General features: G+C 35.4%; 1 protein-coding gene across 1 annotated transcript; it reads left to right on the plus strand.

Annotated features, from left to right (window-relative positions):
- Nucleotides 1-18,157: 18,157 nt before the first annotated feature.
- ZBTB1 (zinc finger and BTB domain containing 1) lies at nucleotides 18,158-40,425 on the plus strand. The gene is made up of 2 exons (XM_051977813.1): nucleotides 18,158-18,476; nucleotides 36,951-40,425. The coding sequence occupies exon 2, from the start codon at nucleotides 36,971-36,973 to the stop codon at nucleotides 39,110-39,112; it is 2,142 nt and encodes a 713-aa protein (XP_051833773.1). The 5' UTR covers nucleotides 18,158-18,476; nucleotides 36,951-36,970; the 3' UTR covers nucleotides 39,113-40,425.
- Nucleotides 40,426-60,948: the final 20,523 nt, after the last annotated feature.

Genomic DNA, 60,948 nt, shown 5'->3' on the forward strand with positions numbered 1-60,948 from the left:
AATGTAAATTGAAGATGGTATTTTACCCGTTTCTGTTTGCTTCTTTCTTTCTTATTGATTTTCCCCATTTGGTCTGATTTTTCTTGCCCAAAATGACAAATACGAAAATATGTTTAAGAGGGTTATACATGTTTAACCTGGATCAGATTGCTTGCTGTCTTGAGGACAGGGGAAGTAAGGAGAAAAAAATTGAAATATTAAATCTTACAAAAATATATGCTGAAAATTATCTTTACAGATATTTGGGAAAATAAAATACTATTGAGAAAAATAAATACATAAAAAGAAAAAAGTTAGCTTTATGTCCTTTGACCAAGAAGATCAAAAAAGAAGAGAACTCATAAGAATAAAAATATCTATAGTAATATTTTCTTTAGTACAGCAAAGACCTGGAAATAGAGATGGCACCCATAATTGGATGAATGGAACAGTTTGCTAAATTATGTATATGAATATACTGGAAAATTATTGAGACATAAGAAAGAAATAACAAAAAAGATGGATTCAGAGAAAACTTAGAGGACTTGTGATAAATCCAAGCAATGAAATAAGCAGAATTAGGATAATTTCTATGTAAAGGAAAACAATAGTAAAAGGCTCAAAAATGATCAATAAAGTGACCAATCATGATTTCAGAAAACAGAATGAGTTATATTTCCCACCTCTAGATAGAATGGTAATAAGTTAATGTAAAAGGAGATAGAGTTTTCAGCTATGGATAATGTATAGATCTTATGTTGGTTGACTATGTTTGTCCATTACAAGGAAAGTTTTTTGTTGTTATTGTTTTTTTGATGGTGGGCGTGGTAAAGATTAGCAGTAAAATGTTTATACATAGAACATAACAGAATGAAGTTCAAGTAGACACAAAAGAAATATATTGTTGGAAATTGTATATATACTTGACTGGGAATTCATCCAAGCATTCTGGAAATCGCTTTGGTTTTATAGAAGAAAAGTCACCAGATTTTTCATGCCTTTTGACCCAAACATCTCACTATTGAGCAAGAAAGTCAATGACAGAGAAAGGAATCAAAGAAAGTCTTCATAGTAGCACTCTTTGTGGTAGCAAAAAACAAACAAACAAACCCTCCCCACAAAACTGGAAACAAAATGCATCCTTATCAAAAACAGATAAACAAATTTTACATGAGAATTCGTTTGATAATCACCAATTAGATGGTAAACTTGAGGGTAGGAACTGTCTTTGTCTCTTTTTGTATTCTCAGCACTTAATATATTATTAAGTGCTTAATCAATGTTTATTGATGAAGTATTCCAAATTATCTTTGTGGAAATATGTAAACCAGACCACAATATAATTAGATGATCTAGAACTGGTTTAATGACTGAAGTTATGAATTAACGAATTTAATGGTTCCTTCTCTTGGCCAGAGAATTTTATATTGCCCAAAGGATCTACATTTAGCCTAGCACTCTTAACATTTTCATAAATGACTTGAATAAAAAGCTAAATGGCACATATCAAATTTGCAGAGGACACAAAGCTGGGATTGAAACCAAACCCATTGCATGACTAAGTAAAGATCCAAAAAGATCTTACTTAAGAGGATCAACTGTTAAACTAAATCCAGAATGACATTCAATAAAGATAGCTGTGAAATCCTATACTTGGGGAAAAACAACAATTTCACAACAAAACAACAAGATGAGGTAAGCATGGTTAGACAAATAGTTTGCCTTTAAAAGAGATGGGAGTTTTACTTGGCTGTAAATTGAACATTGTTCAGTAGTGTGATGTGGCAATCAAAAAAAAATAATCTAATGAGATCTTGGTGAGGCATATCTTCCAGGAATAAGGAAGCCATAGAACCTCTCTGTACTCTGATTTAATCAGACTACTGGAATATTGCAATCAGCTCAGGAAACTAGTTTAAGAATATTACTAAGTTGGAGAGGTCAGGCAGAAGAGCGAAAGGTCCAAATTCTTTTGATAAGCTGAAAGAAGCAATTATTTCTGGAGGAGACTCAAGAACATTTTCAATTAACTGAACAGCTAATCATGGAGAAAAGGGATCAACCTAAGTTCTCTTTGGTCCCAGAGGCATAACTTCCATTGGTGGAGTTTGATGTCTTGGAAAACATCCTATCAATCAGAGGTATTCTGAAGTAGAATGGGTGGCCTTTGCTGGTTATGACTTTCCCTTACTTGGAGATTTTCAAGAAGGAGACAGATAATTTATCAATTGTATCATATCGAGGATTTCTTTTCTGAGATGAATTAGACCAGATGGCCACTGGGGTCTCTTCCAATTCTAACATCTTAAGATTGCTGATTCAATGTAATGGAAAATGTATTCTGTTGTAAAGAATAAAAAAAAAATAAGAAAATTTAGGAACATGGGGAACATGGGTAATTATTGATCTGAACTGATATTAAGGCTGCCTCCATTTAAGTCATTTATGAAAATGTTAAGAGTGCTAGGCTAAATGTAGATCCTTTGGGCAATATAAAATTCTCTGGCCAAGAGAAGGAACCATTAACCTATGAATTCAAGAAAGGGTAATGAAAACAAAGAAAGGAGCACATTATATACAATGACTATAAATAATATTGTATATTACATTATGACATAATATTATAATATTATCATCACAACAATGATAGGTAATAACACTAAAAGAGATTCTTAATAAGGAAACACATTGCCCTGAGTGAAAAGATGACAGCAATGGAAAAGGCAAAATTAATAAAAGAACTTTTTAAAAAGCTATTTTTTTAAACTTAGCCTTACTAATAGTAAAAAAATAATAATGATAAACATTGTTATACTTCCCAAAATTAAGTCCATAGCTGATGAATCCAAAGAAATAGAAGAATAGTAATTTGAAAAAATTATAATGGATTTAGTTTTCTTTTTTTTGTAAAATCTTTTTTTATCAATTATCTTACTTCTTCCCTGTACCTGTGATTAGGATTTACTTAACTATCATATTAATTAGTAGCTTCTGGAAAATATAAAGAGGAGGGAAAATCACTACTAAAATTCAATTGTGCTCCATTTTTCAATGTATTTCTCACATCAATATCTTATTTTTTCTTTTAAAAAAGAAACAAATTGAGAGGTTTTCTGTTTATTTCTCTCTATATATGCATATACGTATATGTATATGTCTCATTTGATAATAATTAGTGAAAATTTGAAATAAGCTGTCAGGTTTAAGGAAAAGAATATTCAGCAATAATAGGACTGTGTACTTACTGAGGCAGATAGGAGTGGAGTAGAATTAGGAAGAGGTGTTCAAATCCAACCTCACACACTCACTGGCTATGAGTCCTTGGCAAGTCACTCACTCTGTTTGCCTCAACTTCCTCTTCTGTGAAAAGGAGTTCTAAAGGAAACCTTTCAGGCATTTCTGTCAAGAAAAGTCCCAGTGGGCTCACAGAGATTTGGATCTAACTGAAAACAACGGAATAATTGCAGCATGGATTCTGGTGTCATGGATTCTGCAGCAGTGACCAGGTGTTGGAATCTTTACAAACTGCTAACTCATTAGAGTTGATAGATTATTGATCTGCTCTTACAAGAAGATGTTTTGGGCCAGAACCTGAAACAAGGTACTAAGTAGAACTAATTGATACAATGCTTGTGTTTGCACCTTTATTCACTGGAGTTCACACATTTGGGAAATTTCAGGGTTTAGTATGAGATATCTGAATTCACACCTCCCTTGAAGCTCTTAGGGCCAGAGAGCACTTTGGGAGAAAACCCATAATCCCATTCTCTCAGAAGAGTCATATATAAGCCAGTGAAGAGTGATTCATTCCAATATTTTTCCACTTGGCTGGCTGATGGTGGAAGAAGAGTTTAGGGAGGAAGAAGCTACTAGTCGAGAGTTGAGCGGGAGATTAAGAAGGCTCTCTGTGGTGGCTGGGCTCCTGCACTTCCCCCACTGAGACCAAGCTAGTCTAAAAGACTCGCCAGAAAACTAGCCGGGCCCCAAGTGAAGGAGACAAGAAATTCATTCCATCTTTGTGCTGGCTGGAGGCTGAAGAAAGCAGAGGCAGAGGCTGAAGGACAGACCTTTGGATTTGGAGACATTCGGAGGGAGCGCTTGGAACCAAGCAGAGAGATAGGCCTCTAAGAATCTAGCTATCCGGGCCCAAGGAAAGAGACAAGACTTCGAAGGAGAAATAAACGTTTGTATTTTTACCCAGCTGGCTGCATTTGGGGTAATTATTGATCTGAACTGATATTAAGGCTGCCTCCAAGAAAACCTCCCCCGAGAAACCTTCTCTCACAGAGAGAACTATTATATTTAAAAGAAGAAAAAGAAACACCACATTATGACATCCTGAATGTGGGACTGACAAAATCCTGATTCCAGTGTAAAAGCCTCTGATCCTGATCCAGTGGAAAAGTCTTCTTGACTCAGAAATTAGGGTGAGTGCAACAAAGAAATTTTGTTAAAAGAGTTAAAGTAGAATTTCAACTAAGATGGGACAGATGTTTAGAAAACAGCCTTCTGTTTCTGTTCAAGGAAAATGTTTAGAGAGCATTGTCAAAGTTATGGAAAGCCAAGGTTTAAAAATAACTTTACAGCAGATCACTGAACTTTTACAAATTGTAAAGCACATATGTTCTTGTTTCTCTTTGGAAAAGGAATTAGATCTAAACGAGTGGAAATTGGTAGGAGAGGATCTTTGTCAATTCTATAATAAAAATGGGCCTAACTCAATTTCCAAAGACATACATATTACATATAATTACATATTACAACTAGCTTTAGAAAATTTTATAAGTATTAAAATAAGGAAAAAGAAGAAACAGCAGCAGGGAGAGGTGTCAACTATACTAGGTGAAAAGGAGCAAGAATCAGATAAGAATGGAGTTAAGTACAATTCTGAGTATGATACTTCACAGCAGGAGGAATTAGGTGATTCCACATCTCATGACCCTCCCCCCTCAATTAACCTTCATGGGTGGAACAAGGTGGAGGGAGAGAGGCAGAAACACAGTCAGCTTCTCCTGTAAAGCAGAATTTGACAAGATTAGAAAAAAGCATTAATTAAGGCAAAAAATGAAGGAAAAAATATATCTGATTTTATAAATGCATATCCTGTGACTGAAAAGCTTGATTCTTCAGGTCAAAAAGAGAGAAGATACACTTTTTAATTTGGAAAAAATTAAAGATTTGAAAAAGGGTTGCACTCTTTGTGGGGCTACATCATCTTATGTGAAGATGTTACTAGATAATTTGTCTTATGAAATCTTAACCCCAAATGACTGGAAATCCATAGCTAAGACATGTCTAGAACCTGGACAAAATTTATTGTGGCTTTCAGAGTTTCATGAATTATGTAGGATTCAAGCCCAATGCAACAGGCAAACAGGAGCTATTGTACAAATTGCTTTTGACCAACTAGCTGGTGAAGGTCAGTATGCAGAGAGTTCAGAACAGATTTATTATCCCATGACAATGTATGAGCAAATTTCTAAGGCTGCAATAAAAGCTTGGAATTCTCTCCCTGGACAGCAAGATGGAAGTAAAGCTTTTACACAAATAGAGCAAGGTCCCAATGAACCTTTTGTAGATTTTGTGGGACGTTTGCAAACAGCCATAATAAGAACCATTGGAGATAATGCTGCCACAGAAATAATGACTAGACATTTGGCTAAGGAAAATGCCAATGAGGTTTGCAAGAGAATTATATGGGAGCTAGACAAAAATGCTCCTTTAGAGGAGATCATAAGACGTTGTGCCACAGTGGGCACAAATGCTTATTATGCCCAAATATGATGAACATGGAAAGACAGAGTCCCTCTTGGCAAAGGACTTCTAGAGAAACTCGTAGATGTTTTCAGTGTGGAAAAGTTGGACATTTGAGAGCTCAATGTAGATACAGAAATACAATGAGAAGACAGGGTGAGAGAATAAAACCCAAAACCCCATGTCCAAAATGTAACTGAGGCTTTCACTGGGCCTCTGAATGTAGACTGACTCAGGGAAATGAGAGGCAGGGCCCAGCTTCAGGACCCCAGGTGAGGCAAGATGGCAGCCGAGGTTACACCCAGAGAGTCTTTAGAAATTTGATAGCAAGATATGATCAATCAACCAAAAGGCAAACAGATGGAAGAAGGAGATTACACAATCAATCAGCCAAAAGGCAATCGGAGGGGAAGAGGGGATTGCAATTAGGAAAAACAGTTGTATGCAGTAGAGACTACTGAGATATCCCCTGGAGAGGTGAAATCTGTTCCTGTCCAGCCTATGGATCCCTTGCCTCCAGGCACAGTAGGCTTGACCATTTCACCTCTTGAGGGTGCTTACAAAACAGTGGCCATACACACACTGGTGTGGGAAACTGGGGAATTTGTAGCTAATATCCCAATCACTAAGACAGGTAGACAACTTGTGATTTATCAACCAGGAGAAGTAGTAGCATCAGGCTTACTGTTACATACCCCTCACAGACAATCTGATGATGGTTGCCCAGAAGCTGACTTCAAGCAGCAAAGTCCAGGAATATTTTAGACTGCAGCTGTGACAGATTACCGACCTATGCTCACTATTTATGTGAATGGAATACCATTAAAAGGATTGGTAGACACAGGTGCAAATCATACTGTAATTAGAGGTGCTAGCTGGCCCAGTCACTGGCCAAAGATTAAGGCAGATACTACATGTCTGGTATAGGAGGCTGCTGTTGAAGGCCTGCCAGTACTCTCACCAGTTCCTATTCAGTGGAAAACTGATACACCAATGTGGGTAGAACAGTGGCTCTTAACAAGAGATAAAATCCAGGCCTTAGTAGATATAGTGCAAGAGCAACTTGACCAAGGACACTTACAACCTTCTCTAAGTCCTTGGAATTCTCCAGTATTTATTATAAAAAAGAAATCTGGAAAATGGAGGATGTTAAGTGATTTAAGAAAGGTAAAATGAACAGATGGAAACTATGGGAACTCTTCAGCCTGGACTTCCATCTGCTACTCAGTTGCCTAGAGAATGGCCTCTTTGGGTTATAGACATCAAGGATTGTTTCTATTCTATCCCTCTAGATAAGGAGGATATGAAAAGATTTGCCTTTTCAGTGCCCACTGTTAATTTAGCTGAGCCTTATAAAAGATATGAATAGACAGTTTTGCAACAGGGAATGAAAAATAGTCCTACTATGTGCCAAATGTATGTTGCTGCTGCTCTTGCTCCAGTAAGAAAAGCATTTCCAAAAGTTATACTATTACATTATATGGATGATATATTGGGATGTGCACCCGAGGAGTGAATGTTAGAAGCATGTCTACAAAAGACCATAGAAACACTAAGAAACTACAAACTTCATATCACTACAGAAAAAATTCAAAGGCATGCTCCTTTACAATATTTAGGATATGAAATATATCCTAAGGCACTTACACTACAAAAACTGTCTTTAGGAACAGAGAGGTTGAACACCTTAAATAATTTCCAAAAATTAATAGGAGATATCCAATGGATACGTGCAGTGTTAGGTTTAACTACCAATCAATTGCAACCCCTATATGACATTTTAAGGGGAGACAGTGCTTTAAATTCACCACGCCAGCTTACAAAAGAAGCTCGAGAGGCTTTGAGAGAAGTTGAACTGGCTTTATCTAATATGGTTGAAAGAGTAACTCAAAAACCCTTGGAAATATCAGTTTTTGCTATAAAAGAAGCACCCACAGCAGTCCTTCATCAAGGAGACAGTGTGATAGAGTGGGTGAACCTCCCGGCACAACCAGAACAAAGTGCTCCTTACCCAGTGCTTGTGGCTAGAATTTTATTAAAGGCCATTAAGCGAGCAGTACAATTATCTGGGACAAGACCTGACAAGATATACACCTTTTATACAAACGCACAAATTAATGTATGCTGCGAGACCATCCCAGAGTGGCAAATTTTATTGGCCATGGCTCCAAATTTTGCACATGGGTCTCCATTAAAGATAACCAGATTACTGCATAATTGGCAATGGATTTTTGAGGAGAAGGTTTCTAAGGTTCCTCTTAAAGGACCAACTGTTTTTACAGACACAGCCAAACAAAATATTTGCGCTGTATACTCTCATGATTTAACCATAAAAAGAGCAGTCAGAACTCCTTTTCAGTCCACTCAGTAGAACGAATTATATGTGATCATGTTAGCTCTCATTTATTACCCAGGAGACCTAAATATAATATCTGATTCAGCCTATTCAGTAGGTGTGGTACAAAGAATTGCCACAGCCCAAATAAAATTTGCAGCTTCTAATATATATCAGCTCTTTAAGGAACTTCAAGAGCAAGTGAGAAAGCATCCAGGTAAGATTTATATCTTGCATGTCCACTCACATAGTGGACTTCCAGGTCCTATTTTTGATGGAAATTCAGAGTCAGATAGCCTTTTAACTATGTTAGCCAGTACACCTTTATTTCAGGAGGCCCAGGAATCCCATTCTAAATACCATCAGGCTGCTCGAGCTTTGCATTTACAATTTGGGATTACAAAAGAGGAAGCTAGGAGCATAGTAAAAAGCTGTACAGCTTGCCTTCCTTTCCACCCTCCTACGCTCCCTCCAGGTAAGAACCCTCGTGGTTTGAGACCCAGTGAAATCTGGCAAATGGATGTGACCCATTATAAATCTTTTGGTTTTCTGTCTTTTATCCACGTTGTAGTAGACACCTTTTCAGGATTCACTTTTGCAATACCAGCAGCAAAAGAGACAGCCTGAATGGTCACTGAATTCCTCATTCAAGCATTCGCAATTATGGGAGTGCCACAAGAAATAAAAACAGATAATGGACCGGGATATACCTCCAAACATTTTGAACACTTTTGTGCACAGTATAAGATTTTACACACCACTGGCATACCCTTTAATCCTCAAGGTCAGGCAATCGTAGAAAGAAGAAACAGAGACATTAAGACACTCCTCCAAAAACAAAAGAAAGGGGGAGCCACGGGTAACCCTAGAGAACTTCTAAATTTAGTTCTCTATACTATTAATTTTTTAATCTTTGATCAAGATGCACTGGCTCCAGCAAACAGGTTTTATAACTCATCAGAAAAGCCGTGTCCAGTGCGAGCAGCTCCACTATCTTTAGATAATCGCCAGGTGATGTGGAGAGACCCAGAAAGTGGTGAATGGAAGGGACCAGATAGGCTAACTGCTTGGGGGAGAGGGTTTGCTTGTATCTCTACAGGTGGAGAAGGAATCAGATGGGTGCCTACGAGCCGCATTCGCCTTGTCCATCGCAGAGAGACAGAGCAGACCTTTGAAACAAAGGAGAAGACCCAAGAAATATCAGGTGGTTCTGTTGCTGATTGTGCTCACCATTGAAAGAACATGGCTGACAATGAGATTTTTTGCAGTACTTCAGAGCTTACAGGAATTATTAGATTCCTGGTACATGAACTAATGGACAATGGATTCCTTATGGACTATTTCTAGGACTTATGGACATGTGTAAATTTTCAGGATGATTCATGTTATTTGTTATATTACTACTAGCCTGTGTTATATTGCTGTGTGCTTATGTAAATTATGTGTAATTCCTCCCATATTGATGGATTTGTGTATACCATGTATATCTGTTATGTATATCTGTTTCAAAGTTCTGGCCCATATTGATGGATTTATGTGTACCTGTTTCAAGTGAGCCCCTTCAAAAACCCGCTAATATGATTTGACTTCCTATTTCCTTTGGTGTTTTCATCTCCCTTCCTGAGGTGTCAGGGAAGGCATGATCACCTTTTTTGGGGGTTCTCACCTCCTTGAGAAGTTAGGGAGGTCATGACCACCCTATGTTCTAAAACAAAAGAAAGGGGGAGATGTTGGAATCTTTACAAACTGCTAACTCATTAGAGTTGATAGATTATTGATCTGCTCTTACAAGATGTTTTGGGTCAGAACCTGAAACAAGGTACTAAGTAGAACTAATTGATACAATTCTTGTGTTTGCACCTTTACTCATTGGAGTTCACACATTTAGGAAATTTCAGGGTTTAGTATGAGATATCTGAATTCACACCTCCCTTGAAGCTCTTAGGGCCAGAGAGCACTATGGGAGAAAACCCATAATCCCATTCTCTCAGAAGAGTCATATATAAGCTAGTGAAGAGTGATTCATTCCAATATTTTCCACTTGGCTGGCTGGTAGCAGAAGAAGAGTTTTGAGAGGAAGAAGCTACTAGTCGAGAGTTGAGCTGAAGATTGAGAAGGCTCTCTCAGAGGCACAACCAGATTCATCTTCATCTCACACCACTGTGTTGGCTGGGCTCCTGCAACCAGGGACTAAAAATCTCCCTGACTTTTCACTTTGGGTGTCAAAGAGTTATTTTGGTAGAAGCCAGCATGGACCACAGCAGATCATCTTATGTTCCCTCTCTTCCCCAAGCCCATCTATCATCTAAATTTCTGTTATTATCCAGAGCAGCACCAGCAAACCCAGGTTCATAACCTCACAGTGTCCTTTTGAACTCCCCATTTTCTCTCAACCTATGTAATTAATTAGTGGCCAAATTTTCTCATCTCTTAAATCCCCTTCTCTTTATTAACACAGCCATCACTTTAGGTGAGGCCCTCATCATCTTTCCCTGGAATTTGAGTCTTTATGAACTCTGGAATCAAAAATCTTATATTCAAATTAATCTTTTTTAAAACTTTGTAAGGTCACAATAGCAAATAGAGCACCAGTCCTCAAATCTGGCCTCAGATATTTATCATATATATGACCTTGGACAAATCACTTAACCCTGAGTGCCTCCAGGGGAAAAATGCCTTATATTGTGCATAATTATTAAAAGGGTAATACAACTGTAATTCATAATAATTATATGCATATGAGAGATACCTGATCAAAAACGTTTTGTTGATAGGATAGCACTATCAAAAAAGTTTAGAAACCACTGCCTTAGGGCACTTCAAGATTAAGTGACTATCAGTGATGTTAGGAGGAGTCAACATAGAATACAAGTGTCAAAGTACATTGTGGATTTTACCAAGATAAGATCAAAAAAGGATACATGACAGATAAAAAGAAAGATACCATATGTAAATTAGAAGAATATGAAACAAATGGATAGGAAAATAATTTATGAATGAACACAAGATAGAAAGCATTGTGAAATGTAAAGTGGATAATTTTTATGACATTAAATTTAAAAGCTTTGCATGAATAAAATCAATACAGACAAGATTAGAAGGAAAGCAGAAAATTGGGGGTAAATATTTAGTTTCTCAGAGAAGGGTCTCATATCTCAAATATTTGTCAAATTTATGAAAATGAGTTAGTTCCCAATTTATAAAAGGCAGTTTTTCAATGAAGAAATCAAAGCGATACATTGTCATATAAAAGTGCTTAAATCAGGATTGATGAGAAAGGCAAATTAAAACAACTCTGAAATTCATCTCACACCTATCGGAAGGGCTAAAATGACAGAAGGGAAAACTGACAAATATTGGAGGGGATGTGGAAAAATTGGGAGATTAAAACACTATTGATACAATTCTGAACTAAACCTACCATTATGGAGAGTGATCTGGAATTATGCCCAAAGATCCTCTAATGTAAACAATACCTCTCAAAGTGATCAGGGAAAAAGGAAAAAAAAAAAAAAAAACTAACATGTTCTAAAGTATTTATAGCAGTTCTCCTGGGAGTGGCAAAGAACTGGAAGTTGAGGGGATATCCATCAATTGGAGAATTACTAAACAAATTGTAGTATATGATTTTGATGGAATACTACCTACACTGCAAGAAATGAGCAAATTGATTTTGCAGAAAAACATGCGTGAAATAACAAAGATCATCTCTAGTGAGGAGGGAGATAGTTCTGAATTAAAAATGTAATCTTCCAAAAATATTTAATTTTTTAAAAAGAAAATTGTGGATTAACCAAACTGAAATGAAGAGATGTATGATGGGAGTTAACTATTGAAGAAGCACTCCCATCAACATGATTCACTTAAGTATTAAACCTGGTGAAATTGGATAATTATTTAATTTATTTATAACTTCTTTGGCTAGCTTTTTTTCTTTCTTTTCTTTCCTTTTTTTTTTTTTTTTTTTGTATAAGATGGACACAAACATCTATGGTAGCACAACAAAGTTCTCTTTTGTGAATCTTTACTACCTATCTCCACCAAGATCTTCTGGGTACAATGTCCACAACAGGTACATTCAATCTCTCAACGAATAAGTGGGTACAAGCTGCATCTTTCTTTTTGTTATTGACCTGCTTAGATTCAACAATTCACAATTTGCAAAAATGAGAAATGAAGGATTGGGCAGACTATTGCATAACAAAATAAATGTATCAAAGTGGTTTCTGTTCAATTAAAACAAATCTGTTCTATATGTTTGTTGACTAGAAGACTTGCATGGGACATGAAGACCTTTCATTCAAGAGCAAAATTCTGATGTCTCCAGGAAATATCCCCAGTAAGGATATAAACGACTATGGTATTAGTGACAAGCTCAAGAGTGATCGGATTCATCCAAGTCCAGAGCTTCAGGATATCAGCTATAGGTTAATTTTATATTTATCTCCCAATATTGCAAATTCCCTAAAGAAAGGAATCGTGTTCAATTTTGTTGGTGGCAAAGAATTTTTGTCCCCTTTTGGTAGTAGTGTTTTGCATGTAGTAGATGTTTAATAAATGTTTGATGAACTAAATTCTCTTTTGTGTGCCTTCTGGTCATATGAACATTTCAGAGAAGAGCTAATACACATTTTCTGAGTCCATAAACATATAAATGAAAGGTCAACAAATTTAAAATGTCTGATATAATAAAAAGAATCTTATATTTACATGTTTTAAACTTTTCAAAGGGTTTTCATAGATCTATTTAAGGTGCTTATAGAAACATATATATTAAAATATTAAGTGTATGAATGAGACACACAGAAAACAATTTTTTCTGGAATAGTCAAGAAGTCAAAAGGAGTACTTAGATCAGCATTTCTAAATCTAGTATTCTGAGTTTAGTAAAGTCTTTTTATGTCAGGGCAAAATTTAATGAAGATATTAAAAAAACAATAGCATAAACTCCAATTCAGATTCCAAAATCAGTTCTTAATAAGCTAATAAAAGAATATTATCATGTTGAGAAATCTTCAATAAAATATTGATGGAAAGTATTAAGAGATTCTAACTCCCTATACTCATGTTCACACTACCTGACTTAGAGCAAAAATCTAACTGAAACCAGTGTTCAAAGTATTCATCTGAGCTGAGTGCAGGAACTCTCTAGTGATGTTTACTTTTCTACACAGAAGCTCCTGAAGTATGGAGGTTGGAGTAGTTGGTGGGGTAAAGGGGATGCTAAAAGTAGCAGTTAAAGTGAATAGAGCACTAGGCTTGGAATCAAAAAGACTCATCTTACCTCCCACCTTAGACACTTCCTAGCTATAGGACCATGGACAAGTCATTTAACCCCGTTTGCCTCAATTCCTCATAGGTAAAATGAGTTGGAGAAGGAAATGATAAAGCATTCCTGAATCATTGCCAAGAAAACCCCAAAATGAAGTCACAAAATGTAGAACATGTCTGAACATCATTAAACAAAATATAGAACAAAATATATAGAACAAAAATATAAATGAACCTAGCACTCTTTCTTTCTCTCTCTCCCTCCCTCTCTCTCCCCTTCATTTCTACCTCTTGGCTTCCCTGATTTCCTTCAGATCTCAGTTAAAGTTTTAACCTTCTGCAAAAAGCCTTTCTGAATCCCCTTGATGCCTTGCCTCTGTGGATTTATCACCAAAGTAATGTGCAAACCTGTTTATACATAATTGTTTTCATATTATCTCACCCAATAGACAGTAAACTTGTTGAGAGTATGAACTTTTGTTTTTATTGGAGTCATAAGCATTTAGAACAGATTCTGGCATGTAGTAAGCAATTAATAAATGCTAGTTAATTGATTGACTAAAAAACCCCAGCAACTTTCAATAGGAAATAAAGGGGAAATATATATGTGTGTGTACTTATATACATATATATCACACACATACAAAAATTGTTTAGATAATTAAAAAATAGAAATATGCTTGGGAAAAGAAGGTAGAGAACTTGTGATTTCATTAATCTGAAGACTTTTCTCCAGGTAATATCCTTTCACAGATCAGCAACTCATCTGCAAAATATAACAACTTGTAATCATACAACTAATTATGTCAGAGGCAAGCAATGAATTCTTAACTCTAAGGCAGATTCTTTTGTTACATTGGAGTCCTTTTCTTTTATTACTCATGAATAAAAAATAAAATCATAGATTTTTTTTTAAAAGAGGGATTTAAGGAAACAGTCTAAAATGTAGAACCACACCCACAGCACAATGATAGAGTTGAAAACAATCTGATATGAAGTGAGTCTTCTTCCTCAATTCAAATAATACACCATACCAGGAAGTCTTTACTCTTTAGAGGCTAAAAAGACACTGTGCTTACATACTATGAGTTTCTTCTTCTCATAAAATTATATGTTAATGATATATTACCAAACATATATATCATAAATCAATTTATTACAGAAAGCAAATCAACTGCAGATCACAGTACAATAGAAACTAAAAGACAAGATGATCATAGTTTAGAATTAGCACAAAGGAAGAAAATAATTCAATCAGTAATTCCGCCTTCTTTTCTCTCTACATTTTCAGTAACCTAGCAAGTAAGGAAAACTGCAATGTTTTCTACAATGGGTTTTTTCCTTTTCTTTTGGAAATTAGAAGAAATAACATTCTCCTCAAAGAATTCATTTCTAAGCAATATAAAGCACATAACTTTTCTGGACCTAATTCATTTTATAAAATGGATGAATTTTTCATTACTAAGTGTGAAACCTCCTGGTCACATTAAATCAATTCAGTATAATAGCAGGGAAAGTATTATGTAACACTTCCCAGCAGAGTCCTGACCAGGACTTTTTTTTTTTATTAGCCCAGACACTTAGGCCCCTCTTTCCATCTAGACAGCCTGGCTCCTTCAGCATCCCCCAACTCTAGGCTTGGGAGGGGAAAGTGCCACTATACTTTTCAAGGGCAATAGAGTGTTTTGGAACCACAGGCGCCAATAACCAGTCACAGGCAGTTTCTTTCAGCCTTTCTTTCCTCTCCCAAAGGGGGAGGGAGGAGACAGCAACTGACCTCCCCATAAATAATGCACAAGCAAAGGGGACCTGCCCCAGACCAAATTGTGAGGCAGGCAAAATGGTACTCACCCATCCCTCTTCTCTAAGCTCTCTGGCTCTAAGTACTAGCTCTTTTATTGTCTAAAATCATCCTCCTCCCACCAACCCAAGGCTGCCATTCGTTTATTCATTTTACAAAAATTCACAGATTAGGAGGACTTCAAAGAGAAGCCATTTGCGTTTAGTCTAGTAAGAATAGGAACCTGAAGATGGGGGGTGGAGGAGGGGTTTTCTAGGTGATTCTCTAAGTAAAAACAAGACAGAAATGTATAGGGAATATTTAGTCTAGTTTGACAACAGCTACAGATGAAGATAGTGACAAGGAAGCCTCAAAAAGGGGAATGGGGCTGAGAGGAGGGCTGTTTGGGAATGGTCTTAAAAGGCACAACTATTAATAACTCCATACTTAATACAGTATATAAAACAATACTTAAATGTGTATTGAGCTAATTTTTATTTGGATGACACACTGATCTTTTGATCACAAAAAAGCCTTCACAATGATAAGCATTTCATTGCACTTAACAAGCCCTTAGGGGGAGTTTTGGGAGGGGCTAACACATTTTTGCTCTCACATTCACAATCACAGATTGTCTTTGTTCACTTCCAAATAATTCTATTTGACCCTAAACCACCCACTCAGTATCAGGTATGCTTGGGATACACTATGAGAGTGTGTAATCAAAATGTTCGTTCATTTGTTTCACAATTTAAGCACGTGACGTGAAAGTTACGATATAAAGAAAAGAAAAATGACACTGGAAATCAGATGTCACTACACTGTTGCTTAGCCTTGTATAAAATGCTTAATTAGTCTCCAGGCCTTTTGTTTATATTGCGTGGATGCTCTGGAAGTTCCCTTCCAAGTCCAATATTTTGACTGTACTTTTTGACACTTGAAAAATTCCTGTGGAAGAGAAGCAACGATGCGACTTGAGAGACCTCAAAAGAGAGCTACTGGTCTAATCTGTATGGAGTTTTGGGGAGGGTGTACAAGCTCGTAGGGAAGTGGATAAATTATGATGACACCTGAAAATAAAAAGTGATGGTAGGGGGAAAATAAATGTACTTGACTGAACAGACTATTCTTGGTGTAAGGTGATGATAATAAACAAATGGAATGAGTCATATGGAAGAACTCCGTGCCTCAGGAATTATTCAACCTCAAACTGGGCAGGATGGGAAGGGAGCCTTGAGAGGGGCTAAGTCATCCTATGATTCTGCCTAATGGGAATGGATCCACAGGCAGGTAGGACTTGAGATCTCTGATGGAGGAGGATCTGCAATCCATCCCTGAAGCAAGCAACCAGTTTCATCAGGTTCCCTAACTCCTGGATCCTCGAGTTCGCACCTGTGCCCTCCTTCCTCTAGGTAAGGGGAGTCCAAGCAAAATCCTGGGGGCTCCCCAACCGGAGGCCGAAGAAAAAGCAGATTCTAGTGAAAGGCAGCTGTCCCTTTAAGGTGGCCCGTCTTTAGGCCCCCCATCCCACTGTGGTGACTGCACCATCCCGTGCCGAATGCACTCACCACCGCGGCACCCAAGGGCACCACCCCCTGTAACCCGAGTTCGGGGAGGAGGGGAAAGCAGGTTTTGAGTATCCTGGCCCGAAGAGTGCTTCTGGTTGCCATTTTCCTCCTCCCTTTTTTGCACGTCCAAAACTAAAGAAAAAAAAACCCCAAAACCAACAACAACCCCCCAAAAATAAATAAAAAATCCATCCCTCTCCCCGGAGCTACTTGCATCTGTCTCGCGACCGGTGCTGGCAGCTTGCAAGCCTCCGCGGAGCGGCTCACGGCCGGAGTCTGCAATCGGAACGGAGAAACCCAAAAGGGCTATGGAGGTGCATCCCTTACCCAGGTGCCGCCGCGGCACTGCCCGCTGCTTGGTGGGGGAGGGGCCGGGAAAGAGAATGGGGGAAGGGGGAATAAGCGAGGGGGGCGGGGGAAGTTGCAAGCTCCTAGCTGGGGACCTGGCAGAGGCTCGCGCGCTCACCCAGCGGTCCCGGGTCTCGCGCGGTTTCGCGCGATACCCCCCCGCCCTCGCCGTCGGAGGTGGCCCACGTGATCGCGCGCGTGGTGGCGGGGGGGGGGGGGGAAATGGGGGACTCGAAAATGAGGGCATATCTGTGTACGGTAACGCGCGCGCAGGTGGCCGGACGGGCGAGGTTCAGCTTTGCTTTGCTTCGGCCGCTGCGGCTCGGATCCCAAAATGTTGGGACTGATTTTTCGTGTTGTGGGCTAGCGGTTTATACGCTTGAGAGCGCACGCGGGTACCCACCTCTTTAGGTGACTTATTAAGAGTGTGTAAAAAGCATGGGCTTCCCTGTGAAGAAACATGAGGGTGGGCGCAGACTTGTGAAACAGACTCCTAGCTGGGATAAGAGCTCGGGTAGAAGATATCTCTGGATAGGATCATGGTTGCCTCGACACCAGGGCAATGTTGGGCAGGGCGGAGCATGAGGGGGTGAGTGGCTCCGGTTCAACAGGCTGCCGCGCCAAAGGGGGTGGGGGCTGTCAAGAGTAACTGGAACTTAAAAGGCTGGCGTCTTTGCGACCACCTCGCCTACCGTGGGACAGAGCCTACCAGCTTTTTAGTGTTTCCCAAAGCAAAATAGCGCCGGCGTTTACGAATCTGAGATGCCGAGAGTCCCACTGTTGGGCCCCACGTCAGAAGTCGTAACATGTGGAACCCGGAAAAAAAAAAAGCAGCATCCGGACCCCGAGGGAGTTGGGAACTCTAGCCTAGGCAACTCCCCTATGTATACAGTCGGGCAAAAAAACAAAAAACCGAAAAAAAAAACCCCAACACTCCAAAAGAGAATCCCGAGATTATCCCTTCCCATCCTCTCTAGAAGTTTGTGGAAACCCTCTCAGTGCGGGTTGTGCCAGCCCCAACTCAGAAACTTGTTGCAGACCCATAAGCTGCCGCGAGTGCCCCTAGGAGCGAGGGATCGAGTGACTGAGGAGGGAGTGGGTGGGCGGGAGGGGAGGAAGGGAGGGAGGGGAAAGCTGGCGGACGCCGCCGCCGCCGCCGCCGCCAGCGAACGGGTGGGCAGACCCTGAGTCGCCGCGTAAGCGGGGCCGGCTCAGTGCGGTGCAGCAGGCGCGGCTGTGCGGCAGCGGAAGTCCTTTGTTGCAGCGCAGTCCCTGGCAGAGCAGGAGTCGAGCTCGGGGAGCAGCCGGAGCCCAGGGCGCCTTCGCTGCTGGGGTTTTATTTTTTTTTCCTGCCCTTTCGCCTTTTCCGCTCTGTCACCTACAGCTTTGCCTTAAAAGTCCTCCGAGGCTTCTCCCGCAGTCCCAGGTCCTGCGGTGGCCGGTGAGTAGAGTCCGGGCGCTGGAGCTTGGGGGAAAGGGGGGGGGGGGACGGGACGGGACGGGACGGGATGTTCGCACAACTTTGCGGCGCAGCTTTGGCCTGGCCGAGGGCGAGGGCCGGGGAGAGGCGCGAGGACACGCGGCTGGCGTCAGGATCGGGACGGGGCACTTCCAGCTTTCTCCTTGGGCCTCCCGGGCTGAGAAGGCTGCGACCGTCCTAGCCGAGGAACCCAAGTCCCGCCGGCCTTTGAGCAAATGGATTCCGAAATGACTTCGCGTCTTTTCTTTTCTCTCTTGCTTTCTTGTCAGGAGGCGGGAGGGTTCGATTTGATTGACGTGCTCAGAGCCAGCTCCTCGCCCCGCCAGGGGTTGGGGGGGGGGGGACATTTTTTGGGGAGGGGGAAGTGTCCCGGAGCTCAGGCAGACTCTTGCTAGTCTGGCGGGGAAAGGACGCCGCAAAGACCGTGGGTTTTCCTTGCTACCCTGCGACCCACCCACGTTCTCCGGCCCCCAGCAAAACACTCTGTTCTATGTGCACCGGAAAGTGCGTGGGTTAGGAGTTTGGACTCTGTTAGATGCAAAAAATCCCTTCCGCTTTTAACCAACTACAAAAATGGTTAGCGCGGGACCGCCCAAAATATAAAGGTTCGATTTCTGCTCCTCCCATCCTTACCTCCTAAATGTCAGTCTTAAAGAGAAAAAAATGTTACCGAACTGAGAATGGGAAGGTCCTCCAATTATTGAAATAGTACATTGTTTTAGAACGTATGGCATAAGTATATTCATATAATTTATTTTAATGACATAGGATGAGTCTTAAACGTGGCAACTCGACTCAGCCTTATCCGTCTGTCAAAAGTGTAATGCTACACTGCAGGAAGGTTGCAGTGTGTGGACTGGGCCTGGAGAGACTAACTTTGGGTAGGTTCCAAGAGGTTTTGTGGTGTCTCGGAATCGATTTCTTAAGCCAAAGTTGACATTCTCGAGAAGATTTTAGTGAGGAATTCAATTGCCACAGTGGAGGAGCTTTGGAACACAACCGCAGCCTCCAGGATAACTGCATTTAGGATTTTTGTGCAAGTAGGACGGTGTAATTTGGGGCCAAAGATGGAGATAAATTGGGAAGAAATGGGGAAAATTGAGACAGAAAAACCAGAACTTCGGTGCTGGAATGGCGTCACCTATTAAGTTCTCAGAATCTTAAAGTTTGGGGGTTTTTTGGTTACTCTCCTGCCCCAGCATAGTGCTAGATATAATACTTGATTTGATATAACTTGTCATTTTAGTTATTTCTCTTTTCTTTGGTAACTACTTAGGAGACAGCTAGTCTACTCATTTTTAAATAAGGGGAAGAAACTGAAGAGGGAAAGGTGGTTTGCCGAAAGTTAGACATTAAAAGTCTGTAACCCATCCCAGTGCTGTTTACATTCATGTTTATTTTATCCAGCAGAGCCAGAATTCTTTACCCAGTCGATGACATCATGGTGGACACATTTCTAGTTGAACTACCTTTGCTAGTACTTTTGCCACCCTCTCTAATATAATAGTTTTGTGGGGAGTCCAAGGGCTGCCCATACAAAAGGAAAACCATGCCTCAACCGAGGCCTTTTACTGTGTTAAAGCAGGAAATCAAATAGTCCACTCACAGAATAGACTCCTGACACATGACTCCTCATCCCTGAAGTATTTAATGTCAGGTAAGGGGCTTTCCCAAAAGTTGAGAAGCACTGCACTATAGTGTACCAGTAGTGGTTCTCATTAGGTTTTGCTATAGCCAGCATCTCAGCCCCAACAAAATAGATTTCCTTTGTGTGCTGTTTGTACTTTGATTTGCATTACATTTATGTGTAGGTCTCAACACCTTTGCTAGAAAAGGTAAAACCCACTGATGATTTTATTATTGTCTCTCTCAGGGCCTCCTAGCACAATGCCTGGCACTTAGCAATTAATAAATGTTCTAGTATCTTGATTTCACATTCCTTAAGCCCAACTAAATGTTGATGTTTCTGATATTCCCTTCCCCTATACCACTAGCTGGGATTCCGCCCTTATACTCAGCACTACTTTCCTTTTCCTCACTACTCTCATGTATTTCTTATTAAAAGAAGTGCTATCTTTTCCCTACCACTGTAATGCTGACAGTTAAAAAGGAGAAAGAACTGTGTATTTATCAAACCTTCTGTTTGGTAATTGAAAAGCACAGTTTATATTAGGCAAACAGACCCTCTAAATAACATAATTAAAAGTTTTAGCAAATGTAAAATGCTTATTTCGGGTTCCAGTAGGATATGTACTTAGTTGGGAAACCACAGTACCAGGTCTTATTTCAACTTGACAGATTCATCAAATCACTTTTACCAATTCATCCATGTAAACAGGCTCTGGAAACTGAAGGCTTGAATAAAACTAAGCAAATTCACATATTAATTGTAAAATAAGAGCAGGTGATGATTATTATTAGGGAGGATAGCCTTTTTTTAGTGTTAAAGTACTTAAAAACCTAATCAATAATTTAAAAATTTATTGAGATCCTGGAGTTTGTAAGGTGAGGATTTTCCTAAAGGAGGGGAGGGAGGCACTGACCCAATTTTGTGTGTGTGTGTGTGTGTGTGTGTGTGTGTGTGTGTGTGTGTGTGTAATTAGTATCTAGGCACCTCATGTAAGTGGGATACACCTAAATTTTTGGCCAGTGGCATTCTGTTTTTTAAAGTTCATGATGATTTAGTAAAGAAGAGCACCAGATTTGCAGATACTATCCTCATCTATAAAATGATAAGTTGGACTGGGTGGTTGTTATAGCTCTTAATCCTATGTTCCTATGTAAGTAGTTTCAGTCAATGTACAGCATTAACTTACTTTAAGTATCTATTAAGCATCTCAACTATTTCAAGAAAAGATAATGAAGCTATTGCATGAGACTCAAAATGTTACCTAGAAGGATAATTGAAAGCAAATTTCATATTCAAGTTTGTAAAGTGTATTTTTTTTTTTTACAGATGAACTGATCTCTGTATTTTTTTATTATGTCTTACCAATTCATATAGTAAACACATGTGAGCATAGTCTCTGCCCTTGTGCAACTGAAAGTTTCCTGGGGAGGATTAAATAAATCTATAACAACATTATACAATATTACATGACAAATGCATTATAAAATTGCAAAACAAAATGAACAGGAGGAGGACTTCAGTCACTGGTGAGTGGGGGAGTCATGGAATAATCTGTAGCAGAGTTAACTTGTGAATTGGGTTTTAAAAGACAGATTGGAATATAATAAGTGAAGAGTAGATATAGCAGATATAGGCAACTAATATGAGTAAATATAACAAGCAGGTATTATTTTGGGATATTGGGTTCAAAGAAAGGAAAAATCACCTAGGTTCAAATCCTTTGGTTAAGGTATTTCCTATTAGGCAAGTCATTGAGCTTCAACCTTCCTCTTCTATAAGTGTGTGTGTGTGTGGGGCTATTATTAACACCTTTTTCTGAGTTATTGCATTAAATAAGATAATGTATGTAAAATACTTTGTAAAGCTGAAAGTCCTATAGAAATGTGAGCTATTTTGATGAGGGTAAGTATGAACATTGATTGGAACATATTAATAACAACCAATGTTAACATCATGTGATCTAAACACCTATTCTGTGAGATAGGCATTACTAATATATGGAAGGGTTGGAAAAGTATAGAAGCTCTAGATGGAGTAAGGCCTTGAATACAAGAGTGAAAAGTTTGAAAATTCAAGAAGTAGTAGATTTTTGAGGAGTGTCATGCTAGATTATTCTAGCATTAGAAGCAGATTGGGAATGGAAAATACAATTAGGGTATTGATAGGGTTGGTAAAGAGATTGGGAATTGGGTGGAAGAAGGGAGAGATACACTGGTAGGAGAAACTTAGGGAATTTTCCCTTTGGTCTGCACAGGTGCAGAGTATTATGGGAAGGTATATTATGAGTTAGAAATGACAATGAACAGATGGGACAAGACAAGGGAATGTCAGTGAAATCCACTAAAAAAGAGAGGACAGAATAATAGTTCATATTCACATGACACTACAAAGATCTTTTAGGTAGGTCAGGCCCCCAAATTACCATGTGTTAATTTTATATAGTCCTCATGTGCTTATTTATGTATTATGTTTTCTCCTCTAATAGAATGTAAGATCCTTGAGGGTAGGAACTTTTTCATTTTTATCTTTGCATTCTCAGAATCTAGTAATAACACCTGGAACACTGTACCAACATAAATGCTTGTTGAACTGGGAGACAGGGGAAAAGCAGTAGTAGCTATCAGACCTAGATGTTTCAGAGGAAGGATTCAAAGGTAATATTTACCCCAAAACTGAATTGACAATAAAGGTTGAAATAAATGAGAAAAAATATGCCTTTGTTGTTACACATTGCCTGGTGTGCTTTGGAATTGATACAAGGCTTTAATATTTTGCTGATATATGGTGATCTCATCCATGTGGGCATTTCCTGGAACAGTGGGGAACAGAACTCATTCATATATTATGAACAAGTCCACACCCACAGGGATGGGAGGGGCAGGACTTTTCCTCTATATTATTGGATTTTATGTGCATATCTCTAGATCTATGATCTAATCTCAGAATAAGATGACCCTTTTAGAGCATGTCTTTGACAATCTCCTTAAATTCCCTTACTAGATTCTTTCAGTAGTAGTATGTCATAGCTTTCTCATGTGACTAATTTGGGTGATGTGACTAATTCTAAAGAGACTCTTATTCTATGTTTTGTAGCAGTTTAGCATTACTGGATTATTCAATCGGTCAAAAAAATTTGATGTTTAAAAGGTGGGCCTTTCTTTTGGAGAGAAGTTAAGGGCTATTAAAAGCACTGCTATTTATCAAATGTAATTCAGCCTGCTTACCTCCCCTTATTCTTTTCTGGTCTTGGTCTCTCTTCAGCATCTGTTAGATGTGCTAATAGTCTAGTTCTGTGGCCTGTCCATTGGCCTTTTTGTAGTCAACAAACATAATAAGTTCTTGTTTTCTCTGCATATTCCTGCTTATATGTGCCTGTAAAGATATGGTCTGCTACAGAATTTTGTTTGTAACATGGTTTACCTGTTCCTTTTCCACCTTCATCAAGGATTCCCTTCATTATTCTTATGAAGATTTTGTAGGCAAAGAGAAAGTGGCATGGATTGGCATATTAAAAGTTTAAAAATTGAGTCATGTGTGTCTTTAAGTTAACAGATTTGTATCTTATTCTGGATTTTTCTCTTTCATTTCATTGTATATTAATTAAAGCATATATATTGTGAAATGTCCTAGAACTAGAATAAAATTCAACATGAAAAAAGCCACATGTGAGAAAACGTTGTAACCACAAAATTTGGAGGTGGTAATAATTCAATAAAATTAGAACTAAAATATTAGCTGACTGTGGAATGCTAGAGGACAGGGAAAAACTGAGCTACTCTCAGAGCAGGGAGAAGTATCTCTCAGGACTTCATCCATGGGAACAGAGTAATTATAGGCATTTAAAAGTCCCGAGGGCCTAAGGTACATAAAAAGAAATATTTTTTGTATTTTATTATAGAGGGAGAGAAAGCTAGAATGTATTACCTTTTAATTAATAGAGGGGTCATTATTGTTTTTTTGGTTGATAAAACAGAGATATAAAGAGAAGTAAAATAAATTGGTCACACAGTAACAGAAAATCAGAACATAAAACTCTATTTCTTCTTTTACCACATTAAACTAACACATGCATTCATTAAACACCTACTTCATAGTACTTAGCCTGCTAGGCTCTGAGGTCTCAAATATTTCCTCTCCAAAAAAAATATTATTCTCAAATTGATTACATTCTGTTGGGGTGGACAGTATCGCAATTTGTCACTCCCATTAGATTAGTGACCTTCTTAAAGACAGGGACTGTTTTTTGCGGTCTTTCTTTATATTTTCAGAACTTAACAATGTGCCTGGAATATAGTTATGTTTTCAATACTTATTAACTGAGGTAAGTTAAAGGGGATGAACATTAACAACTGGGAGAATCAGAAAAGATTTCATGTAGAAGATGGATTTTTGAAGAAAGTGAGGAAGTTCTTAAATTTTTTTTCTGAAAGAATCTGTCTTTTCTTACTCATTAACTTCCCTCTCACTTCACCTGCTCTCCACCTTGAGAAAACAATGAAAACAAATTCCTTGTGAGGAAAAAAAAAATAGGCATCTATGTGGGTCTCATTCTGTACTCAGAGACCATCACCTCTCCATTTGAAAGTGCCTTGGGATTGTGCTTGGTCATCACATTTAACACAGTTGCTTAACCTGTCAAAGTCATTTGTCTTTACAATATTGTTATGTATACATTGTTTTATTAGTTCTGCTCAGGAAGTGAGAAAATTTTTTGAAATGGCAGTGAGAAGAGAGTACATTCCAAGCATGAAGAATGAAAAGTGCAAATACATGGAGACAGGAAATAGAGTATCATGAGCAAGGAAGAGAAAGAAGGCCAGTAAATACTACCACAATTACTTCTGAGAGACAGCATCATGAAATAAAATCAGCCCAGGGTTTGGAATTTTGAAGTTAAAAATTCAAGTCAGGATTTTATTGTTCACTAACTGCAATTTTGGAAAGAACATTTCCCCTCATCTAACCTCAGTATCCTTATCTATTTTTTTAAAAATCTCCTTCCAAAATTTAGAGGACCTATCAGAACCTCCATGGAGTAGGCTGTGGATCTTTTTCTCTGTCTCTTGACATTGCATGGATAATGGTGGATCATCTGTCAGTTATACCAGCCTCTCAATTAGATGACTAATTTTTTCCCTGTTTTTCTATTTTTTAAATTTGTTTTCTAATGATTTCCTCCTCCTCCAGCCTCAACACTGGTTGCCTGTACTTACCATTGTGCAAGTCTCCATTGCCTTCTCGGTGACCTTAACTTTAATTCTTCAGAACTTTGATTGACTTAAAGCTATATAGCATTACCAGAAGAATATTGTTATTAAAAATAGATATTTGTTTCAGGAAGAAGTTTGGAGTCATTAAAAGCATTATCTAGTTTTCTAAATTCAATCTAGACAGCTCCTCTTCTGGGCCCAGCTCTTTGTCCAGTTTGAGTGCCTGTCCAAGATAGATTCAATTGTAGGCTGGCCTGGAAACCTAAAAAGTATAACATTTTTTCTCAGACCCAGATAGCCTTCTTACAGATGATTTTTTTTTAACACAACTGTCCTATGATCAAAAAATATTCCATTCTATATGATTAACCTAGAGCCCTATATAATTTCTTCATGGAAATCACTGAACACATAGTTAAAAGTGCTTCATTCAATGAATCTACAATTTTATGAATTTAGAGATCCCTTCTATCTTTATTAAGTCACAACTCAATTCATAATATCTCATCCTCTTATCCATATTTTCCTATTTGTTCTCTGTAAGGAATCTTCCCAATGCAGTAATGCCCTTCTAGGTCTTTCTATATTAGTTCTTGCAATAGCTACATATCCATCCCACTTCCTTTTTCAGTCATATATGCTCTCAGTGAAGCCTTTTGTACTTCCCTTTTGTTTCTAAGTTGTCACGGTAATTGGCATCTCCAGACAGAGCATCACCAGGAAAATATCATAGTTTCAAAAAATGGGTTTTGGTGGTAGGGAGAAGCTTAAGATCATGGAACGTGCTGCATAATTTTCTAAGTAAGTACCAAATTATGTTCATATTCAATTCTGAGCCCAGCATATTCCTATTTAACCATACAATTTCAGCACTGGATTATTCCCTGGTGGACCTAGCTCTGGGTTAAGCATTCAATAGGTAATTGTCAACTACATCATCAGCTGTGTGGCCAAATGGATAGAGCATACCTCTTGGTTTCTGGAAGACTCCTCCCTCCTTTACCTTCTGCCTCACACTTAGCATGGGTTTTCAAAATAGACTTATTAAAAGTTAAAATCTCAAGCCAACTAGAAAAGAAGATGGAGGAGGGGGAAGTGGAGAAACTTTATAGTTATCATAACCTCCCTCAGTCTTAGTTTCCACACCTGCAAAATGGGGATAGCCCTTTCATGATCCTTATAAATAATTTAGGAAAATGCTTGATTTTTTTTCCCCCTTTAAAGGAGTAGGTGGCATTCTTCTAGTTCCAAGGTCCCTAACCTCTTTTTGTGTCATATGACTCCTTTGGCAGTCTGATGAAACTTATAAAGCCCTTCTCAGAATAATTTTTTAATTGCATAGCATTACAAAATAAACCAATTATATTGAAATATAGTTATTAAAAAATTTTAAAAATCTTCATGGACACAGCTGAAGAACCTCTGTTTTGGTTAAATTTATGATGTACATAAAGACTGTAATGTATAAACCAAGTATTAGAAATATGTGACAGAATAAGTGCATATTAAAAAATCCAGTGAGACTCAGAAGGACTTCACTTGAATAATTCAAATACAGAATTGGAAATGAGTTGACTAATTATACTGACACTTAGAACCTTAGCATATAAAATTTGGAAGGGCCCTCAGAGGCCATCTAATCCAACACAGAATTGCTGTTATATAATTGATAAATAGATATCCAGTCTCTGCTATATCTCCAATAAAGTGAAGCCCATGACTGACACTCCCGTTTTTGGACAGCCTGTGATTGTTTGAAAGTTCTTCTTTACATCCACAAGAAAATTGGCTCTGCAACTTCTAATTATTGGTGCCACTTGTGTCCTCTAGGAGTTTACAGAACAAATTCTAATCATCTATTCTTCCACATGATGGACCTTCAAATACTTAATGACCCAAGAAGTTTCTTTTCTAGGCTAAACATCCCCTGTTCTTGGGACTCATCCTTAAATGGCTCCAGTCTGTGGACACACATTAGTTTGTTCACGTCCTTCCTAGTACCATTCAGAACTGTACACATTTTTCCAGTTGTGGTCCATCTAGGGCAGAATATACACAGTAGGATTAACACTTGTTTATTCTTAGTGTTACTTAGACTTTTTTTTTTTTTTTTTGCTACAATGTTTAATACCTTTTGTAAATCTCTTTGTCTGCTATTTTCTATAATGTAAGTACTATCTATGCCTGGGTTGTGTCCTATAAGAAAAAAAAAAACTGCTTAGAAAACGAATAAATTATAGGGTTACTATTTGTATTATAAAATAACTTACTACAAAATAATTCCTTTATGTATAGAGAAAGCCAGTCTAATATTTGTTTTACACAAAACTATTTTTAGTCTTGGAGCTAGTCGACAGAGAATTTAAAGCCAAATTGTAGTGCCTATTGAAGATTTTTCAGAAATCAAAAAATTAGCATAATTGACAACACATGGGAAGTCAGTGTTGAAGGGGCCGTGGAAAGATAGATTCAGTGATGCACAATAGGTGGAGTTGGGAAGTGATTCAACTGTTTTAGATATCATTTTTGAATTATGCAAAAAAAATAATCAAACTATCTATGGCCTGGCAGGCAGTGATCTCACTGCCAAAATTATGGCATGTGAATATAATGGAATATTATTGTGCTGTAAGAAATAACAAACAAGGGATTCAGAAAGGCATAACACCACTGAATTGACTGCTTATGAACTTCTGGAAATGGGAACTAAACTTGCAGATGAAGAAAATCCTTTTAAGACGTCTTAGTATTTTTTAATTCTACATTCTTATAGGGAAAATATTTAAAGTGAGGTTAAGTGACTCATCTAGAGTCCCACAATGTGTGTGTGTGTGTGTGTGTGTGTGTGTGTTAGAGTTAGGACTAGGTCTTTTTGACATCAATTAATAGTAACATAACAGCATCCAGGGCAGCGAGATGTCAAAAGTGGACAGAGCATTAGGCTTGGAATCAGGAAGACTCATCTTTATGCGTTCAAATCCAGCCTCAGATATTTACTAGCTTTGTGATCCTGGGTAAGTCACTTACCCCTGTTGGCCTCAGTTTCCTCATCTGTAAAATGGGCTGAAGAAGAAAATAGACACCCCATTGTCTTTGCCCAGAAAAATTCCAAATGGGATTATGAAAAGTTGGACATGACACAACATATAGCACTTTCTACATGCCTGAGATTGTATTAAATGCTTTACAAATAACATGTCATTTGATCCTCACATCAATCCTAGGAGGCAAGTGAGGAAACTGAGGCAAATAGATTAAGTGTCTAGGGCTGGGTTTGAATATAAATCTTCCTGGTCTAGTCCTCAGACCACAGTAACACTTAGCTCCTTTAAGGCCAGCCCTTCATCTACTCTGCCACACTTCTCATATACTGATGCAGAATAGAATATATAAAGAAAAATAAGGGAAGTAGTTATATAAATTATATTTGTACATATATATATATATACATATACACACACAAATAAAAATGTAAATAAAAAGATCATTGAATGAAAATCATACTCTTGAGAACCCAAAAAATTCAATATAGAGATCAATAATAATTACCTTCTTTTCTAATAGAATAGAAGTATTACTAGGATAAGATATACACTACCAGATTTTTTATTAAGCTGTTTTGTATTGTCACAATAAAAGGCTCAATCTGAAAAGGGAGAGGAATGATCAAAAATTAAAACATCTCTGAAATAATGTGTGGAAATTATTCAAGTGTGGAAATGAATTAATTTATTAAAATCCTCTTTATACCTACTCACTTTACCAGCTCTATCTAGTTCCTTATTCTTGATTTTTCAACTCCCCAATGCTTAGAGCAGGGATGGGGAGCCACTCTTTTTTCTGCCAAGGGCTATTTGGATATTTATAATGTCATTCATGAGCCATACAAATTTTTATCAACTTATAGAACTCAAGCCATGGTAGACTGCACCATCTAGCTTTCAGCTCATATCAGCTGTGGTTGATTATGCAAATGATCTTGCAGATCTTGGATATTCTCCATCCCTGCCCTAGAGTAACATAGCACTTCCCCTCAATTTTGGCACTTTATTCCCTTCTATTATTTCTAAAGCAAAAAAACTGGAAATATTCCACTTGTTCCCCCATTACAGTACCATACAAAGGACTTTTCAAAATGTTTTATCTGAGAACATGGGGATTCAAAATAAATCCATTAGAAATTAAAAGGCCAAGGTGCATAGAAGAAAAGATGGGGAGAAGGACTTGATAATTATCTTTAAGTACTTAAGGAGCTAGTTGGAGGAAGGATCAGACTTTTTCCCTTGATTTGAGAGAACCAAGCACTAGCAAAAGTTATGCTTCGACATGGAAGAAAATAATTTCTGATCATTAGAACTGTCCAGGGTTAGAATGACATCAACTAAGAGGTTGTAGATTTTCTCAGAATGGAAATCTTTAGGCAGAGGCTGGTGACCTCCAGTTGGCATTGTTGTAGAAGAGAGTCCAGTTCAGCCATGGATTAGACTAAATTAGACTAAAAAAAAATTAGACATCAGAGGTACCTTCCCAATTCTGATACAGTAATTTGGGGGAAGGGAGGCTATTAAAGAACCAGGATTTATTTAATTATATATATATTATATACATATATGTGTATATGTATTACATATATATGTATACATACATATATATAGTTACATAAATCCTAGTCCTTTAATAGCCACAGGGTTTCCAAGATTTGAGAGACTGAAGGCCATATAGTTTAACTCTTAGCTTAAAAAGTAACCCCGTATAACATATCCCTAAAAATACCTAGCCTTTTCTTAAATCCTTCTGCTAAGGGAAATTGCAAGTAGGGTTGGGAGTGGAGTGAGGAAAACATTACTATGACTAGAGGCATTTCATTCCTTTTTTGGATATGTCTGAGGTTAAAAAGTCCTTCCTCAAATGACACTTAAATTGCCACTTCAACCTTCACCCATGGCTCCTAGTTTTGTTCTCTAGGGCTACACAATCAAAGATTTCTCTTTTACATGGGAATCTCTCAAATACTTGAATACAGCTATTACATATGTGATCTGACCAGATCAGAGTCAATCTCTTTGAGGCAATTGGCTAGCGTGGAATAGGAAGTGAGTAACAAGTAATATAAGTTTTTAAAGTAATTATCTCAATTCTGAAAAGTTAGACTGGACTTTGAAAATGGTTGACAGAAGGCCTGTGAGAAATTAAATAAAAATCAGTTGCATTAGTTGCATCAAACTCTAGAATGCCACAGAAGTCCCTCAGTTTAATCCATTGTAATGACAGAGGGATTTCAGTCATCACAGTGGAAATCAAGTAGATGAAAAACATATTGCCCATCTTGTGCTATGTAACTAGATAGGTAGCCTGTCAAATTCAAAAATTTATATTCTAGACAGGTTAAGCAGATGAAACCATGATTAAGTAGAGAAATAGCATTTTGGAAATTGCCAAATATTGTTAGATATCACAAAAGCCTCTTTCCTTCATACCACTAACCTCTTGATGATTGGATATCTGATGTAATCCAAATTATATCCAAAATACAAAGATTAATATAAAATGAATAATAAAAATAATCAGAGTCTTACTAACAATAACCATAAAAAAAGTGGAATAAAAGACATAATTCAACACATGTATTACTAGATGTAGTAAAAATGTGAAATGGACAGTAAGGGGTAACCCCATCATGTTGAAAAAAATGAGAGGAAAGTCTCTTAATGTTTTTTTCACCAGATCACTTAATGGAAAAACCACAAACACATTATACAAGATGAGAAAGTATAGAGGGATCATAAAATTTAGACATAGAATCTTATCACTCTTTTATAAACAAAAGAACTGGGATACAGGAAGGTTAATTCATTTTCCCAGTCATAATGGTAGCAATAGGATTATAACCATAATACACACACACACCATATAGTGTGTATATGTGACTAAATATGCCCCTTCTCTGTATATGTACATAGGTTATATTGTGTGTATGTATGTATGTAATGTGATTATAATCCTACTGCTACCAGTATGACTGGGCAAGAGCAAAGTGTGTGTGTGTGTGTGTGTGTGTGTGTGTGTGTGTGTATAACTCTGCATATTATACATCCTAACTATAAATCCTGCCATATTTCTACTAACAATATTAATGAAATTGTAAATCTCTTCAAGTATGATGAGTATTTGCTATTAGGAAAAGTGCTCACACAGCCACCAGGGGGACTCCTTAGGATGTGTGGCAGCTGCCTATACACAGGAGACAATGAGTTCTTTGAACAGAAGTCTGATGTTTATGTATTCAGCTTTAGCCCCATTGCTTTTCTGCTATGACAAACCAGTTTTACTAGTGAGGTAATTGGTACTGTGGTACCATGAACTAAAGTAAAGTTAACTCCTCATATTTTATTCATATAAACAGAAATAGTTGGAATGTAAAGCACTTTTGTTTTGAACTTTTGAGAAACTTTATTACAATATAAATTAGCCTGTAGTCTTTTGGTAATTTATTATGTGTGATCTGTACAAAAGAAAAAGTGTAAACTGATTTGTTTAACTTGAATAAATGTGTTTAGGTAATAAAACAGGATTTTTATAAAATTATAAAAGTTACCATCCAGAAGTAATAACACTAAATTTGATAAATTCTATAATTGTTCTTTCTAATTAGTGTAATTGACAAAAGGTACACTGCTGACAACAGTTGGCATTCTAAATACACTTTGTCAAAGTAGACTTGCAAGCTTCCTGTGAACAATTTGCACTAGTTAGTTAATCTTTAATCTAGGCATAGATTTTGTTCATGTGACTGTCCTAAACAACAAAAACCATATAGGGAATAGGAAGGATGGAATACCACCTACCATAAATGATTTGTATTTTATCCTAGGACCATAAATTTTGAGCTGGAAAAAATTAGAGGGCATCTAGTCCAAAAGGAGGAAATTGAAACAAGGGGGAAAGAAGGAAAATGGCTTGCCCAAGGCCCCCCAAAGTAATAAATCACAGAACTGGGATTTGACCCGCAGGTCTTAGACTTAAAATCCTGTTGTCTTTGCATTGGACTACACTCCTATTAAAGATACTTTCTCTATCACTAAAAACTGAATCCTTATTTACCTTCAGTATACTATAATAATTTCTATAATCTAATCTTATGGTACTGTTTACCAGATCCATACTTTTTAGCTTAGAGGAGAGCCTATCAGTTCTTCTGCACATTTAGTCTTCAAGAACCCAAGGTCACCTCCATGTAAGAGCAAATATTAGATTAGGATTTTAGTGAAGTGAAATTACCATAGACACACAACTTTTTATAACTATCAAAGTTTGTGTCAATAAGAATCAGGAGTCAGAACACAAAGATTTGTTTATTAGCTTCCAGGTTTCCCAAACTAATTTTTTTTTTTGCAGTATTTAGACAAAACATTAGCCTTATAAATCTGAATAATTGTTGTTCAGTTGTGTCTAACACTTTGTGAGCCAATGGACATTTTCTTGATGACAAAGTCATTGGAAAGATTTTCCATTTACTTCTGTGGTTTGCCTCCTTGTGATCCATAAAGCAAATAGAGATGAAGGACATGGCATCCCATGGCTAAGAACCATCTAAGACTATTTTTAAATTCAGGTCCTCTTAGCTCCAAGACCAGGGGGCTACCTAGCTGTCTGAAGTATTCGAATAATACTTTATAATATTTGGAGTTATTAGGTAAGCATGACAATCAGAATACAGGTTTAACCTTGCAGAAGAAGCTCAAAAGGGAAATGTTTCATTCACTAGTCCCATCCATTCTCCAACTGAAGAGGAAATATCTGAAAATGAGATTCCTTTCCTTATAACCTAACAAACATGAGTCGTGTAATAGAAGCAGTAGGAGATTTAGGATCAGAGGACATCAATCCTAGTTGTATCACATATTACCAGGTAACCATGACTTTTGACCTATATGATAACAGGGCTTGAATCAGAGGATTTCCAAGGTCCCTTCCAACTTTAAATTCTCAAGAGTTGGAAGAAATCTTAAGGGTCACAAAGGCCCATTCCTACCTGAAGCATGCATTTCTATTATGGTGCCTAAGAGATAAACAAATAAGTGGTGGTGACAATAAGACCTGTCATGGGAACCACTGTTTTGCAGTGAAGAAAATATATTCAGTTATTGACTTAAAGACTTTGGGCTTTGAAAACAAGTGGAAAAAATGAAAGAAAGGACTTAGGTTGCAGTCTACCTGTGACATTATTAGTCAACTACCACCCCACAAGGATGTTGCTGAAATCAAAAGAAATAAAGCACAATGCATCATTTGGCAAACCTTAAATCTCTGTAACTAGCCAAACTGTTAGCATTATTTTACGTGATCTATGTGAACAGATTGATGTGGACCTAGATAACAATTTGGGATCCAATCTAAAGAAAAAATATGGTTCATCTGCCTTATTGAAAAGGCGGCAAGATGGCGTAGTAGATAGAGTCCCAGCCCTGAAATCAGGAGGATCTGAGTTCAAATCTGGTCTCAGAAACTTGACCTTGGGCAAGTCACTTAGCAAAGAAAAAAAAAAGTTATTGTAAGGCAAGAAAAATATTAAATAATTGTGTTTAAGGGGTAAATTTATTGAAATGATTTTTTAAAATATATATTTCATCAGGATAACTTTTGTTGACTCAAGATCCATAAAAGGATTTTGAAATCATTTAGTCCTGCTTTTCATAAACGCTGCTGTTCAATCGAACTAGTTTCTTTTTCCTGGACCTCATAAATTCTGTCATCCATCTCTGTGCCTTTTCATGGGCTTTTCTCCATGCCTGCATTATTTTCTTTAAAAAGTATGTGTAATTTATTAAAATTGTGTTAAGATGTGAACCAATCATAAATATAAAAAATGTAGCATACATATTTGTAATATAATCATAATCATATTAAAGTGCTGAGTGGGTTTCTTTGGGGGTACAAAGCTTCTTAAAATGTGGAATATTTTCTCTCCATCTCTGTCTCCTGGAATTTCTAGTTTCTTTCAAAGTTTAGCTCAAGAAGCACTTCTTTCATTAGTTTTTTTCTGATTATCACCAGCTACTAATGCCACTCCTCCTTTCTCTTATCTTGTCTTTATTATGTAAATATTAGTATAGGTACATATTGTCTCTTTGAGACCTGGGACTTTTTAGTTCTAGTCATATCTATCCCCAATGCCTACCCTAGAACCCGGCACATAGTCGGTATTTTAAGAAATATTTGTTGGTTGATTGATTGATTTTATAAATTAGGAAACAAAGAATTCTTCATGATTAAATAGCATGATCATTTGATCTTAGCCTTCTGGAAGGAACATATTCTTTCAACATTTTAAAACTTGGAATACTTTTTTTCTCATTTGTATTCTCCTCTTTCCATGTGATGTTTGGCTGAGGTCCCATATTATAAGTTCTTCTGATAAAGCTTCTGTTGCTTTTTGTATCCTACAACTTCTGCTAAAACACTAGCAAGTATATAACACTTTTTTCAACTAGTTGACTAATCAATTATCAGCCACAAAGTTGCTTATTTCTGTAAAAGTATATGAGAATCATTTCATTAAAATGAAGCTAAATCTAATTAGATTCTATATGAGCTTTTGGCTAACATTAAAAATCACATCCTGTTATTTTCTTTGTATGTGAAAGTCAATACAGATACAAATATCACAGTAGCCTACTACAAATTCTCTTTATTTTTTCTGTTATATTTTATATATTGATTACTAATTCATTTTTCCTCTAAAAAATAAATTTTCATTCATTTCAGAAACCTTAAAGTTTTAAATGTGTGGTTGATTTTTTGTTTTCTGTTTTATTTTTTTTTTAAAGATCTCTCTCTCTCTCTCTCTCTCTCTCTCTCTCTCTCTCTCTCTCTCTCTCTCTCTCTCTCTCTCTCTCTTTCTCCCTCCCTCCATCCCTCCCTCCTCTGGTTGGGACGTTGCAAGCCTCTCCTGGGCTGATGAGTAACATCTCTGTTTTCAGCTTGGGCCAGCCAGTTTATTCCCTCCTTAAACAGGATGTTAATTGACCCTCTGCATATTAGTCCCAGACCTAGTATTGATACCTGATCAACTCAGAATTAACAAAGTCAAATGATTCACTAGCCTCAGAGTCCTTAGCAGCAGAGATTAGGCATGTGACACCATCACAAGCTAAATGTCAAACCTGGTAGCAGAAAGTTACTAACCTCTAAATTGGCCTGAGTTTGAATCTTACTAATTTCAGAATATTTCAATTAGTGCATCTGTAATCTCACTGAAATAAATGACAGCCCATCCATATTCTCTCATGATGTGTGATATCTGTTCACTTTTCATAACAGATCTTCCACAGAGAGTCTATCTTTCACCATGCTAGAAGTCTTCCTTTAAGTCTTTTTGTACTTTTAAAAATGTATTTATTTATTTAAAACTTAAATATTAAAAAAAAAATTGTCATATGCACAGCATCTTTTTACATTTTGAAGGTAGCAGTGGAGCACTCAGAATGTCCGTTGTTACTAAATAGCAAAATACATATAAATAGTCAAAGGTGGTATATTTGTGTAATTTTTAGCAAGTTAGCTATGGTCTGAGATAATACATTGAAATACTGCACTAAAGAAACTTGAGAAAGTCTTTTGTGCACCACCAATAGCACAATGAAGAATCCTATTGTGTCTTCCATGTTCCTCTCTGCTTTTGTGAGGAAAATGAGGAATAGGAAGCTGAATTTCTATAGATATCTATTTATGCATGCAATAATATATATGTATGCACACACACATATATGCATATAAATGTGTTTAATGTGGTAGAAAAGGTGAAAAATCAAGAAATAAAATTTTGATGGGGAAGTGAACTTGAAAAAAAGTTTGCACCTAGTTTGAACTGTTACTCTGATGATCTTTTTTGGAATAATGGTTATTTCCAAGTTGAGTGCAATAGGTTCAGAAGTTTTAGATAAAACCACTTAAAATTTGATTTCAAATCTATGTTAAAAATGCCAGCCATCTTCTTCTAAAAGTTCTGCTTTCTTAAATACTGTTCAGCAGTATATGTGGTATTCATTCCTTTAGAGAACCAAACTTGGATCTTTTGGCAAGATGATGTTGGTCAGGGAAGGTAGAGAAGATGAGGAGTGGGCTGATAACCAAACCACAACAAACAAAACCTTAATATCTGTTTGTGATGATTTCTTGGTTATCTTTATAATATTATACTAGTTAACCATTTACTTTGGCTCTCTTTTGATTTAAATTATTATTTTCACTTTATGGTCTTTTCATCCCTCTGAAGTAAATGTCTTTTTGTGATCTTTTTTTATCCTCTTAACATTTATGTTTATTTTCCCCAGCATTATTTTTAATAAAGCCTAAATGGCATTGTCTTTTGATACCTGTGTACACATTTCTTTATATATATATCTGAAACAAGGAGATTTCTTTTATTTTTAGATAAATGACTTCTAATGTATATTTTTATATTTAAATTGAGATATTCTTAACTTGATTACAATAGGAAGTCAAATTAGTCTAGTTTTATTTAAAATTATCCTCTTGTAGTTTTTGCTGCCTTTTCTGATCTTACTATCTTTTTTTTTTTTTTTACATGTATAGGTCCATAATTAAAGTAGAAGATGGCAAGGCCCAGCCACAGCAGCTACGTGCTTCAACAGCTAAACAACCAAAGAGAATGGGGTTTTCTCTGTGACTGTTGTATTGCAATTGATGACATTTATTTTCAAGCACACAAAGCAGTTCTAGCTGCTTGCAGCTCTTATTTTAGGATGTTTTTCATGAACCATCAGCACACCACTGCACAACTGAATCTTAGCAACATGAAAATTAGTGCTGAATGCTTTGATTTAATTTTGCAGTTCATGTATTTAGGAAAAATTATGACAGCCCCTGCCAACTTTGAGCAGTTTAAAGTGGCAATGAACTACTTACAGTTATACAATGTTCCTGACTGTTTAGAAGACATACAGGATGCAGACTGTTCTAGTTCAAAATGTTCATCTTCTGCTTCCAGCAATCACAATAACAAAATGATATTTGGGGTACGAATGTATGATGACACCATAGCTAGAAATGGTAGTGAAGCAAACAGGTGGTGTGTGGAGCCAAGTTCAACAGTAAATACGTCCCAAAACAAAGAACCTGATGAAGAATCTTTACAGTTAAGCAACTTTCCAGAACAGTTGTTCGATGTATGTAAGAAAAGCTCTGTCTCCAAATTATCTAACCCAAAGGATCGTGTGTCACGACGTTTTGGAAGGAGCTTTACCTGTGACAGTTGTGGTTTTGGTTTTAGCTGTGAAAAGTTATTAGATGAGCATGTGTTAACCTGTACTAATAGACATTCATATCAAAACGCAAGGGCATACCATAGGATAATGGATGTTAGGGATGGAAAAGATGGTAATACCAAAACTGATTCCTGTGAAAAGGATTCTCCTAAAACATTTTCTGTACAAATAGACAAATATAGAGGAGACACAAGCCAGGCCACCAGTGATTCATCATCAACCACTGGAAACAGAAAAAGTAGTATAGCAGAGTCTGAAGTAGCTGGTGAAGAGAAGAGCAGAGCTGCTGAGAGGAAAAGGATCATTATCAAGATGGAGCCAGAAGATCATCCTAAGGATGAATTTAAAGACTTCAATGTTATTAAAGTTTCTGATAAAGACTGTAATGAATCCACTGACAATGATGAATTAGAAGATGAACCTGAAGAGCCATTTTATAGATATTACATTGAAGAAGAAGTCAATATGAAGAAAAATGCTAGGAAACTTTTAAAACCTCGGATGTCTGTAAATACAGATGAAAGAAACAGTTTGGAAAATACAAGGCACCCTAACAAGGATAGTCCTGTACAAGGGGATACAGAGGGCGCGTCATGTGAACTGTGTGGACAAACAATAACTGAAGAAGATTTGTCATCTCATTATTTATCAAAACACATAGAAAATATCTGTGCTTGTGGTAAATGTGGTCAAATACTAGTCAAAGGTAGGCAACTTCAAGAACATGCACAAAGATGTGGAGAACCCCAAGATTTGACAGTGAATGGGTTAGGAAACAGTGAAGAAAAAATGGACATGGAAGAAAATACTGATGAGCAATCTGAAATAAGAGATATGTTTGTTGAAATGCTAGATGATTTCAGGGACAATCATTTCCAAATAAATACTCTTCCTCAAAAGCAATTATATAAACACTCTGCATGTCCTTTCCGATGTCCTAATTGTGGTCAGCGTTTTGAAAATGAAAATCTAGTGGTTGAGCATATGTCCGGCTGCCTAGACCAAGATATGTTTAAGAATGCCATCATAGAAGAGAATGAAAGAGATCATAGAAGAAAACACTTCTGCAATCTTTGTGGAAAGGGATTTTATCAGCGTTGTCACTTAAGAGAACACTATACAGTCCATACCAAGGAAAAACAATTTGTTTGTCAGACATGTGGCAAGCAGTTTTTAAGAGAACGTCAGTTGCGGCTACATAATGACATGCACAAAGGCATGGCCAGATATGTCTGTTCCATTTGTGATCAAGGAAACTTCCGAAAACATGACCATGTACGGCATATGATTTCTCATTTATCTTCTGGGGAGACTATATGCCAGGTCTGCTTTCAGATATTTCCAAATAATGAACAGTTGGAGCAACATATGGATGTTCATCTATATACATGTGGAATATGTGGAGCAAAGTTTAATTTACGAAAAGATATGAGATCTCATTATAATGCCAAGCATTTGAAAAGAACATAAGTGATTTCCTACTGTAAGAGTATTAGTAGATGGCAAACGACACCAAAGCAAGGATTATGATATATTAGTATTTGATTTTAGAAAATGAATTGTTGGGGGGAAAAGTATATTTTATGACCTTTTTACCTTTTCTTTGTTTAGAATCATTAAGCATATACATGTTTTATCATTTTGACTTATTTTTACTGTTAATAGAAATTTTTATGGTTTTAGTTTTTGCCTTAGCTATGATTAAAATTACTTTTAAATGTAGATTAAAAGCACAATGTTATCCCTTCAGTGACTTTAGTTCCATATCAATAAGATGGTGATTTCACTGTTTTTCATGTGTTTTTCCTTAAATTATTTTGTGAAATTTTAAATACATCAATGGACATCCTTAATTTAAAAAAAAAAATGTAAATAAGGAAATCAATTCTGAGAGACTAGCCACTTTGCTCGTTAACTTGTCAGTACAGCAGAGACTTAACCATTGTTGTTATTCTTCTTATCATTAATGAATTTCAGATTTTGAAGTTGATAATCTATCTTATGATAGATTGGTTGAGCTAAATTTAATTTTTACAATTTACATAGCCTAGAACCATACACTGAAAAAGACCAAAAGAGGTGAAAAAAGTGAAAAAGGGTGAAAAACACTTGAATGAATTTCATTTTAAAAGTGCACTGAGTAAAGAAACAAATAACTTTACTCCACCTAAGTAATGGGGATAAACCAGTTCTGTGATAAAAATTGAAATATTATATTGATGTTATTTCTCTAATGTTGAAATTAAATCAAAATATCCTAAGTTCCACACTACTTTAACTTGATTATTTACTACTTATAAGTGGATTTTTAATAACATTATTGCCTAATTAGCCAAAGGAAGATGATTTTTTTTCTCTTTAAAATTATATACTTTTGAAGCTGATTTTTAAAAGATTGTAGCTAAACCACTGTATATTAATAAAACTAATAAAAATTTAAAAATCAGTTCTAAATATGGTTATTCTATAAAAGCACAAGGCTTGAAAAGCAAATATTACTGTCTTTATATGTTATCTAAACTTTGGAGAAGACATGGGACAAATACTAGTTTTTAATCATGCTATTTCTCTGTCATGGGCTTGTACAATTTTTGACAAAGCCAAATATATGTATATGTATACACATCTCTGTATGTGTGTATATCTATATAAAATGATGTGGTTCAGAGTATAACCTGAAGTGTATTATAGTGAAATCAGTATTATTGTTAGATGCTAAAGCAGGGTCTATTTAATTACATGTGAGCTAAGATATTGACATAAAATTTATCTATTAAGCACTTTATGAGCTGTCATGTCATTTTTTAAAAAATAAATTTATTGCCTGGACCCATTTTAAATGCATGATACAAATGTATGGTGAAAAACGTTTTCAAAACATTATTTTACAATTTAAATATCATTTTGTGCACATGAATATTAATTTTTAAAATTATTTCACATTGAAATTGTAAGGTACACAAGTAAACAGAAAAAGTGGTTCAAAGAACTGAGATACTAACAGACTTGGTTTAAAGAGAAGTATTGTAGAACACACAGTGAGCTAAGATATTTGCAGTGCTGTGGAGAGGTGCCAAATAATACAGGAGACAAAGCAGAATTAGAAGAATGAGAATTTTTGGAATGACATAATAAGCAACATAATAAAAACAAATATCCAGAAGAAAGCAGATAAATTTACAAGGCAGAAATGTTTCGTGGATATGATAGAAAATAACTTAGCATTAGATACTTTTCAGATTTAGAATATTAACATGGCATAGAATGTTACTAAGCACAGTCATCTAATATTGTTTACAAAATAATAGATTTTCAGAATACAAATCAAAAACAAAATTGAGAATATCAAATCACAATAGAGACCCTAAAGAATAAAGTGTTATGACAAATGTAGGCCTCTGGAAATAGCTTTTAATTTTAGGTAATATCAAAAAAAACTAAGATTTCAGAATTGTGATTACTATATATTATTGAGTATAACTTAATCTTATGATAATTTTATCTTATACTGCTTTACACATAAGTAGGTGATAAACAAATATTTGTCAGTTGAATAAGTAAGGAGACAGCACTGTGCAATACAGATTGCACTCCAAATCCAAATGTTGGATTTAAACTTAGAAGACTGGAATTCAATTCTGCCCTCATCTACCAAATAACCAATGTGACTTTTTAAGTCATAGCCCCTCTTGGCTTTATTTCACCCTCACTAAAAAGAAAAAAATTAGAATGATTTCAAATAGTCACTTTAATCTCTAAAGCTATCTTTGAATGAAGAGTTTATCTAAATCAGTCTTATATTGCTCTTCCAGTGGGGCTGCTAATCTTTTTTTAGAAAGCACTATCAACATTCAGATAGCAGAATTTTGTTTAGAATAATTTGATACACTAGCCAGTAGCCAGCAAATAACAATGACAAAGATTTATTATATTTTTGAAATTGAAGTGTCAAGAGGTTAATAAAAAGGTTGAGTGGATGCTCATTTAAATATGGTCTCCCTTATTTCCTCACTGATGACCACCCCACATTGTGTGTACAGGAAAACCCTTCTTTGAAACTACCTTAATAGATACTAGAGATTTTAATAGTGGATTTTTCTTGCCAGGAAGACAAAGTGTTAGTTGATAGAATGAATGAGTATTAATAAGTAGCTGCAGTTTGTCATTTGTAATGTAACAATAGAAAAAAACTAAACGGTGTTCTTACACCTAAATCCACTTACCTCTTGCCTCCTCTCATACTTTGAAATGGGAAGATTCTCCATTCAGTTCCTTAATGTGACTTCAGCCATAAGGAGATGCAATAAGGAGCAAAGAGTTCGATATCAGCCTGGTTGGACTTCCCTTGATCCTAAAATGCTTAAACACTAAATCTAAAGTCACAGTAAGACAAATATTGTATCTTGCATATTATGCCTCTTCTTTATTTCTCTTAAAATGTCTTATTTTTTCAAGTAAACACACTCATTTATTAAATGCTTATATACTAGTTAGCAAGAAATCTTGAAGAAATATTAAGCAGTTCCAGAATTTGTCAGTAATGGCTTTATAATTTTGGCATATAGCATAATGAGGTTTCTCAAAGGTTAATGAAAGTGGTCCAGGGATAACAGTCGTATCAGGTCTTAGGTGATGCTATACCTCACACACACACACTTTAAAGTGAAAATATCAAGTAGAGGAACAATATAGTAAATGTTACCTTGTGAATTTAAGTGAATGTGAATAAAATACAGGAATCCTAGAATTTTGAGTGATAAAAGTATGAAAGGACTAGATGACAGCAAAAATGTATGAGATTTCAGGGTTATAAGGGATCTTAGAGGGCATCTCTCTAATCCAACCCATGTCTGACCTAGAATTCCCTCCCCACCCCACAAGATCATCACCATTAACTGGAGATAACTGCTTAAACCTTTTAAGTAGATACTATTTCCTGAAACAGCTCTTAATTCCATATACCTCTGTTAAGAAGTTTCTCCCAGCATTAATCCCAAAAATGCCTTTCTTGAATTTTAACCCATTTTTCTTAGTTCTGTCCATATCAGACAAAAATGTTTAACCCTTCCAATTCAGCTTTTCGGACATTTGAAGTCTTTTGATGTTCCTAATGCTTCATGTCAAACACCTTCAATTCCTTTAGCCAATTATTACGAGGCACTTACCATTATGGAAGTTCTTCTCTGGATGTTCTCCAGCTTACCAAAGTCCTTTCTAATATATAAGACTTATACTGCAAACAGTCTAACCAGGGCAGAAGATAATCATTTCTCTAGTCATAGCCCCTTAGCCCAATGTATATAAGTTGATATAGTTTAAAATTGCATTAGCTTATTTGGCTGGCATATCAGACTATTCACTCATATTGAGCTTGTAGCCCAATAAAACCTTATCTTTTTATCAGTGAACAAATGTTTAGTAATTTTACTTTTGAGTTAAAAAACCGTAAGTATAGGAGCTAATAATTTTTTTTAAGTTTAGATAATTTAACTTGCTAAGGCTTATTTTTAACATGTATCTACTGTATTTGCTATCCTTCCCAGTCTTGTCATCTGAAAATTTAATAATTATGGTATTACTACTGTCTTCCAAGACATTAATGAAAGTGTTAAGTTGCACAGTTTCAAACCCAAATCACTAGGCTCTACACTCAAGTTGAGATCAAGCCATTAAAAATCCATTCTAGGGTTACACCTATCTAAAATACAACTGACTTTATTATTGACTATCTTCAAAGCAAGCTCTCCTTGCTTTGAAGGGTAACTTGAGGGCTTCTTTTAAATGCTTTGCTGAAATCTATGCAAATTGTATCTATAACAATTCTATGATAAAAGTAAATGGCCTGGTATGACTTGTTCTGATGTTTTTTGCACACCACTTGTTTCTAATAGGTATAAAGGATCCTCTTAATGTTTTCTATAATTTTGCTAGAAATAGGTCAAACTTATCAGCCTATAATTTGTAGATGACACTCTATTTTTTCCGAAAATTTGGATAGTATCTGCCCTTTTCTAATCCTGTGCCATTTCTCCTATTCTTTAGTAGCTTTCAAAGAAGACAGACTGTGGCTTAGCAATTACAGTTCTTCCATTACACATTGCCTGGTCTTCATGACTTGGCATCAACAGTACTAGATACACTGATTATCTTTTTACCTCTCCTGGGATTCAATTCCCTAGTCCCTTTTCAGTTTAAAGATCGTTCTTTGGTAGAAAAAACAAAAATCTGACCAATAGTTGTACCTTATGTTTAATATACTATCCTCATCCCACTTAAGATGGCTAGCTTCCCTTAGATTCTTTTTTTTCCTGTCAAAATTATTTTTATTCTTTGTATTTTGTTATAATTTCAAAATTATGAGCCAGAAAATTAGCAAAAAAAAAATGTTGCTATATAAATAATTCTAAGAAAAAAGAATTATATGTGAACCATGGAACATTTTTAACCATGGAGCTTTTTAAGAATCTATATTAACATGTAAGTAACGACATTGCCCTCTTTGTCTGTGTGATAATTGGGCTTTTATAAAGAACTTTTAAAAACCTTTTTTATTGTACTTAATGTACCATTCTAACTACATTCTGTGCTAACATTCCTCATACTGTTCATGCAGGTTATGTCACATTAATTTTCTATTACCTGTCCTTTCTTCTGTCTTCTGTACATTTTTTAAATTTTTATTTCATTTTATTATTATTATTATTTTTGCTGAGGCAATTGGGGTCAAGTGACTTGCCCAGAGTCACACAACTAGGACATGTTAAGTACCTGAGACCAAAATTGAACTCAGGTACTCCTGGCTTCAGGGCTGGTACTCAATCCACTGTACTACCTAGCTGCCCCTAATATATTTTTTAAAGCGGGAAAAAAAAATCTTTGTAACACATATATGTTTGGAGTCAAGAGGTCCTGGATTCAAATCCCACCTCTATCATCAGGTATCTACCACCATATTACTTCATTTCTTGGGACCTCAATTTCCCCATACGTAAAATAAAGAATTTGACTAAATGGCTTCAACTGACCTTCCTATATCTAAATAAATGATCCTCTTCTTCCATGACCTACCTATATTATCTATGAGATCCACAAATCCAGGATTAAAGATGTCTAATACTTTCAATTCTGTTCTATTAAGCAAAAGCATGGAAAGTGTGTTATGATGGACTACGAATTAAAAGTCTTAGCTCTACAACTAATTAGCTTTGTAATCTTGGATGTCATTTTATTTTGGGTCCTCCTTTAGTACTTTAGTGGTTTGGTGAAGAGTGTTGGGCCTACATTCAAAAGGCCTGAATTGAAATCCAGCCTCTGACACCTACTAGCTATGTAACCATAGATAAGTCACTTCACCTCAGTCAGTCTCAGTTTCCCTATTTGTAAAATGAGGATAATAATAGCACCTGAGTTATAAAACTTAAAAGATAACATTTGCAAGGTTCTCTACAAACTTAAAATGTTATATAAATGCTATTCATCTGTATAAATAACATTAACATAATATTTTAAAGTTTACAAAGCATTTTTTCCATTTTCTCAAAATAAATTTGTGACAAGCACCAGAAAATGGGTTGAGAGAGAACCTCAAATTCAAGAAAACCAGGGTTCATATCTTGCTTTTAACACATAATGGTTTTTGTTACCCTGAACAAAGTCACTTAATTTCAGTTCTCCAGCTACTTCCTGAAGAGATTGGAAATTACAATGCAAATGGTGATTAATCCTGGTGGAAAGTTCTCATCAGTAGTTCCCAATACCAATGAAATCACTGATTCAGTGTTCTTTCTCTCCTCCCACCACTTCCCTCTTTCAAAAATAAAACAAAACAATGCTGTGAAGTAGATATGAATATCATCCTTATTTTCCTTATGAGCTAAGAGACTTGTAGCCAGATAAATAACTTGCTCATATTCACATAGTTTGTAAGTCTCAGAGATGGAATTCAAACATAAGTCTTACCTGATTACAAGTGCAGTGTTCTTTCCACCACACTACACTGCCTCTATAAAACTACCTAATGATCTCAAATCACTTCCAGCTCTACAACAGTATTATTCTACATTCTACAATCAAGTGTTATGCACATGATTAGTAGGCATACATGTTTTTAAATTCTTTTGTTTTAAAAAACACAATTATCCTCAATGTGATGCAGCTCCCTTCTGTTTCTACAATGATAGTGAGAGAATAACAAAAGAATACAGAGGATGCTGAGAATCAGAGCTTTCAGAATATCTAGAAACAACTGTTTATACTATAAGTATGATATCCTTTGTATAGTGACCAAATATACTATTGGAAAGAAATTGCCAATGTTGACATTTTCACTAACAACGAAACCATTAAAAGGAAGGAAATTTGGAGTTAAATGGAAGGATTTTGTTAAGCAATTAAAGTAAATGGCATAGTCAGTTTATGATACAGCTAAAGAAATCAAGAAACATTGGATAGGCACTTAATTATCTTGCTTTATGGTGTACATAAATAAGCATAAGGCACATATAATTTGCCACAAGGAATTTGTGTCTAAAGTCTTATAGAGGAGGAGAGAAGATATGAGTAGTAGAATCTCAGAAAACAGCAAAAAGCAGTAAAGGGGAAAACATTTACAAAAAATTTTATGTAAGATACTCACCATCCTCTCAGCAACATTGGTTTATAATTATATAATCTTTCCTCTTCTTCACATTTCTTACCTAATGAATTACTAATTCTTATTGATGTCTCCAAAATATTCCCCATTTAATTATCTTCACTCATGTGGCTACCATCCCAGATCAGACCCAAATCCACTGGTTTACTTCCAGTCTTCCCTTCTCCAATTTATCTTCCACATAGTTGTCAAAACACAGAGCTAATGAGGTCAGTCTTATTTGAAAACCTTAAATGACTTCCCATTACCTATAGAACAAAAGTCCAGTTTAATTAAAATCCCTGATCTAGCTCCCATTCTTCTTTCAGCTTTATTCCATTCTACTTCCCTTCTCAAATTCTACATTTCAGCCAAAACAAAGAACAAAATAAAACAAAACCCTCCCTATCACAAAAAAACAACCTTTTGACTATTGCTTGAGGCAAGTAGCACTCATAAGTAAAATACTGGGGAGGAGGGAAAGGGGAAAAGGAAAAAGAAAAATATAATTTGGGATTAATAAGATGACAGGAAATACAAAATCAGTAGTTTTAACTGTAAATGTGAATGGGGTGAACTCTCCCATAAAACATAAGCAAATAGAAGACTGGAATAAAAGCCAGAATCCTATAATATGTTGTTTATAAAAACACATTTAAAGCAGAGTGGTACATACAGAGTAAAGGTAAAAGGCTGGAGATGAATCTATTATGCTTCAGGTGAAGTAAAAAACAAAAACAAACAAACAAATAAAAAAAACAGGGGTAGCCATCCTGATCTCAGATCAAGCAAAAGCAAAAATTGATCTAATTAAAAGAGATAAGGAAAGAAATCATATCTTCTTACAGGGTACCACAGATAATGAAGCAATATCAATACTAAACATATATGTACCAAGTGGTGTAGCATCTAAATTCCTAAAGAAGTTAAGAGAGTTGCAAGAAGAAATACACAGCAAAACTATAATGGTGGGAGATCTCAACCTTGCTCTCTCAGAACTAGATAAATCAAACCAAAAAATAAATAAGAAAGAAGTTAAAGAAGTAAATAGAATACTAGAAAAGCTAAATATGATAGATCTTTGGAGAAAATTGAATGGAGACAGAAAGAGTACATTTTCTTCTTGGAAGTTCATGGAACCTATTCAAAAATTGACCATATCTTAGGACATAAAGACCTTAAAATCAAATGCAAAAAGGTAGAAGTAGTAAATGCATTTTTTCAGACCATGATGAAATAAAAATTACATTCAATAAAAGGCCGGGGAAAAATAGACCAAAAAGTAATTGAAAACTAAATAACCTCATCCTAAAGAATGAATGAGTGAAATCATAGACACAATAATTTCATCCAAGAGAATGACAATAATGAGACACATACCAAAATTTGTGGGATGCAGCCAAAGCAGTAATAAGGGGAAATTTTATATCTCTAGATACTTACTTGCATAAAACAGAGAAAGAAAAGATCAATGAACTGGGCTTGCAACTAAAAAAGCTAGAAAAATAACAAATTTAAAAACCCCAATCAAATACCAAACTTGAAATTCTCAAAATAAAAGGAGAGATCAATAAAATTGAAAGTAAAAAAAAAAAAAACTATTGAATTAATAAATAAAACTAAGAGTTGGTTTTATGAAAAACCAACAAAATAGATAAACCTTTAGTTGATTTGATTAGAAAAAGCTAAAAGGAAAATAAAATTGTTAGTCTCAAAAATGAAAATGGAGAACTATCCACCAATGAAGAGGAAATTAGAGCAATAATTAGAAGTTACTTTGCCTAACTTTTTGCCAATAAATTTGACAACCTAAGTGAAATGGAGGAATATCTACAAAAATATAGAGTGCCCAGATTAACAGAAGAAGGAAAAAAAATCACTTAAATAGTCCCACTTTAGAAAAAGAAGTAGAACAAGCTGTCAATCAGCTCCCTAAGAAAAAATCTTCAAGACCAGATGGATTTACATGTGAATTCTACCAAACATTTAAAGAACAATTAACTCCAATACAATATAAACTATTTGAAAAAATAGGGAACGAAGGACTCCTACCAAATTCCTTCTATGACACAGACATAGTACTGATACCTAAACCAGATAGGATGAAAACAGAGAAAGAAAATTATAGACCAATCTTCCTAATGAACATTGATGCAAAAATCTTAAATAAAATATTAGCAAAGATATTACAGAAAATCACCTCCAGGATAATACACCATGACTAAGTAGCATTTACAGGATTGCAGGGCTGATTCAATATTAGGAAAATTATTAGCATAATTGACTACATTAATAATCAAACTAACAAAAACCATATGATTATCTCAATAGATGGAGAAAAAGCATTGATAAAATTCAACACCCGTTGCTATTAAAAAAAATTAGAGAGTATAAGAATAAATGGACTTTTCATTAAAACAGTTAGTAATAGCATCTATTTAAAACCATCAGCAAGCATCACATGTAATGGGGATAAACTGGAACCATTCTCAGTAAGATCAGGGGTGAAACAAGGTTGACCACTATCACCATTACTACTCAGTATTGTATTAGAAATGCTAGCTTTGGCAATAAGAGAAGAAAAAGAGATTAAAGGAATTAGAGTAGGTAATGAGGAAACCAAATGATCACTCTTTGCAGATGATATGATGGCATACTTAGCAAATCCAGAGAAGAATCAACTAAAAAGCTAATAGAAATAATCTACAACTTTAGCAAAGTTGCAGGATACAAAATAAATCCACATAAATTATCAGCATTTTTATACATCACTAACAAAATCCAAAAGCAAGAGATACAAAGAGAAATTCCATTTAAAATAACTGTCAAAAGAATAATATATTTGGGAATCTATCTGCCAAGGGAAAGTCAGGAACTATATGAGCAAAACTACAAAACACTTTGCACACGAATAAAGTCAGATCTAAGCAATTGGAAAAATATCAAGTACTCTTGGATAGGTCAGGTGAACATAATAAAGATGACAATACTCCCTAAACTAATCTATTTATTTAGTGCTATACCAAGCAAATTCCCAAGAAACTATTTTACTGACCTAGAAAAAATAACAAAATTCCTCTGGAAAAACAAAAGGTCAAGAATTTCAAAGGAATTAATGAAGAGAAAAGCAAATGAAGGTGGTCTAGCTGTACCAGATCTAAAATATGTTGATGTCTTTGATGCTGTAGAGCAAATGCTGCCTTAGAAATTCTCTTCCAAGAAAATAACTTCCCAACATACATTAAAATCATGCGAAATTCCTTGATAGATGAATTAAAGGATAACTTTGCCCAGTAACCCTCAACTTATATCATTAATCAAAGCATAAAACTAGAGGTGTATATTCTCTTGAACAATGTCTACTACCAAATCTAAAACTGGTCAGGAATTCTCTACAGACGAAGAGATCCTTCAAATGTTACTATTTACACAAAACATCCATGTTAGTTCTGTTATGCTATAGAACATTCAAAGTCTCCTAAAGGAGATCCATGATTACTCAGAAGTGTTTGGCAAGTATGAAGTAATATCATTACCTATATCTTGGACAGACCATAGATGGACAATGGATTAGGATAAAAATTGAAGCAGAACAAGCTAGACTGCATTTCCAAAATTATTCAGTGCTATCAATGACTTCAGACTTATTAAAATAAAAGGCCTATTTTTTTAACACTAGAATTTTTTTAGTAAAGCCATATATGCTAGTAATTGTGAAGTACCAAATAAAGTCTTTGAGGAATTCAAGAATTAAGTCCTCTAAAGAGTAGAAGGGAAGGCATATTGAACATTAACAGGTAGCAGCATTTTACTAATGAAGAGTCATGTGCATGAAACAGCATAAAAGGGATTATAAAAGTTTATTAGAAAAGGTAATTGGTTAATCATGTAGTGAGAGCAAAGGAATAACTAAAGGATAGCTCACTTGCTCCATGATTACTCATTCACTGCCAAGAGATCAAACATATTGGGTGGATCCTTTCTAAAGTATTTAAGAATATGGACAAGAGTCATATAGGATAAGAAGGTGTTTGAATAAGTGATGATTTCAGGGAATATTCATGTCAATGAGATAACAAATGTAACCAAGTATTGAAAAAGTTGAAACATTTATTTTAATCTAGAATGAGGTTTTACACATACAATGAGCTAGTGACTTACTGCTACTCCCTTATCATTTTTAACTAAGCCTTAACTCTACAGAGCAGCATTTTGTAAGCAATTATGACATAGTAGAATAAATATTACTTACCTGGGAATCCCATTTCAATCACCATATCCCTATAATTATCCCCCTTCTGATTCCAACATTCCTGTCACCTCTATGACTTACTGATACCCTTATTTTATCCTCTTCTCCTGATTTCTTTATACCGGTCTCATACTTAAAATACTTATTAGGAAAGAGTAGCAGGGCTGAATTAGATGGTTTTGCCCTAACCTGGTATCATCGTATGTCATAAATATAAAACAAAACCAACTTGATCTCACTTTCCATGGATTCATGATTTTGTCATGACTTCCTTAAATTGTTTTTTAATTATAATTTGACTCTTCAAGAATCCAATATTTCACTACTTTGTCTACTCTGTTCAATTGCAATTTCTCTACTCCTTTGTAGTGTTCTTTTTTTCTAAAATATGATCGTTCCCTAAAAGCAGGTTTCCTGGGGGGCTTCTGGAGGCAGCCTTAGTTTGAGTTGAGTGTAATAATCACCTCAAATGCAGCCAGCTGTTAAAAGTTCAAATCCTTTATTGTCTGTTCCAAAATAGCCCAGTTAGTTTTCTTTGAGACCTATCTCGCTCCTTGGTTCCAAGAGCTCTTGCATCTTGTCCTTTGCCTCTGCCAGCTTCAGCCTCCAACTCTCTCTGAATCTTGGTTCTACTTGAATGAATGCTGCTTTTTCAATCTCACCCACTGACTCTTCCATTGACCCCTTGCTGAGACTCCAAGAGCTTCTTTACATATGTATGATCTCTTAAAGGTGTGAACCCAAAGGTTGACTTGGGTTCCTCTGAGAGTGAGATTGTGGGAGATGTAACTTATGAATCTCCTGAGCTTGTGAACTCTAATGTGTGAGTTAATGTGTGAACTCTCAAAGGTATAAACTTAAGTATATAAGCATTGTTTCTATCAATTCCAGAGAGTTAACACCTTGTTTCAAGTCCTGGCTCATAACACTCTTTGGTATCCTTGGTAGATAATATTCATGAGTTGCTGTAGAGTTATTGTAGTCTTTTTTTTTTGGGGGGGGGGGAAGCAATTGGGGTTAAATGACTTGCCCAGGGTCACACAGCTGGGACGTATTAAGTGTCTGAGACAGATTTGAACTCAGATCCTCCTGACTTCAGGGCTGGTGCTCTATCCACTATACCACCTAGATGCCCCAAGTTGCTGTAGTCTTAAAAACAGTTGTTATCTAGTGGTTAACTCACATATAAGTCTCTTTAAACTTAGGTACTAGTATGACAGGCATGCATCGATAACTTGGTTTACACTAAAAGCTTTTCCAATTTATTAGAACCTCCCAGTGTTGTACCATCACAGACTTTGGAAACCTAGACATTGGAGTAAGACCTACAGGCTCATTTTAGGTGCTTACTAAATGATTGTGGACTCAAAGTGAAAAAAGGGAAAGAAATCAACAAGGATTTAATAAGTCTTTATTGTATGTCAGATCTGTGCTAAGAACTAAAGAAGCAAAATAGCCACTGAGTGACTATTATAGTGAGAACTTGTTTTCTCCAAAAATGATGCAGGAATGAGAGAATGGATCAATAATTAGACATAGAAGCAATCCAGTCATCTAGTCCAACTCCATCATTCTACAAATGAAGCAGCAAAGGCCCAGAAGGAATTAGTGACATATTCAAGAGTAGAGTCAATATCTGACCCAGACTCCTAGTCTAGCATTTTTAACACTACATGATGCTGTCATCTTAATAATAGTGGCATGCAAATATCATCAATCAGTTATCTCAATCATCATTTATCTACTTTTGTTTCTGCCCTTTATTGCCAATATATACATTATTGCTGGCCATGCATCAACTCCAAATCCTGTCAAGGTTTAATGCCATTCTTGATGTCTAGTAGAACTAGGAACTAATCCAAATGAAATCACGTTTTCCTTCATTTAAAAAAGTGGGTGAATTTAACATAGGCCCTATTCTCAACTTAAAAGTTGCCTTAACACTGGGAAATGAATGTAAACTGCTTGCATTTTTGTTTTTCTTCCCAGGTTATTTTTACCTTCTGAATCCAATTCTTCCTATGTAATAAGAGAACTGTTCGGTTCTGCACACATATATTGTATCTAGGATACACTGTGACATATTAACTTGTATAGGATTGCTTGCCACCTGGGGGAGGGGAAAAGTCGGAACAGAAGTGAGTGCAAGGAATAATGTTGTAAAAAAAAAAAAAATACCCCGCTGTGGGCTCTGTCAATAAAAAGTAAAAAAAAAAGTTGTCTTAATATTCATATTACCTCCTATAAAGTATATATTTTGAAGTATTTATTTAGATACTATGATATAGCACCTTAAAAATAACCTGAGAAAGTAATTAAAATTTAAAAGACAAATACCATTGTTACAAGTATTCTAGCCATAGCTTTTTAAATATTGCAGTAACTTTTTGAGTTTTTTTAAAGCAATAGTTTTTAACAAAAGAATTATCTTGATCACTATTGAAAACAAAATAAAAAATTTTGATTATATCAAATTGAAAAGGTTTTGTACAAACAAAATTAATGCAGACAAGATTAGAAGGGAAACAATAAACTGGGAAAACATTTTTACAGTCAAAAGTTCTGATGAAGGCCTCATTTCCAAAATATATAGAGAATTGACTCTAATTTATAAGAAATCAAGCCATTCTCCAATTGATAAATGGTCAAAGGATATGAATAGACAATTCTCAGACGAAGAAATTGAAACTATTTCTATCCATATGAAAATATGCTCCAAGTCATTATTAATCAGAGAAATGTAAATTAAGACAACTCTGAGATACTACTACACACCTATCAGATTGGCTAGAATGACAGGGAAAGATAATGCGGAATGTTGGAGGGGATGTGGGAAAACAGGGACACTGATACATTGTTGGTGGAATTGTGAATGCATCCAGCCATTCTGGAGGGCAATTTGGAACTATGCTCAAAAAGTTATCAGTGTTTCTACTGGGCTTATACCCCAAAGAGATACTAAAGAAGGGAAAGGGACCTGTATGTGCCAAAATGTTTGTGGCAGCCTTGTTTGTAGTGGCTAGAAACTGGAAAATGAATGGATGCCCATCAATTGGAGAATGGTTGAGTAAATTGTGGTATATGAATGTTATGGAATATTATTGTTCTGTAAGAAATGACCAGCAGGATGAATACAGAGAGGACTGGCGAGACTTACATGAAGTGATGCTAAGTGAAATGAGCAGAACCAGGAGATCATTATATACCTCAACAACAATACTGTTTGAGGATGTATTCTGATGGAAGTAGATCTCTTCGACAAAGAGATCTAACTCAGTTTCAATTGATCAAGGATGGACAGAAGCAGCTACACCCAAAGAAAGAACACTGGGAAATGAATGTAAACTGTTTTCATTTTTGTTTTTCTTTCCTGGTTATTTTTACCTTCTGAATCCAATTCTTCCTGTGCAACAAGAGAACTGTTCGGTTCTGCACACATATATTGTATCTAGGATATACTGTAACTATTTAACATGTATAGGACTGCTTGCCACCTGGGGGAGGGGATGACGGGAGGGAGAGGAAAAGTCTGAACAGAAGTGAGTGCAAGGGATAATATTGTAAAAAAAAAATTACCTAGGCATGGGCTCTGTCAATTAAAAGTTATAATAAATTTAAAAAATAATAATAATAATTGGAAAAAAAGCATTATCTTTTATAATTTTTGACAGTTTCTAATATTATTTTTCTTGAGTTCTGTGTTTTTCTGTGTGGCCATGATAAAACAGGGTCTTCTAAACTTCTGAAGAACTGAGAAATCCAATTTTGGAGAGTACATGAAGAATCAATCAGCATAGAATTGAGTCCAAATCCAAAAAGTAACAAATGTGAAGTGGCACCTTCTTTGATTTTTTGAAAGATTTCAGTAGCCCCAAAAGTTCCAGATGCAAAATTGAATCAGCAAAGATTATGACACTTGTGATTAGGACAAAACTGAAATGAAATATTATGTTTTGATTATCCTAAAGGATCTTTTGTAAAAATCAAAAAGGTTTTTAGCGTGACAAATGTATTAAATTATGAACTTCCTGAATTACAATTTAATTTTATAAAACACAATTTAGATAATTAATAAAGGAGAAAAAAGCAGTCCTCCTCAAAATCTGTACTCTAGACCAGTGATGTCAAAATCAAATAGAAATGGGGTCACTAAATCATGCACAAGGATCCCTGCAGGCCACATATTTAGAAAACCAAAAATTAGCATTATTTATGTTGTATTGTATTTTTAGTTATTTTATTAAGTATTTCCCAGTTACATTCAATCTGGTTTGGGCTATATTTGGGATTGTACATACATGCACTGTCTTTTAACACCTCTGGTCTAGACTATAAGCATAAAACTGTACTAATAAAGGAAAGTTAACTAATGTTTGTATTGGGAAAAAATATTCATTCTTAATTTATTATGATTTAACATTGTCCTCTCCTTTTCTTTCTTATGACATTGAGTATCACAGATTTCTAGATACATTTGTTAATCACAAAGTAAATGTTTTATGTGAACAGAAACAGAAATTGAGTTTACCTTTAATTATAACATTCATTTGACTAGATAATTAAAATCATTACATGTTTATTCTGAGACATGGGTTATTATTGTTCTAAGTTTAACTGCATAAACCAATAAAATTATTATCATTTTTGCAATGAAGCTAATTCCAAGTAAGTATACCTTTCCAGGATTAGAAAGAGCCCTGATTTTGGAATCTAACAATTTGGGTTCAAGTTTTAACTCTATTTAATATGTGATTTTAAGCAAATCACTTTACCTTTCTAAGACTCAGTTTTCTCATATATAAAATAAAGGCAGTCACACTTACAGTCCCTACTTCATTGTGTTATGAAGACCAAATGGGATAAGGCACATAAAATATTTTATAAATTTTAAAGCACTCCATGAAGATCAGCTATTTGATGTTGCCCATTGTTCATGTCTCATGTTTTCTGATAGGCGAGTTCTAGGGATGAACCTTCATCTCCTCATGAAGATCAACAGCTTTCCTGAAGCATGAAATTTTAAGAGTTGGAAGGGCCTCTGAGAGCTTAAGCAGTCTGTTCAGTCTCACAATGAGTGTGTAAATCAAAGTATATCTTCAGTCCAGGTCTTACTAATTCTCTAGCTGTCTCTAATCACTTATAATAGTCAGATTTAGAATACTTCGGTACTGTGCTAATTTAATTAGTATCATTCATATTCCAAATGAATTTACATAAATTCAAGAAACATAAAAAGAGCATTTTGGAAACAATTAGGTTTTTTTTTTTTTAAGTTATTGCTCAGATTTCTAACCTGATCTAATTAAAACAGATTAAGGAACAATTCATTCTATAGATCATTATACTTTTTTCTAAAAACACATTTTTTGCCTTCCTAACATATTACTAATTATAACATTTTAAATATATGTGCTTTTAATACTGTGGGTAGTCCTCCAGACACTGATTTCGATGGCAATCTGTGTTTTAGGCTGAATAAAAAAATTCATCATTCTACAGCCTAGAATTGAACCTTTCTAGCTTAGATTTAACTACTCCTTAGACAAGAGACTAAACAATAAGGCCAAACCAAAAACCTTTTCAGTTTTGGTAGGACTTGACAGAGCTTAAATTCTTCTAGAATACCCTTTGAGAACTCAATGTCACATCCAAACCAGAATGAAAAATTAAGAATAAAAACATCTTTCACTCATGTTTTAAAGTTTATGAAATATTTTGCACATACTTTCTTGCATGATCCTCACAAAAACCTTATAAGGCAGGCAATTGTAACTGGGTTATTTCTATTACTAATGCCCTTCCAACTTCCTTTTGGATATAAGTGTATGATACTCTTATTATCTTTTTGATTTCTTGAATAATAAAAAAATTTATTCATCTTTAAAAAATATATGGTAAATATTTTAATAAGCAGGAATACAGAGACTCAATTTCACGTTATATCATTTAAAGCATTAATAAGAAAAGCATATATATATATATATATATGTATATATATATATATATATATACACATATAGTTATGACTAAGGCTAAGACTGATCTAGGAAATATAGGAAAAGAAGGAACTAAGTATGACTGTATTAGTGTTCTGAGAGTAGAAAAAATAAAAGACATTAAGGAGAATGTGACTGAATCTGTTAATAATTAAGCACTCAAGTATTGCATAAATAGATGATCTATTCTTAAGAGTTGAGAAAGCTTTTAAAATTGAAGATTTAACTAGACAACTAAAAGAAAGAACATGCATCACTAACAGAAGATAAATAGCATGAAGGAACATATGTATTTGTTGAAAGATTTTGTGTGCTTGTTAAAAATATGCACTAAGTTGTAAAGATATTAAATTTGGAGACAAAGTTGGAATAATAATACAATAACATAATTATTTATAGTCTATAAAGATACCAAAAATTACTGGCCAATAGAGAGCATTTATATTACCTATGGTTTCTTGTATTTTTTATTTTACATTTATTTTTCCAGTTACATGTAAAACAATTTTTTAATACTTGTTTTTAAAACCTGAATTCCAGATTCTCCTTTCCTTTTTCCCTTCTCCCCTCCACTGAGAAGGCACATGTTTAGTTATTCAAAACATTTCCATAAAAGTTGTTAGGGTATGGGACCCTGCTGAGAGAGAGTACAGAGGACACCTCAACCTTTGGTGCACAATAAGTTTTCTGCCATGTTGCAGAAATGCCCTTATTGAGCAAGGAGCAACGGTTTGTGATCATGGGAACAAGTAAGCTCAAGGTTACAACCAGTTGCTACATGGACAGGGATGCCTGAATAGGGCTCTCATCTGTGAGCGGATTGCTAGAATGGCTGGATTGGCTCTCCTCCCATTGGCAGATATCATACATAAACAAAGCCCAGGAGCTGCTTCTCTTAATGGTGATTGGGGATTGTCTACTATTCATGCACTGATTGTGCTTATAAAAATGTATATTAACAAGGCTGTATGGCATAATAAACAGGATTTCTTTCACACTCTATGACTCTCCTGCCTCATTCATCTTGCCTCTGAGATCATATACTTTGAGCTCTCAAGGCAGCTGCAACAAAAAGTCCTCTTGCAAAAGAAAATGTAGATCTCCATCCCCTCTCCAAAAAAAAAAAAACCCTTAAGAAAAAAAAAATTTTAAAGCATGCTTCAATCTATATTCAGACACAAATCTTCTCAGGGTATGAATAACAGTTTTCATCATAAGTCCTTCAGAATAGTCTTGGATCACTGTATTGCTGAGAATAACAAAAATATTCACAGCTGGTCATCCCACAACATTGCTATTACTTTGTATATAGTACATTTCATTTTGCATGAGCTCATGGAGGACTTTCCAGGTTTTTCTGAGAGCATCCTGCTCATTTCTTATAAAACAATAGCATTCCATTATAATTACATACTACAGTTTATCCAGTTATTCACCTATTGATGGGCATCCCTGAGAAGAAAGCTGCTATATTTTAAAATAAGGTCCTTGTCCTCTTTTTAAAAATCTCTTTTAGGATCCATGCCTAGCATAGTATTGTTAGGTCAAAGGATATGCCTTTTGGGCATATATTTTGATCATTTATCAATTGGGAAATGGCTCTTACTTTTTATAAATTTAACCGTTCCCTATACATTTGAAAAGAGAGTCCATGAGTGAAAACTTCAAAATTCTTTTCACAATTACTATTGCTAACTGTATTTCCCCTCCCCATTTGTTCTCTCTCTTTTCACTCTGACCCTCCTCAAAAGTATTTTGCTACTGACCACCCCTTCCCTAATATGTGCTCCCTTCCCCCTTCTTAGATTTTCTTCCCTTCCTACTTTCCTGTAGGGTAAAACATAGCCATACTATATTGGATGTGTATGTTATTTTCAATAGAGAGTATTTTCTCTGAGAATAATTTATTAACATTCATGTTCTTTAATCCATTGATTTTAAAATAAAATTTCTCTATTTTTCATAAGTCAATTTGTTTACTTGTCATTTCTTTACATTTGTATCTACTTAAATTTGTTTTTTATGTAAGGTCATAGTGATGAATTATCTGATATATCTGATCAGTGAACATCAATAGTCTTAAAAAGTGGTATAAATAATTTTTATTTTTAATAAAATTGTTACTGCATATCCCCTAATATTTTAGCCACAAAAAAGAACAAAAATTCAGCAGAGCTAAGGAAATAAGTTTTATTTCAATATGAGATAATGAAAATAAAGGAGTTATGCTGAAAAAGTCACTCACTTAATAAATATTTCTAAATACTTAGTATAACTCAAGCTATTATGTTAAGCTCCAGGAGGACAAAGCAAAACAAAGAAAAAGCAAAAATCTCCACTTACTAAATAGTCCAAGCATAAAATAGACAGTCTCAAAAGAAGAAATCCAAGCTATCTATATCCACATGAAAAAATATTCCTGGTCACTATTAATTAGAAAAATGCAAATCTTACAAGAACCCTGAAGAAACATCTCAAATTCATTAAAATTAATAAAAAAGGGAAATTACATATGTTGGAGGGGTGGCAAGCAGACATATTGATGTTCTGTTGGTGAAGCTACGAATTGGTCCAGCCATTCTGGAAAGCAGTTTGGTACCATGCAGTTGTTACACTGTGCTTATTACCCTTTTACCTAGGCTTTACCTCAAGACATCAAAGAAAGAAGGAAAGTTCCTAAATGTAGAAAAGTTCCTAAATGTTAAATGTACAAAAATTAATGTCATAAACATAATATACATATAAATAAATACATAATAGTTCTTTTTTTTTTTTTTTTTTTTTTGATGTTGTGGCAAAGAACCGGAAACTAGGAAGTGTTTATCAACTGGGGAATAAGGAAATAAAATTATAAGGTATATAAATGTAAAGGAACATTACAGTGCTATATGAAATTATGAAAACGGGGACAGCTAGGTGGTGCAGTAGATAGAGCACCAGCCCTAATGTTAGGAAGACCAGAGTTCAAATTTGACCGGAAGACTCTTAACACTTCCTAACTGTGTGATCCTAGGAAAATCACTTAACCCCAATTGCCTCAGCAAAAAAAAAAAAAAAAGAAAGAAAAAGAAATTATGAAAGCATTGATTTAAGAGAAAATTGAGAAGATATATTTGAGTTGAACTAGATGAGAAGATCTACCACAAGGCCAAACCAAAACTTGACCTGATAAAAGTTTATACTCTGCAAGGGGAAAAAAAAGCAAACACAAGAAACTATAACAATGTTGTTAATTTTTTTTTTGAAAGATGTAAGAATTCTAATAAAATTGTCAACAACAACAACAGATGATTAATTAATGATAATTACATTCTGACAGAAAAGTAACAAGCTAAATATGCAGAATGAGACACGTTTTTGGACATGACTAGTAAGGGAATTTGATTTGTTCAAATGCATAGGTTTCAAAGGTTTTAGAAAAGGTAGAAGAGAGAAAGTAAATGCTTGTTAATGGAAAAAGGAATATAAAAAGGAAAAAACCCTCACCACTTAAAATAAAAGGCAAAAACAGTCCTTGCCCTCAAATAGCTCTAATTCATATATTATACAAATGCTATTTCTTATATTTTATCCCTTTAGAAAACTGAGGACTTCAAATGAAGTCATGATATTTTAGGAATAGAATAACAGAGTATGTTTAAAAGTATTTATTGATCACTTAGAAAATATATTAATTTGCTGCCAGTTTTGCAATCAGTTTTGTTAAACAAAGAAGTTGTCATTTTTGTTTTAAAATATCATAAAATTAACAATAATGGCACCAAGACTGATTTTTACCTCTTGCAGATTAAAAAGAATCATTTTCTTCACAACCTCTGCACAAATAAAATCAATGCATAGATGAATTTAAAAGAAAAAAAGTTAAATGCGGAAAAAATCTTGGCAACAAGTTCTTTGGTAAAAGTCTGATACCCAGTTCATGCAGAGAATTGATTCAAATATATAATAAGAGATATTCTCCAAAAGTGCTGCAAAGATCAAAGAATATGAAAAGGTACTTTCCGAGGACAGGAATCCAAACTATTAATAATCATGTTACAAGAGAAAAACATTAAAACAATTCTGAGATTCTACTTCACATCTATTCAATGGCAAGGATGATAAAAAATGAAAATTATCATTGTTGAAGGTGTTGGGAAAGGACAGGCACACTAACACATTATTGGTGAAGTTGTGAAACATTCTGGTCATTTAGGAAAATTTGGAACCATGCTCCACAAATCATGACACTGAACTCTTGACATCACACCACTTTTAGTTCTTATAGCCAAAAGAGATAAAATAACCAGGGAAAGGACCCATATATAGCAAAAAAAAAAAAAAATTAAAAGGAGGATTGTTGTTATAATAAAGAGCTAAAAACAAAGGAGTACACATCAATTTGAAGATGACTGAACAAATTATGACATATTAATGTAATGGAATA

Source organism: Antechinus flavipes, chromosome 2 (assembly GCF_016432865.1).
Source record: "Antechinus flavipes isolate AdamAnt ecotype Samford, QLD, Australia chromosome 2, AdamAnt_v2, whole genome shotgun sequence".
Classification (NCBI taxonomy): domain Eukaryota; kingdom Metazoa; phylum Chordata; class Mammalia; order Dasyuromorphia; family Dasyuridae; genus Antechinus; species Antechinus flavipes.

Coding starts and splice junctions, on each gene's coding strand:
- ZBTB1 (XM_051977813.1), top strand. CDS start 36,971: ATGGCAAGGCCCAGCCACAGCAGCTACGTGCTTCAACAGCTAAACAAC.